At 42.5% G+C, this 71,598-nt stretch overlaps 5 protein-coding genes across 5 annotated transcripts; 3 read left to right on the top strand and 2 right to left on the bottom strand.

Moving 5' to 3' along the window:
* Positions 1–14,956: 14,956 nt before the first annotated feature.
* On the bottom strand, positions 14,957–18,156 carry LOC113692645 (uncharacterized). Its single transcript, XM_027211114.1, has 3 exons — positions 15,964–18,156; positions 15,506–15,805; positions 14,957–15,385 (listed from the first exon to the last, which is right to left on the bottom strand). The coding sequence occupies exons 1-3, from the start codon at positions 18,154–18,156 to the stop codon at positions 14,957–14,959; spliced, it is 2,922 nt and encodes a 973-aa protein (XP_027066915.1).
* Positions 18,157–19,101: 945 nt separating this feature from the next.
* On the bottom strand, positions 19,102–19,926 carry LOC113692654 (uncharacterized). The gene is made up of 2 exons (XM_027211124.2): positions 19,801–19,926; positions 19,102–19,668 (listed from the first exon to the last, which is right to left on the bottom strand). The coding sequence occupies exons 1-2, from the start codon at positions 19,924–19,926 to the stop codon at positions 19,102–19,104; spliced, it is 693 nt and encodes a 230-aa protein (XP_027066925.2).
* A 5,879-nt stretch (positions 19,927–25,805) lies between these two features.
* On the top strand, positions 25,806–27,090 carry LOC140016471 (zinc finger BED domain-containing protein DAYSLEEPER-like). Its single transcript, XM_072069996.1, has 2 exons — positions 25,806–26,538; positions 26,651–27,090. The coding sequence occupies exons 1-2, from the start codon at positions 25,806–25,808 to the stop codon at positions 27,088–27,090; spliced, it is 1,173 nt and encodes a 390-aa protein (XP_071926097.1).
* Positions 27,091–27,096: 6 nt separating this feature from the next.
* On the top strand, positions 27,097–28,167 carry LOC140016475 (zinc finger BED domain-containing protein RICESLEEPER 1-like). The gene is made up of 2 exons (XM_072070001.1): positions 27,097–27,808; positions 28,112–28,167. The coding sequence occupies exons 1-2, from the start codon at positions 27,097–27,099 to the stop codon at positions 28,165–28,167; spliced, it is 768 nt and encodes a 255-aa protein (XP_071926102.1).
* A 2,257-nt stretch (positions 28,168–30,424) lies between these two features.
* On the top strand, positions 30,425–31,012 carry LOC113692664 (uncharacterized). Its single transcript, XM_027211136.1, has one exon. The coding sequence runs from the start codon at positions 30,425–30,427 to the stop codon at positions 31,010–31,012; it is 588 nt and encodes a 195-aa protein (XP_027066937.1).
* Positions 31,013–71,598: the final 40,586 nt, after the last annotated feature.

Below are 71,598 nucleotides of genomic sequence, written 5' to 3' on the forward strand. Positions count from 1 at the left end.
TTAACAGGGTTTAAGACTGAGAGTGCTCGCGAATAGTACTAAATTGTCTTCTTTTGGAGATTTTAAGTTTATTATAGCATATGACTATAGTACATATTCTAATGGGTTGTATTTAAGCTTGAAGGTTAACTAATTGTGTTCTGGAGTACTTTGAATGTTTATTGAAAAGAAAAATTTGAAGTATTTCTAGTTTTGAGTTATGGATTGTAGTGAGCCCCAGCGAGAGTTGGGTAGGCGTTCCGCGGATACCCTTGGGTTCACCCTTGGGAGAAGTGGGGGCGTCACAAAACTTCCTTACTAAATAAAAACTTCCTAGCTAGAACTCTATTGTTGTTTATTACTACACAAAAATAAAACTATGCACTTTTATGTATTTCAGTCCTTTTGAATCATTTTTATTATGTCTATTTTTTTAAAATTTAGAGACACTTTGTGTAACCACTCTATATTGAACCTTTCTAACTATTTTATAACTAATCTTATGATCTCTTATTTACCTATTATATTGTAGGTGGATGACAGGTGCATTCCTATCAAGAATCCACAACCAAAGCAACGTGATTGGTTTGCAAAGGCATATTTAATTGAAAAATCTCATGTCATTATAAATTCTGTGAAGCGAACAAAAATTATTCAGATGCTATTTGCAGATGATGAAGTATTTTACATATTTTTTCACTTCTATAAAATTACACATACTATTTGTTCAGCCAAAAAATAGCAAATTTAAATGCATTATTGACCATAATAATATATTTTTTTTATATATAGAATCAAACAATTCAAGGCGTCATTTATGAATATGATATAGATTCAATTGCAAACACATTTGTTCTCCAAAAATACTACTACATAGGCAATTCTTATGTTGCTTCTATTCTTGATCCTAAAAATCAGTTTGGAAGCATTCCACTTCAGCTCACTTTTACCAAGACAACTTTGATCAAAGAACATAGTGCTCAATTGTCCATGCCACTGCACACTTATTATCCCTTGACATCAGTTTGGCAACTTGATCAATTTCAAGGAAAAGAAGGAGAAAATTTCAGCATGAAAAATAACTTATGCTTGTAAATTTCATTTAGTTAATTATTGTCATCAATTCTGCATAATGACAAGCTTATCTTTTCTTAAATTTTAGATATCATATGTGTCATTATTCAAGCATTACCTCAACAAATTATCCCAGGAGAAAAAGCATCAATTATTCCGGAATTTGTTATTGTCAATCAAGAGTAAGAATTCTTTGCATCTTTTCAACTGTTATTATATTCTTTATCTTACCCATTATTGCTAACTCAATTATTTATTATAAAAGATGCCGACCAATGGTGCTTACACTATGGTATTCTTTTGTTGACCACGAAAGAGCTAAACTCATAAGCGTTCTGCATAGCCATCCAGTTGTTGTTCTTCTCAAACCTAATCTTGCAACTCACTATGGCAAGAAAACCATTTCTCTTGAATTTTTAATACTACTTATTTTGCTAAATGACTAATGCAATTTCATCAGTGGAGATAGTACACTAGCTACTATAGTTTTACAATGAGATGCCAAACACTATACCCACAAATATGATACTGCATTCATTGAGCAACATTTTAACCTAATTGAAGACATAGGAATTCTTGAATTTGAGAACACTATGTCCATTCCCAAGTGGTTAGAACGTGTCTTATTATTTGTTTCACCATATCCACTAGGTAATTCTAATATTTTTTTATTTAATCATCCATTACTTAAATCTTATTCTCCAACTAACTGCTATTCAAATTGCTCTCAATACAGATACTAGCCTTCCTCAAGTCAATCCTCATGTGTATGGACTACAGCCATGCTGTTTTACTATTCGCTTTACAAAAAATAGAAGACTAGTAATGCTCTAATACACAATACTTGTGACAACCCCACCTCCCCCTAAGGCGAACCAGAGGGTTCGGCGGGCCGCCTGCCCAGCTCTCGCCGGGACTCAGTCGTTCACTACAATCCTCAAATAAATTACGAGAATAAATCTCCAATATACATCAAATTCTCCAAAAATTACATGTCAAAAGCGAAGCGTCCACGCTTCCACTGTGCCACTCTGATCCATGATCCCCATTATTATTATACAAGAGGAGTTCCACAACAATAAAATCACAACAAGCCTTCCTTCGCCACGAGCCCTGTGGAGGGGAATAAAACATTTTTGGGGTGAGCTAGAAGCTCAGCGAGTAACCAGGAAAATCATTAAACAAATATATTTCACAATGTTGCATTTCGATCATTTCGATGATGTCATGATTCAGAGATCAAATGTACGTTTAGTGCTCTCGTGAGCGAGTGAAATCACAGCACTTGAACACCCAACGCTCAAATAGATCATTTAACATTAACATTAACATTAGGAGGGAGCCCCTTTTTGAGCTCCGGAGCCATTTGCTCCGTCATGTCACGAACTCACGAAAATGGTGGAGACGTTGGTGTCCAGCACAAGACTTTCCCAGAACTCATTGAAGCCAAATCATGTCATGAATTCACATGCAAGCACGCATGAGATGCAATCGAGTACATAATGCAAGAAACATTTCACAAGTACTTTGGAAATAGTTTAGGGTCACTCACCTCCACGGCTCAGAAATCATCCATCAAATATCATTGCCTTGCTCAAATCCAAGTCTTAAATCACAAACTCAATGCAAACAAGTTCCTTCAAAGTTCGGACAGCACTTCCCCTGAATTTGTTAACTTTTCCAGCCATCATGGCTTCATTATTTCCTCAGCCAGTCCCAAAGGTACACACACAACAACAAGTTCATCCAATAGCCATTCAGCAAGCTCCAAGTAGTACTAGTACAAGTCAAGCTAGGGAAAAGTCCGGAAATGAAAGTTAAGCTCAAAACCAGAAAAACAGTTTTGACGTCATTTTACGGTAATGGCACCAAAGGCGCTACGATTGTCGGATAAAGGTAAAAGACCCACCGTTTCGAAGCTAAGAGATAGGGCTACAATATTTCAGAAGATCACTCAACCCAGTTTCGAGTGTAACCAGGTCAAAAATGCAAGATACCATACCAGAATCACAAAAACAGATTCACAGAACGCATTCTAGCGGAAACATCATAAAACAGGCTATCCAAGTCCAAATCCAGAAATTCCAAAACCAACTGAAAGCTAAGAAACAGGGTTACATTTCATCAGAAGACCTCAACAACCAATTCGGAATCATTCTCAACCAAAATAACCCATTACAGACGCACTTCTCAATTTCGGGTAAAACCAGAACAGCAATAGTAATTTCGACTTTTCTCATTTTACACTACTCCGATTAACCTAAAATTTTGTAGACACCTCTAAAATGTCATTCCATACAACTTTCATGTTTTAAGCCAAGGCCAATTCGGCCTCTATATATGAGCTAAAAATTCAGACAGAATGCTCCCTTAAGAACCCTAGGTTTTTCAATTTTCTTCCAAAACAGAAATTGGTTGCAATTAATCACTTTTCCCACCTCCTAGAGTCAATATAGACCATTTCCAATCATCATAGATGACCCCATAATCATATCCATATGAAAACAGAAAAATCCTCAAAAATTATAAAACTTCACCAATTCAACCAAAATCAAGATATAATCCATAAAAGTGCATCTTATACCACCACCAATCATGAATTGAACATCAATTAAGGGAGGAGAGTGGTTCTTCACAACTCACCTTAGCCATACAAGAGATAGAGCAACAAATCACCTTAGCTTTCCAAACAACTCCACAAAACACCTCAAGACCACTTAGCAAAGAGATTTTATGGAATGATTTGGAGTTTTATTGGTTGGACTTGAAGATTGAGCAAGAAATAGAAGGAAGAAATTGAGAGCTTTTCTTTCTTTCTTGAGCAAGAACATTCGGCCAAGAAGCTTGCAAAATGAAGCTTATTTTGATCAATTTTTTTGTATTTATTTGGTAAAGGTAAAGGTAAAGTCAAATGGTCAAAGTCCAAGATTAAATTAGATGGTGACACTTGTCACCTTTAGGTTTAAAACTTATCTTTTTGTCTCTCCAATACAAATATCTTAACACTTTGTAAAATAATATCACTTAATACAAAATTCCAACAAGTTGTCAAAAATATAATGCATTTACCGCACTTGCGGGTCCCACGTTCAAAATACGCTCTTAATTTCTCAAAAACTAACCGATACTAGAAAAATCATTTTCAAACTATCTTTGCTCATAAACTTTATCTGGGGAACATTTTCTAATAAAGAAAATGTAGAAAAGGCGGGGCGATTAAATAAAATAAATCCTTGAAAATTAGAAAATTTTCGGGTTCTCACACTCATACTTTTCGGGGCGTCACAATACTAGTGTTCTATATAGACAAAAAATTATCACAAGAATAATTAACACAGCTATTGATTCACCAGCTTGCTCCAAATGGCCTCATTCCAATAATCCGGCAATGTAGACAGCTGTTCTAACTATTAAAGCAAAGGATGCACATTGGCTAATCACCTTAACAAATTTTGAATTTGGTCAAGGCTGAAATGACTTTGCAAAAGACCATGACCTCAACACAAGTAATGTCATTCTCTTTAAACATCTAGGAAACATCGAATTCATTGCAGCCATCTTTGGAAAAAAAAACTATCAACAACAAGCATATCCCTAGACTACACAACTAAAGTATAAACTGTGAGGATCCGAAAGTTATTTTCATATCTTTTATTTTAACTTACTTGCCTTGAATTCTTGGTTGGTTTAATGGTTGAGTCATGATTTTATTCCTGTTGTCTTATTTAACTTGTTGCATGTTGAGTTTTATGGTGTATTCTACTAATGTGACCAACTAGTGAGGTGTGTGTGCAATAAATTTGGTGGATTAGAGAGAGTTTTATGTAGAACGGATATTGTGCCAAGAGGTGTTAAGAGATACTTAGAGGAAAGCTAGATATTTAAGTGAAATTGAGACAATTGGATAGAGATAACTTGTGTTCTTGCCACTTGTCAATCATCTATGAAACCTTGACCAAGATCAAGATTAGTTCTTATCACAAATTAAGCTTCTATTTCATCACTATTCCTTCTTCTTTCCATACTAGCTTGGCCGAAACTTGAGGGAGAGAAAGCGAGAGAAGAAACCTCACAACTTCTAGTCTTGTTTTCTTTGCTCAAACCAACTTCACTCCTTAATCTTGTGAATCAGGCTTGCAAGTGAGTTTAGGAGAGCCAAGGGAGGGGGAAGGACTTCTTGTTTCATTTCCAACCTTAGTCTTGTGTGGAATGAGGTAAAAATTACTAAAAAACCTAATTTTCTCTTCTTAAACTTGAGTATACTTGATGTATGAGTAATACGAGCAAAAAGGGAGGAATTTTATGGAGGATTTTAGTTGTTTTCAAGTTATTTTCTTGATAGTTTGCTGTTGGAAAATTTTCAGCTTTATGTGTTTGGTTAGATCATTAGTTTACAAGCTTTATATGTGGATTTTGGTGGATTTCTTTGTTAAGAATCATGCTATATGCCTCTTTATATGATAAGGAAGAAATATTATGTATGCTCCATGGAAATCTTAGTGGTTTTGACGGGGAATTATTATGGTGAGTTTGACATATGCTTCTATGTGGAAATATTAGTAGTTTTATGGTGGTTTTGACATACTCTTGCTCTATCCACTTAGAAGACGTCAATTGTTACTTGTATGTTGGAGTTGAGCCTAAACAAAACGGTTAAGAGGAGCAAAAAAAATCTATTTTCCAAGTTGTTTTCTTGATAGAAAATTTCAGCTTTGGAACCAAGAGAGTTTCGTTCCACTTTCTTCAAAAATTTTGACTATATTCAAGATATTTTTGACCCATATATTACTTGAAGTGTTGATCTAGCATGCACATGGTTTTCCCCCTTGATTTGAATGCGAAAGTTTTGTGATTTCAAAAGATGTTTGGGGTTTAAAACCTGAAAACTTTGGTGTCTTCTGAGTCGAGTCTTGGAAGCTAAATCTTCTCACATATTGTGATTTGGAGTGGTGGATCCTTGATGTACTATATTTGGTCTCAGTGTTCGCAAGTGAGTGAGAAGGTGAACCTGTGACTGAAGCAGAAAATTTGCGATAAGTTGGTGAGGGTTCCAATTGCATGTTAGGACTTATTGCTTGATTGAAATGTGATCTTGGCGAGATTGTTGAATACTTGAAATGCTATCTTGATTACATGGTTGATTGGTTGACTGCTATTGAAATGCTAAGCTCGCTTGACTTGATTTTAGCTAGATAAGTGTGTACCTTATCACACTTGCTCTAACTTGACACTGTTTACAAGTGAAATGATGTACATGTGCATGACTTGAAAGTTATTTGGATATGTTATCCCACCGACTATACGAAGTGCTTAGGATCCCAAACCCTATTGGTTAGTTAGTCGAATCGAGTGAGTAAGGATTTGGTCGAGTAGATTGATGAACCATGGATAGTGTTCACTGTTTATTACACTGATTTTGGTATACTCGAGTATTACCCCTCTTATATTTGGTGTTCGGCCCTAGTAGGGGGATGATCAGTGGATGAAAATTGGAGTGAAATGATGATCTACAGGATATTGTTACTATATCCAAGGTTAATGGAGTGTCAACGGATCCTAGACAAACTACCACTGAACTGGTTCGCATGAATAAACTGTATCCTTATTCTTGCAAGTACCATTTTTTTTTGTTTTATTTGAAATGTTAATGACTTGTTTTGTTGGCATTTACTTTCTTTACTTTGAGATGGTGATATATGTGATTGTTATCATTCCACCCTATTTGCATATTTTCTTGGAACTTCACTGGGCGAAAGCTCACCCCCATTAGTTTGTTTTCCTTATAGGAGGGGAGAATGTGAGAGTGGGAGTTAAAGAAGGCAAAGCTTTTGTCTAAATTTTTTTGAATGTCCTAGTGAACATTTCTTAACTTTATATCGGGCTTTTGGTTTGTTTTTGTTTGTAAGCGTGAATCTCTGGTTGTATTTTGAGTTTGTATGGACAGTTGATGTTAATGTGTATATATTGAAGTTTGGGAATTGTTATTGTTATTGAGGTTATTATTATTTCTATTGGAATTCGTGGGGGAGTCTTGGCGAAAGCCAGGCAGGCGGCCTGCTAAACCCTAGGATACGGTGTGACGACTGGAAAATTCACACATATTTTCTTAAAATTCCCTCTTATTTTGATTAAATGACTTTATAATATCTTTACTACTTATTTACTCCCTCAATAGTTGGAATAAAGAATAGAATTAAGAGTTTTCTCTTTACTTTCATCATTAGGGTAAATTAGGGTTTTTTACGTCTTTTGGTAATGTAATTACTCGGTACGGAGTGTGTACTAAATTTGGTAGTTAAGAGTGAGTTTTAGATGAGAAAAAGTGTATGAGTAGAAGTAATAATAATAAATTAGTGAATTATAAGTGAAAACCCTAGTACGTGCGAAGTAAGGAAAAACGGTGTGAGCCGAAGTGTACCGTTTGTTACCGAGTGAGTATACCACTTGACCACTACTTTATTACCTTAATCTTCTCACTTTATTTCAGCTAATTAAACCTAAAATATCTCTTAAATCAACCACAATATTTGACCAAAAGAAATGAGAGAAAGTCTAGAAAAAAAACAAGTGTCATGACACCTATGGAAGTTGGACTTTGACCAACTTGTTTTAACTTTCCTAAAACAAAAATTTGACCCAATTTTCTTCATTTCTTTCCTTGCTTGGCCGAATTCTTGAGGAAGAGAGAAGAGAGGAAAGACTTCATCTTGCACCATCCTTTTTGCTTCAATCTTGAACTCCAACCACAAATCTTGCAAACCACTCCATATAAGTTGCTCTTTAGGGAAGATTAAAGCTTTGTGTGGCAAAGTTTTGGAAGGAAAGGTTGTGAATTTCTCTTGAAAGTATCTTGGTGAGGTATTATGGCTGTCTTTTTTTATTTCTCTCCCTTAATCTTGTTTAAGTTTGGCTAGCAACTCATACTCTTGGCTAAGGATGGTTATTCCAGTAGTTTTGATGGATGTGGTGGATTTTTGAGCTAGGGTTTAAGTTGTTCAGTTGTATTTCTTGTTGTTTATACAGCATATGATGTTTATAAGCTTGGATAGGGAGTTGGGATAGTGGTTCAAGACATGAATGAGAATTTTAAACCTTGAATTCATCAAATTTCCAGCTTTAAGATTGAAACTGTCCTGCTTCTGACCTGTTTAATTCGTCCATGTTATAGGCCAAATCAGGCTTGGGTCAAAACATGAAAGTTGTAGAAAATGGTGTTACATAGCTGCTTGTAAAATTTCAGCTCAATCGGAGCACTGTATCATGTAATATGATAAAAATACCCTTGACTGCCAAATGTACTGTTTTGAGGACAGTTTTGAGATTTCACATTTTTGGCTTCGTTTTTCACTTTGATCCGTATCAAATCAGCATTTGGTCAAAACATGAAAATTTTATCCCTATGTTTCAGCTTTCCAACACATCTGAAAATGCCTCAATCGCAATTTTGTAGTTTGAGTTATTGTCATTCAAATCCAGTGCTGACAACCAAACTGACATTGAAATTCTGGTTCTGTAATCTGCAAATTCGACCTGGATCAAATGTGATCTGGGTTGACTTGTCTTCATGAAAGTTGTAACACTTTGTCTTAGTTTCGAAACAATATAAAGTATACCCCAATCCGATAAATGTAGCTGTAGTTGTGACCAAAATTCCAAGAGACGTCAAACCTGCTATTTAGCTTTTGTCCTTAAAACTTGGTTTCCGGTTGCATTGTTAGACTTGTGTTGTACTTGAATGACATTGAGCGTAGTTGAAGGGCTATTGTGGTAATATTACTTGTGTGTGACTTTGGAACTGATTTGAGGAAAATAATGAAGCCATGAGGGGCTGAAAAATAGCTAAATATAGAGGGCATGCTGCCCAAATTTTCACTCAAGGACTGACGTGTGTAATTGTGGTTGGAGCGAAGAGTTGGGGTTGAATTGAGCTTGAATTGTCTAGGTTATTCAAGTCCTCTTTTGGAGAGGTATATAAGCTAAAATTCGACCGAAACTTGTACCCTTGGAAAAAAATGACAGTAACGACTAATAGAAATACGTTTTTCTCGTCACTTCGAATCAAATGGAGATTTCAAAGTTTAATTGCTTCAAAGTTTCAAAGTTTTAAGAGCGAGCATGAGTTTTACGAATATTCTCCAAATGAGTTTCAATTACTTGATTCTCGTTAAATGAAACGTTTAAGTTTCGAACCTTAGTGATTTCAAAGCTTTTAAACGGTGTTTTATCGCAGATTTGGACTGCCAACAAGGAGTAATACCTGAACGTGATCCATAGAAGCATTACATCTTTGGTGAGTGCATCCAAATACCTGATTGAACTTGACATTTGTTTTCAATACTTGTCCAATGTGATCGAATGATATTTGATTGGTATGGTCGGGCAAGAGTGTACTTTATCGCACTTGCCCTAATGTGATACGTATTTTTTTATTGTTGCAATTGAGTTGATATACTTGTGCTTGACTTGTAAGTGCTGGAGCGGCAGCATATACCACACTCAATTCGAGTAGGAGGTGTCTCTCATTCCCTTCTCCATACTTTTATCTTGATTCCGTCGATTGGAGATATAATGTCATCGACTTCTTGGGAACCCAAACCCCACTGGCTAGTTAATCGAGTCGAGCTGGCAAGGGATTGGTCGATTAGATAACGAACCATGGGTATCTAGTGTTGTCGAGTGGAGTGTTATCTTCTCGACTAATCGATATGCTCGAGTACTACCACCAGTGTTTATTGAGGATTTTGGGCCCAGTTGGGGGTTTTGATGGTGGACGGAGATTGTTGTTAAGTGGTGCTCTATTGGACTGGTTACTTTGCTTGAAAGTTGATGGAGTGTCAACTACTACTTGATCAAGCTCTAGTGAAGCAATGGGAACTTGGCTCCTGAGAGCCATCCGTATCTTTACACTTTGAAATGATTATTGCTTATTGGATTATAGTTTCTTTTGAAAAACAAAAACACTTTACACTCGCTTATTTTGAGATTTGCTACTTGAAGTGTTATTGCTCATTTTCTTGACTTGTTATGCTCGCTATTTTCCTATTTTGATACTTTCACTTTGAAATAATGGTCAACTTGCTGTTTGGAACCTCACTGGGATTTTAGCTCATTCCATGCCATTTGTTTTCCTTATAGGGGGTACGAGCGAGGCGTGAGACTTGTACAGACTAGCGTAGTCTAGTTTTTTTAAATTTTGTAATTGTACTCGCACTAGTCGCTCGATTAGGGTTGAATGTATGTAGAACTCCAATCTTTTGATGTATTTGGGGTTGTATGGATGTTTGAGACAGAAATGAATGTAATTGTACTTTCCAAATTTGGTATCGATTATTTCCTTTATTCTTGAGGTTGTACCCTATTTGAGTTGAATTGAGTGAGTGAGTCCTGGCGAGAGTTGGGCAGGCGGTCCGCTAAACCCTGGGGTACGCCCTAGGGGGAGGTGGGGTCGTCACATACGGTCTAGGAGGAGGTGGAGTCATCACATAAACCATAGCCAGATCCATTTGCACAAATGCACTTTGACAGCTCTGCTTATGTCTGTCACGAAGTTATCACTGGCTTACCGAACAATTTCACACAGGATTTAACTTTTCCAGTATTTTTTCACCGACTTACCCTTGAAGAAATTCTTGAACTGGTATAATCTCTCTTTACATTATTGTTATTATAAATTATTATGCAATAAAGCTAATTCATAACATATATTCACAGAAATTGCCCTTCAAATCAGCACACCCAAACAAAGAAATAACCCTACTTCAATCATTCAACTACATAGACAAAACATGCATGCCCAGACACACTGTGATAACAACCATCTTACAGAAGGATGGATGGAATTTCTCAACTAGATTGATAGAAAAATAAATGAACTCTTATTCTTCCTCTCAACAACAATGCTCAATTATTAGATCATCGTTTGTACTGAAAACGGAAGTGAAATTTGAGACAACATTCCTTGTGTAATGAACTCACTTGCAGAAACTCTTTTAATCTTCTTTTTTTATGCACTTGTATGTATTACTATATTTTCTTTGTATAAGCATCTTCATGCTTTTCTTTTTTTTTTTCTCTTTATAATTGGTGTTATGCTTTCTAACTACTTTATCATACATTATAATGCATTTATAATGAACTTTCTATCCTAGTTTTATCATTACACCATTCTATTGTCTGCATCTCTACTATTATACATGGTTTATTAGAGAGCTTCTAACAATTACTCTATTTTTCCAAGTTCACTTTACCCATGATCTTTCATTTTTCTCAATCTTTGAAAGAAAGAACTAACACAACCACATGCTCATCACATTAAGAAAATAAGAAACAAATACGAATGCCAATAATCCATTCCTTGTACAACATAACAAAATATACTTCGAACCAAAACACCCTTATCCTTGTCTACTAACCATAACTACAATGCTAAATAATATAACAAAATTAAAAAAAAATCCCTATAGGTTGGATAGGGTTGCATCCGAAAATCTCTCTAGGGTGTCGCCTGTTTTTTCTTCCTAGGGTATCGGTTGCTGCATGGCAGACATGGCTGCCCTCCGGCATGTGCCTAGAGGGCAACCACCTTCGCTGTCTCCCAACTTTGCGAAGAAGTCTTTTTCTGCTCTCTTTGCTCAGTCGGAAAAGCCCCTTCTCAATGTTAAGGCTATGCGCTCTTCTCATAGGGGCGAGCCTGCTATATCTTTTGCGCAAGAGGATCTTGATAATCTGACCGTTCCATTCACATTTGCTCTCGTCGGCAAATTCTCGAAGGGAAGGCCTAGCATGGAGGTTATACGGAAGTTTTTTCTGGCATTGGATCTCAAGGAGACAGCGTCGGTCGGCTTACTTGACTCTCGGCATATTCTCATCCGTCTGGGGAACGGGGTGGATTTCCTTAGGATTTGGTCTCGTGGAATTTGGTATATTCACGGAGTTCCGCTGCGAGTGTTTAAATGGTCAGCCGCCTTCCATGTGGATCGGGAGCCTTCGGTGGTGCCGGCTTGGTTCCAATTGCCGAAAAATTGCCGATTCACCTTTTCCACAAGGAGTGTCTCTTTCAGATTGTGAGCTGCTTGGGCAAGGCTCTGTTAGTGGACTCTGCAACGGCGTCTGGAGTGCGTCAGAGTGTTGCTAGGGTGTGTGTGGAGATTGACTTGCTTCAACCTCTTCTTTCGCGGATATGGATTGGTAATGGGGAGCACGGTGGTTTTTGGCAGCAGCTTGTACCAGAACGACTTCCCCAATATTGTGATCACTGCTTCAGGCAGGGACATGACAGGGATGTATGTTTTGTTCTTCACCCTGCGTTGAAGTTGGAGAAGGTGGAGAAGAAGGGTGATGTTGTTCGTACGTTTGTTGAGAAAGCCCCGCTGGTGTCTGCTGGAAAGGAGATTGCCCAGTCGTTGGGAGGGGATTCTCCAGTGGCCAACGTAGGGGCGAGTGCTGGAGGAGGTGCGGTAGTGCGGCAACAACTGGGGAAGATCGAGCTGCATCCGCTGGTGTCTGCTAGAACGGAGGCTGCCCAGGATTTGGAAGGGGATTCGCCTGTGGCCAGCGTTAGGGCAAGTGCTGGGGGAGATGCAGCAGCGCGACACCAACAGGGGGAGAACGTGCTGCATCCGCGGGTGACTGCTGGAAAGGAGACTGCCCAGGCTTTGGAAGGAGTTTCTCCTGTGGCCAGCAGAGGGGCAAGTGCTGGGGGAGGTGTGGCAGTGCGGCAACAACAGGTCAGTCCTTTGAAGGAGGAGGGGAAGGCAGCAGGGCAGCGAATAGATGATAGGGAGGAGTTGGCGCTGATGCAGGTCGTGGGTTTGGGAGAAGGGCAGCAGCAGGTTGCGACTGGAACTAGCGTACTGCTAGCGACTGCTGGAACTAGTAAGGGAGAGGCGGATGAAAGTCTGCTGATGCACGAGCGTGCTAGCGGGTTGTCGCTCCAGCAGTTGCAGGTGCATCCATCCGTAGCTGCTGGGTCGGTGGTGGGAAGTGAGGCAGGCCCTGGGGTAATGAGTGAGAGAGATGACGATATGAGCTCTGAAGGGCAGTTGGGAGAGGCGGATATCTCCATGGCTGAGCAACGGGCTGGTAGCTTATCGCCAAGGGGGCAATAGATCCAACGGCATTGTGAGTCGAGCTCCTTGGTGATCGATATTTTCAACCTTGACCCAATCATCCAACAGGTTCAGGAGAAGGCTAATTTTGGAAAGGATGTTGAGCTAGTTGAAAAACCTAGGCGTAAGGGTGTTCGTCCGCGAGCTCCAACTGATCGAACTTTACGCTCGAAGACGAAGGTGTGCTCTAACTCCTTCTCTGTATTATCTGATGATTAATTTTTTATTCTGGAATATTCGGGGTATCTTGCGTACTCCAAATTTTCATAGGTTAAAAAGAAAGGGGGCCCAGAAGAAAAGAAAGAAATCTACGGTCAAGAGGGCCAGAACGGAGATCGCCTCCTCCGCTATCCAGGCGCCATAACCACCTCCCACGGTCGCTCCCTTGGAGTATTATGGGGTGAACTCAGCCGAGCAGCAGGCCTCATCAGAATCACCGCCAGCTATGTGGCGCATGAGGAACGTAATTCCTTTGAAACCCCCCGCCGAACTGAGCCCGCACCCACACCCCCTGCACTTCTGCCCAAAATGGGGGCTGTCGGTGAATGACCGAACTCAGTTTCCAGAAGCTGCTCGGGAGCTCATAAGGGGCACGGTGCTCCCACGGGATCACCACTTCATCCAGCTCGCCTCCAATTCTGAGCTGCTGGAGCACTTGTACCTGAGCGCAGCCCAGGTATCTTCTCGACTGGTGCTTCAATGAAATTCCTTTAACTTGTTGGTTGCTTATTCTGCGTTTGATCTGCAGTTCAACGTCGCTGGGGCAGAGCTGGCACAGCGGTATGAGAACATGGGGGAGAATCTCTCCCAGGCTGATGCTGCCAAGGATAGACTGTCTAGCCAGCTCGAAACAGCAGAGGCAGGGTTGGAGTCCGTGAAGAAGCAGTTCGCCGAGGCCCAGTCTGCCTACGAGCTGGAGAAGAAAAAAGCTGTGGAGCTGGCCCAGCAACTGGAGACCGAACAGAAGAAAGCCGCCGAGCTACCTAGCCAAATCGAAGCGGCTCGCCAGGACGGTCGTCAACTGGGCGTCAAGGATTTCAAGAAATTTGAGGATTTTACGAAGGACCTGGCCATTCTCAATGGGCCCATCCTCCAGGTTGGATACGCTCAGCCATGCATGACGTCCAATCGCTGAACTTGCCTGGGTTCGATCTGAGCAAGTGGCCTGAGTATAATCCACAGGCGGTACACCAGATCGACAGGCTCGTGGAGGGCTATGCTCACGGACGCGACCTGGCCGCGCTGGTGGCCGACCCCTCCTTGCCCGCGACCTCCCCTGAGCCCGAGCAGGAGCAGCAAGTGGAGAACTAGGTAGCACTTTAGCGTAGGCGTAGATAGGTCGTAGGGTAGGATCCGAGCTGGCCAGCTCGTTTTGTACGGCCCCCTAATGTACATATTTTTTAAAGTGAATAGATAACCTTTTCATTAAACACTTAGTAAAATTTCTTTATTTCTCCATAGAATCCTTGATACATTTTCGCGAGACCGAAAGCCGAGCTAACAAATTGCCGAGCTGACCTCTTTAGCTATTACGTAAAAGCCTTCCAGCTTACCGTCGAGCTCTAACGAAAGAGCCTCAAGTTCGAGTTGTGCCAGGTGCGCGGAACTTCATCCCCATTGAGATGAGCTAATCTGCAGTACCCCGCGCGATCAGCTTCCCTTACCACGTAGGGACCTTCCCAGTTCGGATCTAGCTTGCCCACGCCTGCAGCTCGGCTTACGGAGTTTCTTCGCAATACCAGGTCCCCTGGCTTGAAGTAGAGGGGTCTAACCCTAGCGTTGTAATATCGTGCGACCTAACCCTTGTACTTTGCTATTCTTATGCATGCTTTTTCCCGACGGTGCTCGAGCAAGTCTAAGTTAAGCCGCATCTCCCCTTCGTTGTTCTGGGCCACAAAATGCTGTACCCGACCCGAGGGTACCCCAATTTCTGCTGGAATCACTGGTTTGGCCCCGTATGTCAGGACGAACGGGGTTTCTTGAGTGGCCGTCCGGGGTGGAGTCCGGTAAGACCATAGTATGATGGGCAGCTCATCCAGCCACCCAGTCCGGACAGACTCTATTCGTGTCTTCAAGCCATGTAGGATGGTTCTGTTAACATTTTCGACCTGTCCATTAGCTTGTGGATGCCCCACGGAAGTGAAGTGCTGCCGTATACCGAGCTCTGAACACCATTCCTGGAGGGAGCTATTTGCGAATTGTCGGCCGTTATCCGAGACTAGGACCTGCAGTATGCCAAATCAGCAAACTATGTTTTTCCAAAGAAACTTTTGGATTGACCTACTATTGATCGTGTTGAGCTGCTCGGCCTCTACCCACTTAGTGAAGTAGTCAATAGCTACTACCAGATGCTCATGACCTCCGAGAGCTCGGGGGAAAGGGCCTAGTAGGTCTATTCTCCATTGGAAGAATGGCCATGGGCTATGGAGTGGAATCATCTCCTGAGTTGGGGCGTGGTGAATTGAGGCGTGCAACTGGCAAGGTCTACATCTCGCCACCAGCTCGGCTGAGTCCCGAAAGATGGTGGGCCAATAGTATCCAGATAGCATTCCCTTCTTGGCCAGTACCTTTGGCCCGACGTGACTGCCACAGATGCCCTCATGCAGCTCGCGCAAGATATAGCTCCCTTCCTCTGGCGTTACACACTTTAGCCATGGTTGAAAGTAGGACTTCCTATAGAGTACTCCCTCTGTAAGTACGTACTTTTGCGATTTGAGAAGGACTTTGCGGGCCTCCGTCCTGCTCGGGGGGAGTTCTCCGTGGGCTAGATACTGGACAATGAGTTCATCCAAGAATTTACCACCTGAATGACTGTGGCGTCCAACCGCTCATAGGCGCGACTTTTAACGACCTCCACCAATATCCCTCGATTTAGGGTGTTAAACGAGGTAGAGGCCAGCTTGGATAGGGCATCAGCTCTCTTGTTTTGGCTCCAGGGGATCTGTTCCAGGATGACCTGTTTGAATTGGTCCCTCAACTCACGCACTTTGGCGACGTACTTTCTCAAAGGCTTCTCTTTGACCTCATAGCTTCCCCCTACCTGGTTCACTATCAGCTGCGAATCGCTGTAAAATTTTATTAGTTCAGCCCCTAATTTCGGTGCCATCTCCATCCCCGCAACCAGTGCCTCATACTCGGATTGATTATTGGAGGCTCTAAAATCGAACCTCAGGGCGTAGGCCAGCTCTTCCCCAGTAGGGCTGATTAGGAGAAGACCTGCTCCACATCCTTCCCTGCTTGATGCGCCATCTACGTACAGCGTCCAGACCAGATCTGATCGTCCTGCAGCCTCTGTAGCCCCTCTGGTCTGGGCAGCCCTCCTGGCTGGTTCAGCCTTAACTGCTCCTCCAGACTGTGTGACCTCGGCAGCATCTCCGACCTGACCGACCTCAGCCGTTTCTCTGGCCTGTCCGACCTCGGCAGCTTCTCCGGTCTGCTCGGCCTCAGCTGCTTCTCCGGCCCCCTTCACCTCGACAGCCTTTCCGGCCTGCTTGGCCTCAGCTGCGTCTCCGGTCCGTCCGAACTCCGCTACCTTGTTGGCCTGGGCAACCTCGGCAGCGTCTTCAGCCTGCAAGGCCTCGTCTACCTCTTGGGTTTGTGTGGCCTTGGCAGTTTCTTTGGCCTGTAGGGTTTCGACTGCTTGTCTGGTGTGATCGACCTCAGTTCCGCGTGACGCAAAGGAGACGTCTTCTGCTATGAAGTCCGCCAAAACTTGAACTTTGATGGTGGTCCTCGGTTGGTATCCGAGATCGTGCTCTGACAGCTCTACAACCTTCTTCACCATTCGTCCCGAGACGTCGGGCTTAGAGAGGATCTGCTTCAGGGGTTGGTTCGTTACCACCACTATGGGGTGAGTTTGGAAGTACGACCTGAGTTTTCGAGCTACATGAACTAATGTGAAGACATACCGTTCCACCACCGAATACCTTGCATCGGCCCCCTGCAGAGCTCGGCTAACATAATACACAGGTTTCTGAACTTTATCTTTCTCTCGTACCAGCACCGCGCTAACAGCCTCTTCCCCCACAGTTAGGTAGACAAACAAGGTCTCACCCTGCTCGGGAGAAGTTAGACCTGGCAACCGAGCCAGGTGGGATTTTAGTTCGTCGAACGCTCTCTGACACTCGGGGCTCCATTCAAATTGCGGAGCCCTTCGCAAGGTCTTGAAGAAAGGGGAGCCCCGAACTGCCGATTTAGACAGGAACCTGTTCAGAGCCGTCATCCTCCCGGTCAGGCGCTGAACCTCCTTGATGTTTCGGGGAGGGGCCATGTCTGTGATGGCCTTGATTTTGTCCGGGTTAGCTCTCACCCCTTCCTTGGAAATCATGTAGCCCAGGAACTTTCCCGACCTGACCCCGAAGGTGCATTTTTTGGGGTTTAGTTGCATCCGTGAGTTTCGAAGGACATCGAAAATTTCCCTGAGGTCTGCGATGAACTGCTCCTGAGTCCGGCTTTTCACCAACATGTCATCCACGTAAACCTCCATATTTCGGCCGATCTGGTCTTTGAACAATTTATTAACCAACCTTTGGTAGGTTGTGCCTGCATTCTTTAGTCCAAACGGCATGGTGACATAACAATAAGTGCCGTTCTCAGTGATAAATGAGGTCTTCTCTTGATCTTCCTCGTCCAGGGCTATTTGATGATACCCCTTGAATGCGTCCAGAAAACAAAAAATCTCGTATCCCGAGGTTGAGTTCACGAGCTGATCAATCCGTGGGAGGGGGTAGCAATGTATTGGGCAAGCCTTATTTAAGTCAGTGAAGTCCACGCACATCCTCCAAGCTCTTTCTTCCTTCTTGACCAGCACTGGATTAGCCAGCCAGGTCGGGTAGAAGACCTCCTTCACGATCTTGGCTTCTAATAATTTGTCTACCTCACTTCGGACTACCTCATTTCGCTCAGGTGCAAAGCTCATCTTCTTTTGTTTCACCGGTTGGGCGTTGGGGTCCACGTGTAGCTTGTGAACCGCTAGCTCGATGGGGATCCCTGGCATGTCATCTGCGCTCCAAGCAAAGATGTCCGTGTATTCCTCTAAAAGGGAATCCAGAGAGCTTCAGGCCCGTTCATTTAGGCAGGTGCCGACCTTGACCGTGCGCTCAGGTCGGTCAGGCCGGACGGGCAGCTCAACCAGCCCCTCATCTGTTTCCAGTCTCTCTCTTTTTTCCATGAGCTCCCAGGGCTCTAAGCAAACGGTTTGGGCTACCAAGTTCTTCTTACCCTTGAGCGTTGCAATATAACAGGCCCTAGCCACCTCCGGATCTCCGAGCACCTCCGCTACCCCAGTTGGGGTAGGAAATTTCATGCTGAGATGCAAGGTGGAACAGACAGCCCGGAGGACGTTCAGAGTGGGACGTCCCAGAATCATATTGTACGATGAGTGCTCTTTTACCACCGTGAAATTTACTGGCACCGTTCGGCACTTTGGCGAGACCCCCACCGTGACCATGAGAGTTATCATTCCCTTTGGTCTTACCGGAGGGCCGGCAAAGCCGATCAATGGAGTTCGGACTGGGACGAGCTGTCTGTCTTCTAGCTGCAGCTCTTTAAAGGTCTTGTAGTACAGCACGTCGATGGCACTGCCATTGTCGATGTATACCTTCTTTACCTTGTAGTTGCAGGTGATGACTTCTATCACGATAGCTTCGTGGTTATTGGAGGCCAAAGGCACTGCATCTTCTGGTCCGTAGAGAATCTCCTCGTACATTTTCAGCTGTTTGCTCGAGTTTTCTCCGCCGGGAGGGGGGCGGTTATGCCGCCGAGCTGTATGGCAATCCCCTCCAACCGGTCCCCCTGCAATAGTATTGATTACCCCAACCAGATTCTGAGCTTCCTGCTCGGGAGTTCGGTCACGAGGCCTTTGAGGTCGGTCGCGAGGGTAGCTTAGGTGAGCTGATTTGGGCCTCGCCCGTCGCTAGTCAACCCGTTCGTCGCGTATGAACTACCTAAGGTGGCCTCGTCTGATCAACTTTTCAATGTCCTTCTTGAGGTGACGACAATCCTCCGTATCGTGCCCCATATCTCGGTGATATGCACAGTATAGGCTCTGATCCCGTCTGCTTTTGTCCCTGGCCAAGGGTCGGGGAGGTCGGGAAAGCCCTTCTTGCTCCATCACCGCAAGGACCCGAGCTCGGGGCACTGTGAGGGAAGTCCAGGACTTATCTCCCCCCAGGGGCCGACTCCTAGGCAGGCGGTCATAGGTATTCTTTCGCCCCTGGTCACGCCGCACGTCTCCCTGGTTGGCATTCCTTCGGCGTTTGTCGTTCCTCTGCCTTTCCTGCGCGCTCTTCAAGCGATTAGCTTCCTCAGCGTTGGCCTTCTCGTGAGCTCGGTCCAGCATCTCCCGAACTGACTTGGGAGGTCTCTCTACGAGTTCAGTGTATAACTTCTGCTTTCGTAGCCCGTTGATGAAGGTAGCCATGACCACTTTGTCGTCTCGGTCGCAGACCTGGAGGGACTCATTGTTGAATCGTACCATGTATTCGCGTAGTGACTCCTCGGGCCTTTGCTAGATAGTCATGAAGTGAGCAGTGCTTTTAGAGAAGGCTCGCGAAGAAACGAACTGTGCTGAGAATAGTCGTGCGAGCTGGGTAAAAGACCGGATCGACCTGGGGGGAAGTCCCTGGAACCACTGCCGGACCTTTCCCTCCAGGAACATTGGGAAAGTCTTGCATCTGACTGCATCTGCGGCCGTTTGCAGGCGCATCTGCGTCAGGAATGCGAACAGGTGGTCCTCCGGATCCGTAGTTGCATCGTAGGATTTCATGTTTGAAATTTTGAACTTCGCGGGCAGCGGGTAGTCCTCAAAATCGAGCACAAAGGGGGAAGCGATGTACCTGTCCGCCTCAGGATCCAACAGTAGGTCCAACTCATCCCGTACCTGTTGTCGCTCTTTCAGGGGGGAGAGCTCTCCCCTGGAGAACCTTCAGATGGGCTCCGGGTGTTCAGTTCGGGAGTTCTTGTGAGAGGGCTCTACGACCTCGACCTGCTCACGCGTGAGTTCCCGGCGCGCCCGCTTCGCCCCGGGCTTGGGGCTCCCTGTTCGGGACTCTGACAGCTCTACTCCTTCTACTCCCTGGACCTTAGGTTTCTTGTCCTGATGATCTCGTGACTGCCCTTTGAGGTAGTTCACGATTGCCTCGAAGGTGGGCAGGTTTTCCGCCACCGTCTGGACCAGCTGTTCAGGCGGGATTCGTGAGAGCCCCGTCCCTTCTTCTCCAGGAGTTGGACCCCGAGGGGGGTTTGGGGGCCACTTCGTTCGGTCCCCTTGGATCCGTCAGCGTTCCTCTGAGACCTAGTCCTTGGCATGATTCGCGAGAGAAGAGTTATACGTGTTTCCCACAGACGGCGCTAATTGATGCGACAGCCAAAGACGCAGTCCGAGCTGAGCTGCTCCGTGCCGGGCTGGCTGAGTGCAACCAGGCTGAGAGGGAAAATCGAGCAGGCCGACCTACAGAGAAAGAACAATGGCAGGATTGGAGTCCCCGCAGTAGCTCCGACGATCAAGTCAGTAGAACTTAAGAATGGGGTAACAGTATAGAGCACTGTAGATAGTGTACCTTGAGTTGTCGAGTAGTGCTATATTTATAGGCTTAACGAGTGGTAGTTTTCATGTAGATGTGGGTGTCCCCTTAGGGTTCGGAGTCCTCTTAGGGTTTTGTATGTTAGCCCCTGAAGGTTCGGAGGCGGCGGCCCATCAGGCCTATCCATGGAGAGGCGGCGGCCCAGACCGGGCTGTTCTCCCTTATTTCGAGCTGATACGCCCGGGATGCCGGATCACTATTGCCGACCTGGCGTGCGCCGTCAGCGGGGCTGACACGTGTCACGCGTGGGTTTGCCCCACTACAACCATCTTCCTGAGTCCTTTTTTTCATTCTTTGTGGCGTTTAATTTCGATGTTGAAAATTAGTTGCTCTCTCTCTCTCTCTGTCTCTCTGTTTGTTTTTAATAATTTCCTGCAATTTTCTATTTTTTCTTTTGTGTTCATTTGCTTAAATTAAGTGGTTAATTATGCTTTGCTACTGTAAATTTAATAATCACCATGGAACTGAAAGTTTGTTAGTAGTATGTGTTTTAATAATTGGAGATTTTCTTGAAAGTTTGGAAGTGAGGGAGGGGAATGCCCATTTCTCGCCTAAGAAGCATTGGATTAAGCTTCTCAAAACTGCTCCTGAAGTAATGGGAGAAAGATAGGGAACTGGGTTGAGTAATGGGAGTGCCTTGTATAAGATGTCACCCACTGAAATGCCTTCAACCCCACTGAATTCACTTAAGCGGAATCCATTTCTTAACAATTTGCATTGCTTGACTGCTGATTTCTCCTGCTTTTAGCTGAATGACTTGGCGGTTTAATAGTTTTTTTTTTCTAATCTAAAACTTAACACCCTTAAAAAAGGCTAAATAAAAGGCTCAGGCACTAAAGGTGGCTAAGGTTGTCCAATATGTGATGGCTGTCAGGAAGAAAGCCAAGAAGTTTCGTACACAAATGACGTTCCATGGACCTAAGACATTGAAAATGGATGAGAACCCAAAGTATCCATGCATTTGCGCTACTCAAAGGAATAAATTGGACCATTATCAAATTCTCTAATAACCTTTGACTTCAGAATTTGCCCAGGAGAAGATTGATGATGACACTATATTGGTTTTGATAGTTGACATGCGTGCTAATAGGGAGATTAAAGATGCTTTGAAGAAGTTGTATGACATTTAGACCAAGCAAGTGATTTGATCAGGTAACAATTGCATTGAAGGTCATAATATCATTTTAGCTTGTTCCTTTTCAGAATGCTGAAAATAGTTGGTTGAATTGTGTTAAAATGGTGTGCTTGCACAATGTTTCCCTTCTTATCTTGTAGACATTGTATTTAGCAATGTTTTTGGCTTTCCATTTTGAATATACAACCAAAGTGAAAATATTTATGCCACACTTATGTGCTTCAGAAGAACTAAAGCTCTAAACTAAGATCACCAGACATTTTAGATTTTGAGAGATTGCGCAGTGGAGAGTTATTGTGTGATACCCTTTACCTGCACATTCCCCACCTGAGCCGTTATATTTGCGACCCAAGCATGAATTAAGTTCTGCCCCTAAGGCTATTTTGAGGGTTGTGTTGGAAAGTAGAAGAAATCAAATTGGAAGCCGTTAAAGTCTCTCACACATATTTTAGGTATCAATTCAATTATTTCTTCCTTATTTACGTGTATTCGGTTCAGGTTTTGCTTCAAATTTCATGTATCTTATTTGTTTTTGTAAATTGGAAAGTGAATATTGAGTTGTTTAGTGCTCATATTGTTTGCATTGTCATGGGATAGCAGAGTTACAAGAAACTTCGACACGTGATTAACTTTCTTTTTGTGTTAGTACTTAGTAGAAATTGGCTGCAAGATTCAGACTAGGGACCTTAACTCTTTAATTTTCAGTTGTTGTAATTGGGACTTTGATGGCATATATTGGGAAGCACCGGTCACCCTTGCTAGACTGCTTTCTCTAACTTGGGTGGGATTACAACAGTGGAACAAGGATTTGGGGAAGTGGACTACAAGCTATTAGTTCAAAGGCAAGGCTAGCGTTGCAATCCTTGGTGTTTGTTGTAGATTTTATTTTGTGGGATAATTCAACTGACTAATCCATATTTGGGCTTGCGGGGATGTTTGATGAAGAGGGAATTATGGGTTTTGTCGGTTTTTGATGAAATTGTTGTAGATGTTTATTTAGATATAATTACTATAGAAATAATCCATCTAGTAAGATTGAACTTTGGCATGGGTTTGTTCTTAGATTGAATACAGATTTTCTTGTTCTTGGAAATGTGAACTTTGGGGCTTTTGTAGGTTTCTGATGAAATTGAATGTATATTTGTTGGTCTTGACAAAAAGAATTGTGGGTTTTGGGGTTCCTGAGGAAATTGAACTTGCATTTTTGTTATGGCTTTCCCACTTTGTTTGAGACTTTGGGGCTCATGAAATTGAATACATTTTTTTTTTGTCTTGAAAAAGATAATTCTTGGTTTTTTTGGGAATTTCCCTACATTTATGTTATGGTTCCCCCACTTTGTTTGGGGTTTTTGTTGGTTTGTGATGAATATGAGTGTATAATTTTGTTGTTTTGAAAAATAGAATTGTGAGTTTTGGGTTCTCTAAGGAAATTGAACGTGCACAGTTATTTTGCCGTTCCCACTTTGTTTCCTGGATAAATTTTGTATGATGAATTATGATTTTGGATATTAATATTGACTGTTATTAAATTTGATATTGCTGGACAATGGTTTTATTTAATGTGGGGTATGTTATCATGTGGAAATGCACTGAGTTATTCTTATTGGTATTTGGATTTTTTTAGAAAATTTACAGCTACCAATTCTTTCACTTTATGTGTTAGAAGTGAAGCTATGGATATGTTAAAGTTTTTATCTTTCAATTGCAGATTGGCTTGTATTTAGTTATTTAACTAGAAGCATGGTTTTGGCCTATTTACAGGATATTAGGACAGACCTGAAAATTTGCATGATTCATTCATTTTGGTTGTGTCTTATTCTTTTTTTTTTCTCTGTAAGGACCCCTTTTATTTGCATGTTACTTTCTCGAAACGCAATTTTTTTTAACGACATACTGATTTTGCTTGTAGGAGTTTATAGTCAACAGAAGTATTTGAAGCTTAAAGCACCTTATGAAGCAATGCGAAGATGACAAAGGTACTTGCTTCACTGCTGGAGGATGAGCTTCGTAGCTAGATTACGGATCATGGAGTAAAAAAGTTGAAGGACAGTAACATCAATTTCCTTTGCATTGTTGTGATGCTTGGAATCTTTTGGGTGAGGACCTTGGTCCTTTAAACAGCAGGAACTTGAATCATTGGAATGGCAGCTTGACATGTCTCTAAAATAGAACTACTTGGCTAATGAACTATACCACTCTCCTTTTTTATTCTACTCCGTATAATGCCTCTTTGATTAAGTTTGCATGGTCCATTCCCATTTATCTTGTCTCAATTAGGGGTGTAAAATAATTGAGCAGCTTAACTTGAGCTTACGAGAAGCTCGGTCGACTACTCGACTTGAGCTCGGCATTGACCGAGTTTGCGTCAAACTCGAGCTACTTGATTGGGTCTTCGAGTCAAATTTGAGCATGTTATGTTAGGCTCGAATGCTCAATGAGCTCTATCGATTATTCCTTTAAATATTTAATTAGTATATTATTATTTTACAAATTACTATTTTAGGTTTATTAGTTTCTATATTTATGGCTATAACAGTGTAGATATGACATATTTCAGGGGTGAAAGTCATTTGACGAAAAAAAAATGTAATTAACTTGAAGAAAAGTAAAGAACTTATGCTTCGTCATTTCTTCTTCATGCTTCAAACTTCGGCTAAAATTGAGAGCTTCTTCACAGCTGCATAGTGATAGAGCTGTACTGCTCTTCAAACTTCTGCAAAATCCTTGAATTTGCAGTGTTCATCCGCCACCACCAGATTGCTATTGAGCCTTTTGAGGTGGACTGGAGGCACGTTCATCCATGACCACCAGACTTCGAAATTGAGCTAGACTTCAAAACCAAACCCCATCAAAGAGCACCTTCATTTTCCAAATTGAGGTATTTAATATGTATTTGTGTAGTAAACAAGTGTTTTATTAGTGTGATTTTTCTAAATTTTGTATCATTTCTTTATCTGGAGACCCTAATCTGAAACTGGGGGTTACAATTGTGGAGGCTTAGATGAAGTTTTGATCATTGAGGGTAGCTCGGTCGGTGGAGTAAGAAAAAATGCAGCGTGGGCTCGGTTCCTTCAATAAGTAATTCACTTCTAGGCACGATAGCGGAGAAAGTAGGTAAGCATCTCCAAAATGGCTCTGAACTTGCTCGTTTTTTCTTTGATGTGAATTTCAATGAATATTGGATGGCTGGCCGTGAAGTTGGGTTTTTGCTGTAATTTTTTTGCTGTTTTATACCTTTCTTGCAACTGTAATCCGGTGACGTTAATACCGAGCCATAAAATCAGAAAATATGACTGAGACTTGTATTTTTTTGGTAAATTCAATTTCAGATTAATAGCAGTTTCGTAGTCGATGCAGTATCCTTTATCCCAGGCAAATCTTGGATGTGAATTCATAAATGTAAGGTTACACTAGATAGCCGTGGCTGTGATGTTAGTTTTATTTGTTTCTCTGCTTCTCTATTGCAACTATGAAATTGCTGGTTTGGTAAATTGCTGTTTTATTCATAAATGACTGAGACTTGTGGTTTATTTGTAAATTTCAGATTAGTTGTTTGTTTGGTGAATTGCTGTTTTATTGCAAGTATGGCAATCCTAGGCTTGATATTGCTCTTTTATTATGTTGGGATTGTTAGAAATGAAAGTAGATTGACGATTCTGCATTTCTTCTCATGAAAAAGATTTCGGCTTACGTTAATCATGTACATATGCAACAATGTTCATGTGTGTTAATTGAACTTACAAAAACCTCACTGCCCAGTACACTGTGGCAATTACAAATGAAGTGACTTTTGATAAACTCAAAGCTTATCTAGAGGAAGTAATATTACACATTTAGATGTAGTAGAAACTCCTATGTTTTTAGATCATTGAGGCTATGAACTGACATATAAATGCTGGAATTTTTTTTTTTTTGGGTATTAAAGGCATGTCTGGTCCACTTGAGGTTTCTTCAAGCCCACATGTGTCTATAGCTGATTCATCCGCTCCACTAATGTTGGACAGCTCAATATTTGTGAGCGATGAGAACCCAGAAAATGATGTTATTGCTTCTGAAAGTGACAGTGGTCGTGTGAATATTGAAATAGAACAAGGGGCAACCGGGGGCCAGAATGTTCAACAAGGAGAGGAAGATGCAGGTGACAGTGAATTTCACATGCCTAAAAGATGTAAAACATTTGAGTCACGGGATGACTTCCAAGAATTTACAGAAGATGGGTTACACTATGCCATCTGTCTACACTGTGGGAAAAAACTATGCCGAGGCAAAACCAAACAAACCACTAGCATGTTGAGGCATCGATATAGTTGTCCATCTGTACCAGCATTGCATTCGGACAAATTTGATGTGGAAAAATTGAGGGAGGCAATTGCACATTGGATCTTAATGCACGAGCATCCTTTCACCATTGTGGAGGAAGAGGGTTTCAACATTATGTTGAAACATGGGATGCCGAAGTGGCAAAAGATCTCGCATTCGACAGTTAAAAATGACTGTGTACAGGTGTATGAACTAGAAAGAAAGAAGTTAAAGAACTTGTTGAGACGTGTGCAGAAAGTGAGCTTGACAATTGATATGTGGAAATCAAAGAACCAAAAGATTGAGTACATGGTTCTAACTGGGCATTGGATTGATGCAAATTGGAAACTCCAAAAAAAGGGTACTCAGTTGTGTTCACATTCTGCCACCTCAACGCGGAGTTGAGATCTCGGCTTCAATCTTCAAGTGTGTGAAGGAGTGGGGTATTGAGCAGAAAGTTCATACAATTTCAGACGACAATGCCTCCAATAGTGATGCGGCTGTGAGACTTCTGAAACATGATCTTGGCAAATCAAATAAGCTATTGGGTGGAGGCAAATTGTTTCATGTTCCCTGTTGTGCTCATGTCTTCAATCTTATGGTTCAAGATGGCCTAAGTGAGATAGTGGATATCATTGAAAACATTAGGGATAGCGTGGAGTTTGTGAACTGGTATGATGAGAGAGCGTTGCTATTTGCTGGAATTGCTGAACAACTTCAAATATCAGGGAAAAAAATGCTCCTTGATTGTAGGACAAGGTGGAACTCCACATATGAAATGTTGAGTTGTACTTTGAAATTTAAGGAGGTTTTTTCACGTTTCCAAGACCGGGAGCCCCATTATGATTTTTGTCCATCTTCTGAGGATTGGGAAAAAGTAGAAAAGGTCTACACCATTTTAGAGAAGTTCTAGACATCCATGCACATAATTTCAAGGAGTGATTATCCAACTAGCAACTTGTTCCTCCAAGAGATTCTAAAGGTGAAGAAAGTGTTGGATGCACGAGAAAATGACGAAGATGATTTCATCCGGGGAATGGTTAGAAGAATGAAGCTCAAGTTTGATAAATACTGGGGTGAATGCAATTTGTTGATGTCCATTGCTGCTATTTTGGATCCAAGGCAGAAAATGCGAGTGATAGAGTTTGCCTTTCCTAAGATGTACCCGCCTTATGAAGCACAAGAGAATATTATAAAAGTTCGGCAAGCCATCTTTGACCTTTATGAAGAGTATGTTGTTATAGCTGCCAGTGCAAGTGCTGGTGCAAATAATTCAATGTTTGGTGCATCTACTAGCCAGGATCCGCTTCGGCCATCATCTTCTATTTGGGATGATTTTGATGAGTATTGTGTCAAAGTCGAGACCAATGAGGCCCACAAGTCTGAATTGGTAGATTACCTGGACAAGGCTCGCCAGCCAGTTGGAGCAAATCCAAAGGAATTTGACTGCTTAGATTGGTGGAGGATCAATCGGATCTCATACCCGGTATTATCTCAGCTGGCCTGTGATATATTAGCCATTCCTATCATTACTGTAGCATCCGAGGCCACCTTCAGTGTTGGGAGTAGGGTGATTGATTCCTACCGAGCTTCACTTGCTCCTGAGGTAGTTCAGGTTTTAATGTGTGCAGGCGACTGGTGTAGAAATTTACATGGAGTCAAAAAGAAAGTAAGTTTTACATTTATAGTTTTATTATTTGTTCATAAATTAGTGGTTACTAGTTAGCACTTATTGTGTAATTATTTGTTTGTTTGTGCTTTCTTTTCCTCTATGCAGCAAATGGAAACCGTCAAAGAATATGAGCTTCCAAAAATATGAAGCGCTGCTTTGAATAGAATCAGGTCTACTTGCTATCTTCAAGGAGTAAAATTTTATTTTGTTTTTCTTATTTCGCTGTTTTTTGTGTTAAAATGTAAAGGACTTGTTCATGCAGGTATTATTGAGTGTTTGAAGATGGATAAGGGGCAAGAAGCTACTGAAGACTTCTAAGTTTTATCCATTTCTTTGATTTTTTCTTTTCCATTTGCTGAATTATCGTTTCTGGTTTGATGAATTGATCATGAGGGTGAGAACAGGTCTCATTTGTGTATCTTGCTGTTACTGTGATCAGGAGTCGATCATGAGATGTTGCTGTCATCGAGGCGTACCGAGAAGTAGTCTGTTACTTAATATAGAAAATGAATTTTTGATTGCAATTAGGTATATGGTGCGAAGTTCTGTGTCCCTTCTTTTATGAAAACAATGTTTAGTGTTTTGTTTCTTTAGTTCATTGCATCATGGCTTTGAGCTTTAAAGGTGATTATGAAAGTCGTGATATGCTGCTCAAAAAGATAGTCATTTATGCTAAGATAGGGAATTCTTATGTGATGGATTAAAATACTTCATCTGGATGCGTGGTTTTTGTATTTAATCTATATTAAGTCAAATTTTATGATGCTGGAGTGAGATAAATGATAGTTGCTAGCTGCTACTTGGAACTTGGTGAGCCTTTTGTCCTTGAAACTATCATGTGCTCATTGGTCTGCACTGACTTGCTTCAAATGTATCTTGTATGATTGTCTGAACTTCGAGTTGTATGAGGTTGGCAAGAAACAGAGTTGCAGAAACTCAGCTACTGGAATTTTTTTACCTGGACGCATGTATCAGGTCCGAGCTCACAGAACACTTTGTCAAGTTCTATCAAGTCGAGCTCTATCATAGAACACCCATAGACTCAACAAGATTACAAATGCTATCAAGTCGAGCTCGACTTTATCATCCATGCATTGAGTTCAAGCTAACCATACTCAAGCTCAACTCGGCTGGATAGCACTTCTATTCTCAGTGCCTCTCGAATTCCATTTACTTGTATTTATCTCAGTTGGGTAGTGCAGAGGCCCCGTCTTGGGCCTGTACACGTGGCTGCCTAGGGAGTTCCGAGCAGGGCTTAGACCCTGGGCCCATGTGAACTGTCCCGCGAGCACTCCGCCGCTAGGGCTCTAAGGGGCTCCAGAGAACAATTCCGCATAGGTCGGGATTGTTCTCCCCTCAGAGCGGGATTGAGGCTATTCTGGGCGAGTCCCGAAACGTACGGAGGTCGGACTCCTAAGCAGGTATAAATGGTAACGCACAGTGACTGCGCAAGGTACGCTCACTATTGGACAATTACTCCCGACCGTTCTACTTCCCGTGAACCTCACTCACCGGAAAACTAACTTGACCGTCGGAGTGCCCTTGGGGACAACCTCAGGGCCCCTGTTAGTTCACTTTCTTGTGTGTCTTTCAGGCTTAGGACGCGCTATTTCCATCAGCAAGCCGAGCTCATCAGCTCAGCTCGGTCCGGGGAAGTTCCGTGCTTCTTCAGTTGGCGCCGTCTGTGGGAAACCGAAGAAAGGTAAAAGTAGTTGTGTTGATGGCGAGAACACGTTCTAAGCGAACAGTTGAGAACACCGATCCAGGAGCCGGCGAGGGGTCCCGGCGAGCGGAGACCGAGGCGGCTCGGGGCGCTGGGGGCTCAGCCCTTTCAGGGGAACGGAGACAGCAGGTCTTTCACTTCGTGACGGAGAACCTTCCCATGCTGGAGGATATAATCCGACAGGCAAAGGAGAGTGGTGAAGCGGGGGGCGCACAAACCTCCAAGGCGAAGGGAAAGGAGAATGAATCGCCTCCCGTTCCCTCGGAGGATGAGTCCCGGGACCAGCCCCCCAAGAGGAAACGGCAACGGACTCCACCTCGGCCGCGGGCCTCGGTAGTCGGTGACAGCGAGAGATATTCTCGCAATCGGACCGCGGGGGGCCGACCGAGGAATCCCTCCTCGTGGAAGCTCGCTCGGAACGAGCCTGAGCGCTCCCCCGCCCGATCTATCAAGAGCCGGCCGCGAGACCCTCCCCAGTGGCCGCCTGTCCGGGACGAGCTTGAGCAGATCCTGTGGCCGCGGCTGTACGAGGACAACTATACAGCCTCGCCCTTCACCCGAGAAATAGAAGATTACCCATTGCCGCGGAGATTCAAAATCCCGAACATCGAACTGTACGACGGCTCGACCGACCCGGAAGACCAACTCTCGGTCTTCCTGACACGCATGCGTCTGCAAACCGCCGCGGATGAACTCCGCTGCAAGACCTTCCCCATGTTTCTGAAGGGGAAGGCCCGGCTCTGGTTCCAGGGCCTAACGCCGGGGTCCATCCGGAGTTTCGCCGAGTTGGCCAAACAGTTTGCCGCGTAGTTCGTCTCCTCGAAGACTTACTCTAAAAACGCGACTCATCTGATGGCCATCAAGCAGAAACCGGATGAGTCCCTGAGGAGTTTCATGACCCGTTTCAACACGGAGAGCTTGCAGATCAGGGACAAAGACGAGAAGGTGGTCATGGCCGCCTTCATGAATGGGCTTAGGGTGGAGGAGCTCTTCGACAAGCTCGCCAAGAAGCCCCCCGGTACCCTGGAAGAACTCTTGACCAGGGCGCACGCGGCCGCTAATGCGGAAGAGGCTGGTCGCCTGAAGAGAGAATCAGATAGGGAGCTCGGAGATCGAAGAGGACGGGTGAACCCGCCCGAGCATAGGGACGGCCCGGTCAAGAAGAATGTTTTCGACCGACTCTCGAAGGATAAAGCCCCCGCTCAGCCGCCGCTTCCAGCAAAAGGCTACACCCCCCAAACTCGGCCCAGAGCCCAAATTCTAGCCGTTATGGAGGCGGAGGGCCTAGAGGGGCGGCCACCTAAGATGGGGACATCCCGGAACAAGAGGAACCAGGACCGGTACTGTGCCTTCCACCGTGACGTTGGGCATGATACGGAGGGGTGCTGGGCCCTGCAAATGGAGATACAGGATCTGATCCAGCGCGGCTTCTTGGGGTGATTCGTGCAGCAAGGTCGACCGGGCCAGGGGCCAGGACGCACCTACCGCGGGGACCTCGGGGAGGCCCAGCGTCGCGACCGCCCTGAGCACCGTGACTTTCCCCGGGCCGACTACCCCGACCCGGACACCCAGAACCTGGCAGGGGTGATAAACACCATCGCTGGGGGCCCTACGGGGGGGACAGCCATGCAGCCAGGAAGAACCGGCGACCTCTCCCCGAGGGGGATGACTCCCTGAAACGTCTGCGCATGGACGAGGAGATCACCTTCGGACCGAGAGACGCGGTTCCCCTGGCGTCTGGTAACCACGAGTCCATCATGATAGACGTCGTGACCAATAATTATCGGGTGAAAAAGGTGTACGTCGACCAAGGGAGCGAGGTGGACATCCTGTTCTACCGGGTGTTCAAGGAGCTCGGCTTTGAGGACGGACAGCTCACCCCGGTTGGGACACCCCTGGTGGGCTTTACCGGACCGCCCATCACTCCGGATGGGATGATCACCCTGATGGTTACGGTGGGGCAGGCTCCCAAGTACTGGACCATCCCCGTCAATTTTGTGGTGGTCAAGCAACCATCCCCGTACAACGTGTTCTTGGGACGGCCCGCCTTGAACGCATCCGAGCTATCCCGTCGTCTTTCCATCTCAGCGTCAAATTCCCCACCCCGGGAGGAATAGCTGAGGTGCATGGAGACCCAGAGGTGGCCCAAACTTGCTACCTGGTCGTGCTCCGGGGACATGAGCAGGTGGTCGCCCAGACGACCAGCTTGAAGTCTTACATCCCAGGGGAGGAGGCCCAGCAATCGGGCACCCAGGACGAGATTGAAGAGTTCCCGCTGAGAGAGGACAGGCCTGACCGGGTCCTCCGCGTCGGTGCGTCGCTACCCCCCAAAGGGAAGAATGACTTGAAGGCTCTACTAAGGGAGTACGCCCAAGTCTTCGCGTGGACAGTAGAGGACATGCCTGGGATTCCGACTGACCTGGCCGTCCACCACCTCAACATAGATCCCACCTTCAAGCCAGTGAAGCAGAAGAAGAGGAACTTCGCTCCAGAGAGTAATGAAGTGATCAGGAAGGAGGTCAGTAAGTTGCTGGAATCTAAAATCATTTTGGAGGTATACTACCCGACCTGGCTAGCCAACCCTGTCCTGGTGAAGAAGGAGGACCAGTCCTGGAGGATGTGCGTGGACTTTACAGATCTAAATAAAGCCTGCCCGAAGGACTGCTTCCCCTTGCCGAGGATTGACAGGTTAGTAGATGCTACTGTTGGTTTTGACGTTTTGTGTTTCCTGGACGCTTTCAAGGGATACCACCAGATAGAGATGGCCGAGAAGGATCGGGAAAAGACTTCCTTCATCACCAAGGAAGGAACTTACTGCTACCGGACCATGCCGTTTGGACTAAAGAACGCCGGAGCTACCTAACAACGTCTGGTCAACAAGCTGTTCCAGAATCAGATCGGCAGGAATATGGAGGTCTACGTGGACGATATGATCGTCAAGAGCCGAACTAATCAGCAGCTCGTTCCCGACCTGAGGGAAATCTTGAACATTCTGCGGGAAAGCCGGATGCGGCTGAACCCAAAGAAGTGTACTTTCGAGGTTAGGTCGGGAAAGTTTCTGGGCTTCCTGGTCTCCCGGGAAGGGATCCGGGTCAATCCGGACAAGTTCTAGGCCATCATAGACATGGCCCCCCCGAAGAGCGTCAAGGAGGTCTAACGGCTCGCGGGAAGGATGGCCGCCCTGAATAGATTCCTCTCACGCTCCGCGGTGAGGGGGCTACCCTTCTTCCGAATCTTGAAAGCGCCAAATGACTTTCAATGGACAGAGGAATGCCACAAAGCCTTCACCGACCTGAAAGCATACTTGGCCGAGCTGCCTGCTTTGACTGCCCCAGAGCAGGGGGAGACTCTGTTCCTATACTTGTCTGCCTGCAACGAGACTGTTAGCGCGGTTTTGGTGCGGGAGGACGAGGGGGTCCAAAGGCCGATATACTACGTTAGCCGAGTCTTACAAGGGCCGGAGACGCGGTACACACCGGCGGAAAAGTTGGTCCTCGCTTTGGTGCACGCCGCCTGGAAGCTTCGACCTTACTTCCAGGCCCACAGCATCACCGTCCTGACGGACCAACCCCTGCGGCAGATACTCACGAAACCTGAAGTCTCGGGCAGAATGACCAAATGGGCCGTCGAGCTGGCCGAGCACGACATCGGCTATCAGCCTCGCACCTCTATCAAAGCCCAGGCCCTAGCAGACTTCCTCGCCGAGGGAACCAGTTTACCCGTGTCTGAGCCGAGCTCTAAGCCCGAGGCGGCGCGGCCGGAAGAGCCGTGGGTACTATTTGTTGACGGGGCTTCAAGTAAGGAAGGAAGCGGAGCCGGCCTGCTACTCACCTCGCCCACCGGGGAGGAGCTGACCTACGCACTTAGGTTTGACTTCCCGGCATCCAACAATGAGGCTGAGTACGAGACCCTATTGACGGGATTGCGGATAGCCCACTAGATGGGTGTAACCGCGATCAGGATCCGGAGTGACTCTCAGCTTGTAGTTTACCAAGTCCGCGGGGAGTACGAGGCCAAGGAGGATGTCATGAGGAAGTATTTGGCCAAAGTGCAGGAGGCGATAAAACTGTTCGACATCTTCGAGATTGAGCGGGTGCCAATGTCGCAGAACAAGCTGGCGGATGCCCTATCAAAGCTGGCGTCCTCCTCGTTCGCCCATCTGAGCATGGAAGTTTTGGTGGAGGTGGTCAAACAAAAAAACATTGACCCGGTACGGGTCTTGGCCATTGACAGCCCGGCCACTTGGATGACTCCTCTTATGGACTTCCTCAGCTCGGATGTCCTCCCCAAGGATAAAACCGAGGCTCGCCGACTCTAACTCCGAGCTGCTAAATACCCCTACGCTGGGAACACCCTCTACCAGAGGTCGTATGTGTCTCCCTGGCAAAGTGCGTAACCCCCGATGAGGGCGACTGTGTCCTCCGAGAAGTGCACGAAGGCCTGTGTGCGGCACACGTAGGGTCCCGAGTGTTGGCCTAAAAATGCCTGCTTCTAGGCTACTACTGGCCCTCGGTGTTTCGGGATGCCGCAGCCCTTGTTCAGAAATGCCGAGCTTGCCAGGTGCACGCCCCGCTGCGCCATCAACCCACTCAAGAGATGGTCCCCATCCATAGTCCTTGGCCCTTTGCCCAGTGGGGGATTGACCTTCTAGGTCCATTCCCCCGAGCTCCTGGAAGGTACGAACACCTCGTGGTGGCCATCGACTACTTCACAAAGTGGATGGAGGCCGAACCCCTGGCCTCGATCTCCGGAAGGGCGATTCAGAAGTTTTTCTGGAAGAACATAGTCTGCCGTTTCGGGATTCCGCATGTCTTGATATCCGATAACAGGCGACAGTTTGGTGAAAATCCCTTCAAAAGCTGGTGCGCTGAGCTCGGGATCAGCCAACACTTCACCTCGGTCGGGTACCCCCAGGCCAACGGTCAGGTGGAGAATGTTAACCGAACCATTCTGCAGGGGCTAAAGACTAGGTTGGAACTAGCCCAATCTAACTGGGTAGATGAACTCCCTAGCGTCCTCTGGGCTTACCGCACTACGCCGAGGACAGCCACCCAAGAGACTCCGTTTTCCCTGACCTATGGGACGGAGGCGGTGGTGCCCGCAGGGATCGGCCTCCCCTCGCTTCGGACACAAAACTTCGTTGCGACAGCCAATAAGGAGGAGCTGAAGTGCAACTTGGACCTGCTGGAGGCCAAGCGTGAGGAAGCGGCGATACGAATGGCTAAGTATAAAAGCCAGCTCACCCGCTACCACAACGCAAGGGTGAGGAGTACGCAGTACCAGCCAGGAGATCTCGTCCTAAGAAAGAACTCAGTCAGCCGAGCTCATAGCTCCAACAAGCTTGACCCGAACTGGGAGGGGCCATATAAGGTCTTAGAGACAAGCCGGACTGGGTACTGTAGGCTTACGAGATTAGACGGAGCAGAGGTACCCCGCACTTGGCACTTCTCAAATTTGCGGTTGTTCGTAGGATAAGCTAGTCCAGGGTATTTTACTGTATTTTTTGGAATCCTCGTACAAGTTCATCATTGAATAAATGTTGGCTTTCCAAGTTTTAAGTCCCTTCTCGTTATTATTAAACTTCTCACTTCTGCACTAGCACACTCAGATAATCCTAAGTGTCCTAGTGGGGGGCTCGGGGGTGATATGACCGAGATAATGAATTGACGGAGATAATGAACTGACTGCCTTTAAAGTTGGGGCTCGACCCAAGAGGTCGGCATGATTATCTTCAGGATTTTGACGCTCGACCCGGGAGGTCGGTGGCAAGGGGACAAATCGAAATAATGAATCGACGGAAAGCCCTCAAAGTCTGAGAATTGATGCCCGACCCAAGAGGTCGGCAGGGCATAAACCCTTAGATTCTGCCGCTCGACCCAGGAGGTCGGCGCAGCTCAAAAACCTTAGGGCTCGATGCTCGACCCAAGAGTCCGGCACGCCGCTTCAGTAGATCAGGTTTGACGTTCGACCCAAGAGGTCGGCGTAGCTTGAAGCCTAGAGGTTTTGTGTTCGGCCCAGGAGGTCGGCGCGTCACTCCGATTATTTGGAATTCGACTGCAGGATCAGCCTGATGGTTTGATGGTTTGGTGTCCCTGACAGCTTAGTCGTTAGCTTAAAGGGCGATAGATGCTCGACCCAAGAGGTCGGCACGCGGCCGTGGTGGATCTATTTGATGCTCTACCAGGGAGGTCGGTGTTCCTTTTCGGTCATTAGAGTTCGCCGTTAACAGGGAATTGAAAGACAAATCTGATAGTTTCATTCAAACTTCATCTCATATATACATTCAGACCCTATCTATTACAAAGCCTACCGAGCTATACAAGGAAAGGAAAACCTAGCTATGCCTTCCTCTCGCTGACGACCTGCTTGAGGTGGGAGCTGAAGGTACACCTTAAGCATGTTGAGAGGTGGGAACTGAAGGTACACCTTAAACATGTTGAGAGGAGGGGGGAGAAGGCTGTTAAAAAGGATCTGAGGAGATCATGAACTGCGGGGCATGGTCACATCCTTATAAGAGGATGGAAAGGGTTTCTGGAGTGACCGCTGCCCTAAGCCACTGGCTCCTTCGCGGAAGCCCTGCCAGGAGTCTCCTCCTCCTCCAGGCGAAGCTCCGCCAGCTCGGTCCCCACATCGCTCCTGCCCACCAGGTCCTTCAGGGCATGCCCTTTGCAGTACCCGTCGAAGAGCCAGTCCAGCTTCTCCCCAGCTGCGGGGTTGTAGTCTTTAAAGTCAGCCAAGTTGAAGCCAGGTGGGTTTAGGCCCTTCACCTGGTTCAGGGCCCGCGTGGCGCCGACCTGGAAGATGGGCTGGTTGAGGAGGGCCACGTCCTCGGCAAATCGTTCGGAGGAGATGAAATCCCGAACAGCCTTCTTGCGCTCCCGGCTGACGGTGCCTGAGAGCTCAATGGTGTGGTCCTCCCTCAGCTTCGCCACGCCCTTCTTCTCCTGGTCCAGCTCGGACCGGGTGGCGGCGAGCTGGACTTGGGCCTCCTCCAGCCCCTTCTCGGCCTTGCCCAGTTTGGCCTTAAGGGATCCTGCCTCCTTAAGGCCCTGGACAAGCTTCTACTCGGCTTCCCGATTCTTCTTTTGTACTTTCTCTAGGTCGGGAGACAGTTCGGAGAAGCGGTTCACCAGGACGGCACCGGCGGCATGGGCCTAGGGAGAGGAAAGTAAACATTAGCACTTCGTCAAGGGAAAGAACAGAAACCCAAGGGGCGTAAGCGGAAAAGGGGCTTACTTGGGCCTGGGCGGTGCAGTACACGTCCTGGAGCTCGGACGGGCTGGCCAGTTCCATCCACTTTCTGTCACGTGGAAGGACTGATCCCGCAACCCACTCGCGAGCCACCTCGGGGAGCTGGACTCGGTCATTGAGGGAGAGCTCCCAGGACGGCCAAAAGCGAAGGGGGCCACGTGGCAGAAGTGCCACAAGCTCGGAGGAGCGCTCTCCCGCGCGTGCTCCTCCGCAGCGCCAACCTCCAAGTGGACAGGGCCCCCCGACGTCAGCTGGAAAGGGCGCTGTGCTGATGTGACAGCCCCACCTCCCCCTAAGGCGAACCAGAGGGTTCGGCGGGCCGCCTGCCCAACTCTCGCCGGGACTCAGTCGTTCACTACAATCCTCAAATGAATTACAAGAATAAACCTCTAAAATATTACAATATAAATCTCCAATATACATCAAATTCTCCAAAAATTACATGTTATAAGCGAAGCGGAAACAATTCTCAACTACACATAAAATGATTTCCAAAACCAAATTGTACAAAACATAGGCCATCCAGTCACGTGCACAAGTACTACAAGTCCTTCCTTCGCCTTGAGCCCGATGGAGGGGAATAAAATATTTTTGGGGTGAGCTAGAAGCTCAGCGAGTAACCAGTAAAATCATTAAACAAATATATTTCACAATGTTGCATTTCGATCATTTCGATGATGTCATGATTCAGAGATCAAATGTACGTTTAGTGCTCTCGTGAGCCGGTGAAATCACAGCACTTGAACACCCGACGCTCAAATAGATCATTTAACATTAACATTAACATTAGGAGGGAGCCCCTTTTTGAGCTCCGGAGACATTTGCTCCATCATGTCACGAACTCACGAAAATGGTGGAGACGTTGGTGTCCAGCACAAGACTTTCCCAGAACTCATTGAAGCCAAATCATGTCATGAATTCACATGCAAGCACGCATGAGATGCAATCGAGTACATAATGCAAGAAACATTTCACAAGTACTTTGGAAATAGTTTAGGGTCACTCACCTCCACGGCTCAGAAATCATCCATCATATAACATTGCCTTGCGCAAATCCAATTCTTAGATCACAAACTCAATGCAATCAAGTCCTTTCAAAGTTCGGACAGCACTTCCCCTGAATTTACTTACTTTTCCAGCCATCATGGCTTCATTATTTCCTCATCCAGTCCCAAAGGTACACACACACAACAACAAGTTCATCCAATAGCCATTCAGCAAGCTCCAAGTAGTCCTAGTACAAGTCAAGCTAGGGAAAAGTCCGGAAATGAAAGTTAAGCTCAAAACCAGAAAAATAGTTTTGACGTCATTTTGCGGTAATGGCACCAAAGATACTACGATGGTCGGATGAAGGTTCAATATACACCGTTTCGAAGCTAAGAGACAGGGGTACAATATTGTAGAAGGTCACTCAACCCAGTTTCGCGTGTAACCAGGTCAAAAATGCAAGATACCATACCAGAATCACAAAAACAGATTCACAGAACGCATTCTAGAGGAAACATCATAAATCAGGCTCTTCAAGTCCAAATCCAGAAATTCCAAGACCATATGAAATATAAGAAACAGGGTTACATTTCATCAGAAGACCTCAACAACTAATTCTGAAGCAATTCCAGCCAAAACAACCAATTACAGGCGCAATTCTTACATTCGGATAAAACCAGAATAGCAATAGTAATTTTGACTTTTCTCACTCTAAACTACTCCGATTGACCTGAAATTTTGTAGGCACCTCTAAAATGTCATTCCCTACAACTTTTATGTTTTAAGACAAGGCCAATTCGGCCTCTATCTATGAGCTAAAAAATTCGGACAGAATGAAGAACATTGAAACCTAGTTTTCCACTTTTCCTTCCAAAACAGAAATTGATTGTAATTAATCACTTTTTCCACCTCCTAGAGTCATTAAACATCATTTTCAATCATCATACATAACCCCATAATCATATCCATATGAAAACAGAAAAATCCCCAAAAATTATAAAACTTCACCAATTCAACCAAAATCAAGATATAATCCATAAAAGTGCATCTTATACCACCACCAATCATGAATTGAACATCAATTAAGGGAGGAGAGTGGTTCTTCACAACTCACCTTAGCCATACAAGAGATAGAGCAACAAATCACCTTAGCTTTCCAAACAACTCCACAAAATACCTCAAGACCACTTAGCAAAGAGATTTTATGGAATGATTTGGAGTTTTATTGGTTGGATTTGAAGATTGAGCAAGAAATAGAAGGAAGAAATTGAGAGCTTTTCTTTCTTTCTTGAGCAGGAACATTCGGCCAAGAAGCTTGCAAAATGAATCTTATTTTGATCAATTTTTTTTGTATTTATTTGGTAAAGTAAAGGTAAAGTCAAATGGTCAAAGTCCAAGATTAAATCACAAGGTGACACTTGTCACCTTTTTGGTTTAAAACTTATCTTTTTGTCTCTCCAATACAAATATCTTAACACTTTGTAAAATAATATCACTTAATACAAAATTCCAACAAGTTGTCAAAAATATAATGCATTTCCCGCACTAGTGGGTCCCACGTCCAAAATACGCTCTTAATTTCTCAAAAACTAACCGATACTAGAAAAATCATTTTAAAACTATTTTTGCTCATAAACTTTATTTGGGGAATTTTTCTAATAAAGAAAATGTAGAAAAGGCGGGCGATTAAATAAAATAAACCCTAGAAAATTAGAAATTTTTCGGGTTCTCACGCTCATTCTTTCGGTGCGTCACAAACTCCTCTCCTTAAAAGAATGTCGTCCTCGACATTCCCTCTTGTACCAATCAAGTCAAGACATCCCAGACATCCCGCAAGAATCACTCAAGCATTCCAAGTAAACACTAAGAGTCAAATCAAACCCACAGTCCGACATCCTAAACTTCAAGCTTAGGATATACTACAGAGATCTGAACCCTAAGCTCTGATACCAACTGTGACAGCCCCACCTCCCCCTCAGGCGAACCAGAGGGTTCGGCGGGGCGCCTGCCCATCTCTCGCCGGGACTCAGTCGTTCACTACAATCCTCAAATGAATTACAAGAATAAACCTCTAAAATATTACAATATAAATCTCCAATATACATCAAATTCTCCAAAAATTACATGTTATAAGCGAAGCGGAAACAATTCTCAACTACACATAAAATGATTTCCAAAACCAAATTGTACAAAACATAGGCCATCCAGTCACGTGCACAAGTACTACAAGTCCTTCCTTCGCCTTGAGCCCTGTGGAGGGGAATAAAATATTTTTGGAGTGAGCTAGAAGCTCAGCGAGTAACCAGTAAAATCATTAAACAAATATATTTCACAATGTTGCATTTCGATCATTTCGATGATGTCATGATTCAGAGATCAAATGTACGTTTAGTGCTCTCGTGAGCCGGTGAAATCACAGCACTTGAACACCCAACGCTCAAATAGATCATTTAACATTAACATTAACATTAGGAGGGAGCCCCTTTTTGAGCTCCGGAGCCATTTGCTCCATCATGTCACGAACTCACGAAAATGGTGGAGACGTTGGTGTCCAGCACAAGACTTTCCCAGAACTCATTGAAGCCAAATCATGTCATGAATTCACATGCAAGCACGCATGAGATGCAATCGAGTACATAATGCAAGAAACATTTCACAAGTACTTTGGAAATAGTTTAGGGTCACTCACCTCCACGGCTCAGAAATCATCCATCATATAACATTGCCTTGCGCAAATCCAAGTCTTAGATCACAAACTCAATGCAATCAAGTCCTTTCAAAGTTCGGATAGCACTTCCCCTGAATTTGCTTACTTTTCCAGCCATCATGGCTTCATTATTTCCTCATCCAGTCCCAAAGGTACACACACACAACAAAAAGTTCATCCAATAGCCATTCAGCAAGCTCCAAGTAGTCCTAGTACAAGTCAAGCTAGGGAAAAGTCCGGAAATGAAAGTTAAGCTCAAAACCAGAAAAACTGTTTTGACGTCATTTTGCGGTAATGGCACCAAAGGTACTACGATGGTCGGATGAAGGTGCAAGATAGACCGTTTCGAAGCTAAGATACAGGGGTACAATATTGTAGAAGGTCACTCAACCCAGTTTCGAGTGTAACCAGGTCAAAAATGCAAGATACCATACCAGAATCACAAAAACAGATTCACAGAACGCATTCTAGCGGAAACATCATAAATCAGGCTCTCCAAGTCCAAATCCAGAAATTCCAAGACCTGCTGAAATATAAGAAACAGGGTTACATTTCATCAGAAGACCTCAATAACTAATTCCGAAGAAATTCCAGCCAAAACAACCAATTACAGGTGCAATTCTTACATTCGGATAAAACCAGAACAGCAATAGTAATTTCGACTTTTCTCACTCTAAGCTACTCCGATTGACCTGAAATTTTGTAGACACCTCTAAAATGTCATTCCCTACAACTTTCATGTTTTAAGCCAAGGCCAATTCGGCCTCTATCTATGAGCTAAAAATTCGGACAGAATGAAGAACATTGAAACCTAGTTTTCCACTTTTCCTTCCAAAACAGAAATTGATTGTAATTAATCACTTTTTCCACCTCCTAGAGTCATTAAACATCATTTTCAATCATCATACATGACCCCATAATCATATCCATATGAAAACAGAAAAATCCCCAAAAATTATAAAACTTCACCAATTCAACCAAAATCAAGATATAATCCATAAAAGTGCATCTTATACCACCACCAATCATGAATTGAACATCAATTAAGGGAGGAGAGTGGTTCTTCACAACTCACCTTAGCCATACAAGAGATAGAGCAACAAATCACCTTAGCTTTCCAAACAACTCCACAAAATACCTCAAGACCACTTAGCAAAGAGATTTTATGGAATGATTTGGAGTTTTATTGGTTGGATTTGAAGATTGAGCAAGAAATAGAAGGAAGAAATTGAGAGCTTTTCTTTCTTTCTTGAGCAGGAACATTCGGCCAAGAAGCTTGCAAAATGAAGCTTATTTTGATCAATTTTTTTTGTATTTATTTGGTAAAGGTAAAGGTAAAGTCAAATGGTCAAAGTCCAAGATTAAATCACAAGGTGACACTTGTCACCTTTTTGGTTTAAAACTTATCTTTTTGTCTCTCCAATACAAATATCTTAACACTTTGTAAAATAATATCACTTAATACAAAATTCCAACAAGTTGTCAAAAATATAATGCATTTACCGCACTAGCGGGTCCCACGTCCAAAATACGCTCTTAATTTCTCAAAAACTAACCGATACTAGAAAAATCATTTTAAAACTATTTTTGCTCATAAACTTTATTTGGGGAATTTTTCTAATAAAGAAAATGTAGAAAAGGCGGGCGATTAAATAAAATAAACCCTAGAAAATTAGAAAATTTTCGGGTTCTCACGCTCATTCTTTCGGTGCGTCACAAACTCCTCTCCTTAAAAGAATGTCGTTCTCGACATTCCCTCTTGTACCAATCAAGTCAAGACATCCCAGACATCCCGCAAGAATCACTCAAGCATTCCAAGTAAACACTAAGAGTCAAATCAAACCCACAGTCCGGCATCCTAAACTTCAAGCCTAGGATACACTACAGAGATCTGAACCCTAAGCTCTGATACCAAGCTCTCGCCGGGACTCAGTCGTTCACTACAATCCTCAAATGAATTACAAGAATAAACCTCTAAAATATTACAATATAAATCTCCAATATACATCAAATTCTCCAAAAATTACATGTTATAAGCGAAGCGGAAACAATTCTCAACTACACATAAAATGATTTCCAAAACCAAATTGTACAAAACATAGGCCATCCAGTCACGTGCACAAGTACTACAAGTCCTTCCTTCGCCTTGAGCCCTGTGGAGGGGAATAAAATATTTTTGGAGTGAGCTAGAAGCTCAGCGAGTAACCAGTAAAATCATTAAACAAATATATTTCACAATGTTGCATTTCGATCATTTCGATGATGTCATGATTCAGAGATCAAATGTACGTTTAGTGCTCTCGTGAGCCGGTGAAATCACAGCACTTGAACACCCAACGCTCAAATAGATCATTTAACATTAACATTAACATTAGGAGGGAGCCCCTTTTTGAGCTCCGGAGCCATTTGCTCCATCATGTCACGAACTCACGAAAATGGTGGAGACGTTGGTGTCCAGCACAAGACTTTCCCAGAACTCATTGAAGCCAAATCATGTCATGAATTCACATGCAAGCACGCATTAGATGCAATCGAGTACATAATGCAAGAAACATTTCACAAGTACTTTGGAAATAGTTTAGGGTCACTCACCTCCACGGCTCAGAAATCATCCATCATATAACATTGCCTTGCGCAAATCCAAGTCTTAGATCACAAACTCAATGCAATCAAGTCCTTTCAAAGTTCGGATAGCACTTCCCCTGAATTTGCTTACTTTTCCAGCCATCATGGCTTCATTATTTCCTCATCCAGTCCCAAAGGTACACACACACAACAAAAAGTTCATCCAATAGCCATTCAGCAAGCTCCAAGTAGTCCTAGTACAAGTCAAGCTAGGGAAAAGTCCGGAAATGAAAGTTAAGCTCAAAACCAGAAAAACAGTTTTGACGTCATTTTGCGGTAATGGCACCAAAGGTACTACGATGGTCGGATGAAGGTGCAAGATAGACCGTTTCGAAGCTAAGATACAGGGGTACAATATTGTAGAAGGTCACTCAACCCAGTTTCGAGTGTAACCAGGTCAAAAATGCAAGATACCATACCAGAATCACAAAAACAGATTCACAGAACGCATTCTAGCGGAAACATCATAAATCAGGCTCTCCAAGTCCAAATCCAGAAATTCCAAGACCAGCTGAAATATAAGAAACAGGGTTACATTTCATCAGAAGACCTCAATAACTAATTCCGAAGAAATTCCAGCCAAAACAACCAATTACAGGCGCAATTCTTACATTCGGATAAAACCAGAACAGCAATAGTAATTTCGACTTTTCTCACTCTAAGCTACTCCGATTAACCTGAAATTTTGTAGACACCTCTAAAATGTCATTCCCTACAACTTTCATGTTTTAAGCCAAGGCCAATTCGGCCTCTATCTATGAGCTAAAAATTCGGACAGAATGAAGAACATTGAAACCTAGTTTTCCACTTTTCCTTCCAAAACAGAAATTGATTGTAATTAATCACTTTTTCCACCTCCTAGAGTCATTAAACATCATTTTCAATCATCATACATGACCCCATAATCATATCCATATGAAAACAGAAAAATCCACAAAAATTATAAAACTTCACCAATTCAACCAAAATCAAGATATAATCCATAAAAGTGCATCTTATACCACCACCAATCATGAATTGAACATCAATTAAGGGAGGAGAGTGGTTCTTCACAACTCACCTTAGCCATACAAGAGATAGAGCAACAAATCACCTTAGCTTTCCAAACAACTCCACAAAATACCTCAAGACCACTTAGCAAAGAGATTTTATGGAATGATTTGGAGTTTTATTGGTTGGATTTGAAGATTGAGCAAGAAATAGAAGGAAGAAATTGAGAGCTTTTCTTTCTTTCTTGAGCAGGAACATTCGGCCAAGAAGCTTGCAAAATGAAGCTTATTTTGATCAATTTTTTTTGTATTTATTTGGTAAAGGTAAAGGTAAAGTCAAATGGTCAAAGTCCAAGATTAAATCACAAGGTGACACTTGTCACCTTTTTGGTTTAAAACTTATCTTTTTGTCTCTCCAATACAAATATCTTAACACTTTGTAAAATAATATCACTTAATACAAAATTCCAACAAGTTGTCAAAAATATAATGCATTTACCGCACTAGCGGGTCCCACGTCCAAAATACGCTCTTAATTTCTCAAAAACTAACCGATACTAGAAAAATCATTTTAAAACTATTTTTGCTCATAAACTTTATTTGGGGAATTTTTCTAATAAAGAAAATGTAGAAAAGGCGGGCGATTAAATAAAATAAACCCTAGAAAATTAGAAATTTTTCGGGTTCTCACGCTCATTCTTTCGGTGCGTCACAAACTCCTCTCCTTAAAAGAATGTCGTTCTCGACATTCCCTCTTGTACCAATCAAGTCAAGACATCCCAGACATCCCGCAAGAATCACTCAAGCATTCCAAGTAAACACTAAGAGTCAAATCAAACCCACAGTCCGGCATCCTAAACTTCAAGCCTAGGATACACTACAGAGATCTGAACCCTAAGCTCTGATACCAACTGTGACAGCCCCACCTCCCCCTCAGGCGAACCAGAGGGTTCGGCGGGGCGCCTGCCCAGCTCTCGCCGGGACTCAGTCGTTCACTACAATCCTCAAATGAATTACAAGAATAAACCTCTAAAATATTACAATATAAATCTCCAATATACATCAAATTCTCCAAAAATTACATGTTATAAGCGAAGCGGAAACAATTCTCAACTACACATAAAATGATTTCCAAAACCAAATTGTACAAAACATAGGCCATCCAGTCACGTGCACAAGTACTACAAGTCCTTCCTTCGCCTTGAGCCCTGTGGAGGGGAATAAAATATTTTTGGAGTGAGCTAGAAGCTCAGCGAGTAACCAGTAAAATCATTAAACAAATATATTTCACAATGTTGCATTTCGATCATTTCGATGATGTCATGATTCAGAGATCAAATGTACGTTTAGTGCTCTCGTGAGCCGGTGAAATCACAGCACTTGAACACCCAACGCTCAAATAGATCATTTAACATTAACATTAACATTAGGAGGGAGCCCCTTTTTCAGCTCCGGAGCCATTTGCTCCATCATGTCACGAACTCACGAAAATGGTGGAGACGTTGGTGTCCAGCACAAGACTTTCCCAGAACTCATTGAAGCCAAATCATGTCATGAATTCACATGCAAGCACGCATGAGATGCAATCGAGTACATAATGCAAGAAACATTTCACAAGTACTTTGGAAATAGTTTAGGGTCACTCACCTCCACGGCTCAGAAATCATCCATCATATAACATTGCCTTGCGCAAATCCAAGTCTTAGATCACAAACTCAATGCAATCAAGTCCTTTCAAAGTTCGGATAGCACTTCCCCTGAATTTGCATACTTTTCCAGCCATCATGGCTTCATTATTTCCTCATCCAGTCCCAAAGGTACACACACACAACAAAAAGTTCATCCAATAGCCATTCAGCAAGCTCCAAGTAGTCCTAGTACAAGTCAAGCTAGGGAAAAGTCCGGAAATGAAAGTTAAGCTCAAAACCAGAAAAACAGTTTTGACGTCATTTTGCGGTAATGGCACCAAAGGTACTACGATGGTCGGATGAAGGTGCAAGATAGACCGTTTCGAAGCTAAGATACAGGGGTACAATATTGTAGAAGGTCACTCAACCCAGTTTCGAGTGTAACCAGGTCAAAAATGCAAGATACCATACCAGAATCACAAAAACAGATTCACAGAACGCATTCTAGCGGAAACATCATAAATCAGGCTCTCCAAGTCCAAATCCAGAAATTCCAAGACCAGCTGAAATATAAGAAACAGGGTTACATTTCATCAGAAGACCTCAATAACTAATTCCGAAGAAATTCCAGCCAAAACAACCAATTACAGGCGCAATTCTTACATTCGGATAAAACCAGAACAGCAATAGTAATTTCGACTTTTCTCACTCTAAGCTACTCCGATTGACCTGAAATTTTGTAGACACCTCTAAAATGTCATTCCCTACAACTTTCATGTTTTAAGCCAAGGCCAATTCGGCCTCTATCTATGAGCTAAAAATTCGGACAGAATGAAGAACATTGAAACCTAGTTTTCCACTTTTCCTTCCAAAACAGAAATTGATTGTAATTAATCACTTTTTCCACCTCCTAGAGTCATTAAACATCATTTTCAATCATCATACATGACCCCATAATCATATCCATATGAAAACAGAAAAATCCCCAAAAATTATAAAACTTCACCAATTCAACCAAAATCAAGATATAATCCATAAAAGTGCATCTTATACCACCACCAATCATGAATTGAACATCAATTAAGGGAGGAGAGTGGTTCTTCACAACTCACCTTAGCCATACAAGAGATAGAGCAACAAATCACCTTAGCTTTCCAAACAACTCCACAAAATACCTCAAGACCACTTAGCAAAGAGATTTTATGGAATGATTTGGAGTTTTATTGGTTGGATTTGAAGATTGAGCAAGAAATAGAAGGAAGAAATTGAGAGCTTTTCTTTCTTTCTTGAGCAGGAACATTCGGCCAAGAAGCTTGCAAAATGAAGCTTATTTTGATCAATTTTTTTTGTATTTATTTGGTAAAGGTAAAGGTAAAGTCAAATGGTCAAAGTCCAAGATTAAATCACAAGGTGACACTTGTCACCTTTTTGGTTTAAAACTTATCTTTTTGTCTCTCCAATACAAATATCTTAACACTTTGTAAAATAATATCACTTAATACAAAATTCCAACAAGTTGTCAAAAATATAATGCATTTACCGCACTAGCGGGTCCCACGTCCAAAATACGCTCTTAATTTCTCAAAAACTAACCGATACTAGAAAAATCATTTTAAAACTATTTTTGCTCATAAACTTTATTTGGGGAATTTTTCTAATAAAGAAAATGTAGAAAAGGCGGGCGATTAAATAAAATAAACCCTAGAAAATTAGAAATTTTTCGGGTTCTCACGCTCATTCTTTCGGGTCGTCACAGCTGAGGCCTGCGTCGGCTTCTTGCCGGGCTGGAAAGGCTCGTCCTCTCGACCCCTCTTCTGCCCCGTCGCCTTCTTTTTGCCGGCGACCTGTTTGGAGGGGGACTGAGACTGGGAGGCCTCCTTCTGGGGGGCCAAGCTGCCCCCAGGTGTCGCAGAGGCCTCCGGGGCCTTCTTCAGTGAACGCATGTGAACGCATTTAAGAGCAGTACGGAGACCGAGGGGACGCGACAACTGAAAGGACGCGGACGCCACTTCCCAATGACAGCACTGTACCAGAGGTGACCGAGGCAGAGCAGTGCGACAATGGGCTCCCACGTGGCAAGGGAATAGATTAGGTTTGCCTGGAAGCCCTACCTAATCTAGAGGGCTAGTGCAGAGGCCCCGTCCTGGGCCTGTACACGTGGCAGCCCAGGGAGTTCCGAGCTGGGCTTAGACCCTGGGCCCATGTGAACTGTCCCGCGAGCACTCCGCCGCTAGGGCTCTAAGGGGCTCTAGAGAACAATCCCGCATAGGTCGGGATTGTTCTCCCCTCAGAGCGGGATTGAGGCTATTCTGGGCGAGTCCCGAAACGTACGGAGGTCGGACTCCTAAGCAGGTATAAATGGTAACGCACAGTGACTGCGCAAGGTACGCTCACTATTGGACAATTACTCCCGACCGTTCTACTTCCCGTGAACCTCACTCACCGGAAAACTAACTTGACCGTCGGAGTGCCCTCGGGGACAATCTCAGGGCCCCTGTTAGTTCACTCTCTTGTTTCTCTTTCAGGCTTAGGACGCGCTCTTTCCATCAGCAAGCCGAGCTCATCAGCTCAGCTCGGTCCGGGGAAGTTCCGTGCTTCTTCAGGTAGTGTTGTGGTCTTATTTTAGTACAATTACGGTCGACCTGAAAAGTTGCAAGGTCATGTCTTGTGTTTTCTGGTGATTGTAAAGTTTTTGAGTTCCTTATTATCTGTTGGGCAGTGTGCCTAGTGCCTTAGCTATTTATGTGTGTGGTCCATTGATGAGATGCCAAATATGGCTTAGAAAGATAAATAAATGGGTTATTATCACTTCATCCCCTTAAACTATATTACTACTATCAGTTTACCCTCTAACGCTATCTTTTAATCACTTTACCTCTATAAGTAATTTAACTCAACATTTTAAGAAATTTTGGACAAAATACCCTTTTATTTTATAGTATTACTACATTGTTATTATCACTTTATTCGTTTAGATTATAATGATACAATCATTTCAGTTCCTAACATTATTTTCTAGGTATTTTACTTCATCGTTAATCTAACTAGTATGGTCAAAAAATTTTAAATATATTTACCTTTTTTACATGTAATTAAAAATAAAATGCTAGAATGGTTATTCTTCCTTTTTTTTCACTTTAAGAGATCGAAAAACATAAAAATAAAGGAGCTTTCTCAAATTTCTTTTTTTCACACTTATTAATACTAGGAAAAGAAAAAGAGATAGAAAAGAAGAAGAAAGAAAATTAAATTTTACAAACAAAGAAAATTAGATTTTGCAAAGAAAGAAAATAAAGAAAAGTCTAATATTATCGTATTACATTAAGGTTGTCGGAATTAGGATTGGAATTTGGTAAACAGAAAAGTGAAATAATTTTAAAAATAATAAAATTATTTAATTCTTTTTTATTTGTAATTTTTAAAAAAGAATTGAGCTCTCTCCCTCTCCCCCTCCCCCTCTCCATCTTTCTATTCTTTTTTGATATTAATAAGATTGCCAAAAAGAAAGAAATTATTACTTTGGTTTTTTAGCCACTCTAAATTTTTTATTATTTTTTGTTATTTAAAGATGAGGATATTTTCTTCTAAAATTTTTTAATTTGCTAAGTTGATTTAATTGTAGGATAAATTGCCTAAAAAATAACTCTAGGGAGTAAATTAATAATGAGACTATAGTTTATAGGGGTAAAGTGATAATAATTTTAAAGGTTAAACATGTCTTTTCACTTTAATTAACAAATTTCATTAAATTTGAACGTTAGTCTTGGGGGTAAAGTGACTAAAAGATAACATTAAGGGGGAAATTAATAGTGACACCAAACGTTAAGGGGGTAAAGTGATAATAACCCTAAAGATTGGCATGTTGTTCATTAATCAATGATGCCATCGATAGAAAGAATGCTGGTAATTGAATGAAGAATTTTGTCAAGATTAAAAATATTTAAACTTAATCACTTGGAAAATGAATTCATTGTCTAACTCGTGTCTGCATTGTTACTTATCTATTCTCTGTGGCTTGGTGTGGAACAATTTAAACATTGAACTTGCATGGTTCTATTACTTAGGACATTTTTCATGCTTTCTAGTGATTGTGGAGTTTTTGAATTCCTTATATTTATTAGGAAGGTGCTTAATATTTTATTTAGTTAATTAGGCAGTCACTGTTGAAATGGCAAGTTTGTTTTGAAATGTTAAGCGCTTATCTCCTTTTGTCCTCTTATTTTTCCTCTCCCTACTCTCTCCTTCTGCTTTCATGTACTTTTTTTCTTGTTCTAGCCTTTATGGTATAAAAAGTTTATTAATTTCATAACTGCATTCAAAGGTCACCACATAATTGGTTCCACAAGTTTTTGTTTTGATGAAAATTCCTCTTTTGTTTCTGAAAGTAGCTTTCAAAACAAAATTTGGAACTTTCTCTCCAATCATTGTGCAACCTGAAATTTCTAGATGAATGCTTTGGTCTAAAATTGAAAGTATAAGTTAAATCTTTGGATTCATTCATATTGAGATCAAAATTGAACCATCTTTTTTGAACAAATGAGAGGAACTGAATCCAAGAAGTTGTTAGCAAAATTAGGAAAGAAAGCCAAGTTCTTGATACTTATGTCCGATGTTCAAACCATTTTGGTGTTTTTGACTTTGTGGCACATGTTGTGCACCTCCAAACCATCAACATTATGATGTTCAAACCTTTTCGGAGTACTGTTGCACATGTTATGCATTTCTAAACCATCTAAAAATGAAACCAACAAGACATGCCTCAAGTATTTACTTCTCTTAGGATATGACATAAAGTGACCAATGTGATGGTGGCTTTCTTTTAGTTACCATGCACAGTTTAAACCTTGTCTAGCCACATGGGCCTTTAAATTATGTTCATTTCTGAAGCCCTTGATGATCACCCACACTAATGCATTGTGCTACTTAATTGAATTCGACTAACTTTTTAGTTGTTGTATGGAAGTTCCGAATTTTGATTGCCTCAAAATGGGATGACATTTTGGCCTTTGTTTCTCAATCTATATACTTTGACCGTTGTTCTCTCCTTTAAGAGCTTTCAGAGTTGATAAATCTTTTCATTTAACCTCCTGTTAATTGTGCACCATTCTAGGGTTAATTTTTTAGGGTATCAGATAGAAGCTTGAGGAGAGAACTTGCTTATTATTCATGAAATAAGGAAGGACAAATTTGTTGGACGCTTAAACTTGTTAAAGATCCAAATTTCAAGAGTTTGAAATGTTTACTTTCAATAGCCCAAAAAAAAAAGGGGACAGAGAAGAGCTCAAAAACGGAAGAAAATATTGAGAAGAGCTCCAAAAAAGAAAAGAATGGAAGATGAGAAGAGCTCAAGTCTCTCGTGCACTAGCAAAGTTTACTTCTCCAACAGAGGTAAAGGAAAATAAAGATTGGGAGGAGGTTCAAATCTAAAAATCAGGAAGCTTCATTTTGTGAAGAAGGTGAGTCCAAAATTTGGAAGAATGTAAGAGCCCCAAATTTTAGTGGAGGCATTCCATAAAGCGGTCATAACGCCAAAATCCCGTTCACCAAACATACCCCTTACCGGGGCCGAACGCCAAACAGGAACAGGAATGGTAATACTCGAGTGTACCGGAATCAAGAGTCTTAATACCCAAAGATTCCCCAGGAACAGGCACCCATGGATTGTCAATTACCTCGACCAAGCCCTTGCTGGCTCGATTTAATTAACTCCCCATGAGGTTGAGCTCAAGTTAACAGGAAAATCATTGGACACACTTCCAAACGATCTCACAACAAGCGCAAGTAACAAGTTCAAGTTCATAACAAGTACAGGTAAGAGATTCCAGTTCATTCAGTTCAGGCAAGAGAACGAGTGTGATAAAGTACACACTCGTCTCATTCAGAATAACAGAGTTCATAGTTATCCATGTCATACATTTCAAGTATAGATGAACCAATCAAACAACAATTCAGGGGAGTGGTACATTCACCTATTAAGGCGAAATAACGTCCAGAATATCTTTCCGGGTAATACTTTCAATCACCAATGAACCCTAAGGTTAATCAAGAGAAAATATTACAGTTCCTCCAGCAAAAGTTAGGTGAATCGAAGACAATTCAAATACTACTAGTATTTTGGACATATGATTTTGGAAGTGAAAAGAGTACATTTAAACCAAAGGACATAAGTAAAATATTTGAAAAACTTATGCTCGCTCGTAAAACTTTGAAATATCCATTCAAGTCGAAGAAATGAAGAAAACGTATTTCTATTAGTCGTAAATTTCATTTTTTCCAAGTGTACAAGTTTCGGCCAGATTCGACCTTATATACCTCGATAAAAGAGGGCGCAAATATCTTAGATGGTTCATATGGTATTTGCTCTCAAATCGTTACCTAATCCTCGAGTGTAAATTTGGACAGCACGCCCTTTGTATTTACCTATTTTCCAGCCACTTATGGCTTCATTATTTTCCTCAATCAATCACAAAGTCATACACAATATAAATTCATCACAACAGCCGTTCCATAGGCTCAAAGTCATCCAAGTACAAGATTTAGCTAGAAAAATGACCGGAAATAAACTTTAAGCTAAGGAACCAAAAAGGCAGATTCACCGCTACTTAGCGTATCGGACATAACCGAAATTATGCTTATTGTATTGATGTGCAAGTTATACCGTTTCAAAGCTAAGACAGAGGGTTATAACTTTGATGAAGACTACTTAGTCCAGTTCTCATCCTAACTAGGTCAAAGTTACCAAAACAACCCCAGATTTTCCAGTTCGAAGCTCACTATGAAATTCAACTAGCAGTCCTGATTCATTCAATCATATCTCAGCACACACAACTCCGATTCAGGTAATTCCAAATCCATTTGAAAGCTAAGATACAAGGTTATAATTCTTAAGAAGACATTGAAAACCAAATCAATAGTATTCCTGGTCAAACTAAACAATTACAGAAGCTGATTATCAGTTTCAGACAAAAACAAGGCAGCAGGGGTATTTGGGTCTTTTCACTGGCTACATTGCTCCGATTGGGCTGAAATTTTGCAGGTAACTATAAACATCATTCTCTACAACTTTCATGTTTTATACTAAGGCCAATTCGGCCTCTAACTAGGGGTAACAGTACCGGGCAGAATAAGGGAAATTGAAACCCTAATCTGGAATTTTCCACACAACATGGAAATTTTCCACATTCAGCTACAATTTACGCACTATAGCTTCATTCTAGACTATCCCAAGCCATCATCAATGGCCACACAATATAAAACATATAAAAACAGAAAAATCAAGAATAAATATAAAATTCATCAAAGCTTCACTTCCAACCATAAACACACCATAAATATCAGATTTCTTCACAACTCACCTTACAACTTAAGAAAGATAGCAACTTAGCACTTCCTCTTGCCAAATCACTCCACCAACTACTTCAATACCACTTAGCAAAGTGATTTTATGGAGAGTTTTGGAGTATAAACGGTTAAGTTGTGAGATTGGGCAAGATTAAGAAGAAGGAAGTTGGAGATTTTTTTTTCTCTTTCTTTGCTCAAGAAGTTCGGCCAAGGGGAGGAAAAAATGAAGATGTTTTTAGTCAATTTTTTGGTTAAATGGTAAAGTAAGAAAGTTGGTCAAACCATCCTCAAGTCACAAAGTGACACTTGTCACCCCTTTTTGTTTGAGCTAATCCTTTTGTCTTCCAAGGTTAATCCCTTTATGCATCCTCTAATTGGCTCATCGGCCTGGGCAACTTGCGATTTGATGATCTGCGCTCCCACAACGCAAACACTTTCTTTCTTTCTTCCAGCAGACATCCTCCGTGTGATTCGACTTCCCACAGTACCCGCTGTCGCGCCCCATTTTTGAGAAAAAATAAAGAAAAGTTGTTTGACGTCATAATGCGTAGTGTGCATGAAATGTGTGAAGTGTGTGAATGTGAGAAATAAAGAGAAAGGCCATGGGACTTTTTAAATGCGATGATTTGGCCAAAAATAGTAATCTAAAAAGGTTTTGGTAAAATGTAGGAGTCGCCACTTGGTATTGAGTTAAGGTGTACCAAGTCACCCAAAAAAATGTAAAACCTTTTTAGATTGACTTCAAAATCTACGATAAATCAGAGAAAAATGGTTCGGGGGTCACAGTTGAAGAGAGGGAAGGCAAAGACATGTCTAAGGCACCCTCTCAACCTAGCCTAAGCTAGTTGCATGATTTAGTCATGATTTTCCTAATTTCTAACCAGAAGATGTATCGCATTTGGATGTAACTAATATGAATGCAATCCTAAACCTAATGAGGAATCGAAAGGGACCAATATCTCTTAGATGCTCGATCGGACTAAATCACATGAGTTGTGATAGCCAAGGATAAGCCCTCCAAGAGGTCACGAGTAATGCTAATGACGAAAAAATGAATGGAATGAATGTATGCAATGTGAAAACATGAGCTTGTGTGAAGTGAAAAAAGTAATAATAAAAATAATAGTGTGCAAGTGGGAGTGTGCAAATGGGGGTGTAGGGTGAGGTATGTAAAGTGATGGTGTGAAGTGCATGTGTGCTCGGTGGTAGTATGTAAAGTGCTAGTGGTAGAGTGAGAATGTGTAAGATGTGAAGTGAACATGTGAAAAAAGTAATAGTATATGAAGTGAGAGTGCAAAGTGATAGTGAGTAAATGAAACGCATGAACCCTAGAAGAATGCAAGCAAGATGGGTACCGATAGACCCTAAATCGTGACTTTTGCTTTTCCTTTTGGTTAGAAAAAGAATGAGCGTGCTAAAGCTATGTGTAGCCAAACTCGTCCATTCCCCTTACCAAAAGAGCAACTCACTAACCTAATCAGGCAAATGACCCTAATGACTAGAGTGAAATGTAAAATCCTAAAGATCATACTTTGAATGTGGGAAAAGGGTAAGGGATCATGCAAAAAACGTAAAAAATACTAAGAAAAATGCATGAAAATGTAGTGAAGGCATGCGAGTATGTACTAGCGAGGGACGGCCCTATTGGGTCTAGCATTGGACTAGCCCTTTACTAATGCTCTCTCACAAGCATTGGACTTGTGAGCGATCGGGAATAAGTAACCATGACTAGCATTGGACTAGCCACGGTTATATCGTACATTTACATTTACCATATATACAAGTAAATGGGCATAGTTAAAGCAAGTAGGCATGTGAGCACGTAATTCACATAACACATAAGCATGCATATCTAGATGCTAAATCCTAAGAAAGCAGTAACACATAGCAAGTAAGCATGCAAATCACGCAAGGCAAATAAAGTAAAGGAAGCCCTATCTATTACATTAGGGGGGGCCCCTAGTACAATCTAAAAGGGGAAATAAAATAAATAATTAAGATAAATACCTAACTATTACAATTGTGGCATTCAAGTGCCTTTCAAATGATCAAAATTGAACTATAAAAATGAATATACAAAACTAAAGCCAATGAATAAGTAAATGAAATAATAAATATAAAACACTTTCAAGAGGCATGCAATTTAAACACGGAAAGTCACATAGGGCACATAGGATCAAATAAAGTAAGAAATAAGGGATAGGGTGTACCTCCCTTGAGTTGGGGCCCTAATGAAGTGAAATTGCTTATTTACCCTCCAAAATAAGAGAAAAGGTCAAGGCATCATAAATAACTATGAAATTGAACCATTAAAAACATTTAAACGACTAAAACAGTCCATGTTCACTAAATAAGGACCCAATTGGAAGCATTAACCAATCATTCAAGTCCAATTAGAATATTTTGGGAACTTCAAAGGTCCATAAGTAATGAAAAGGTCAAGTAATGGTTCAAAATGCAATCACTTTAGGACCTAATTGCAAGGAATTAGAACATAATTGGGCCTTTGTAACATGAGGAGGAACATGTGGGGTTGGAATGCAAATTTTGAAAGATTTGCATGCATGCAATCAAAAGCTTTCGGCCAAAGCTGAAGCTATTTTCTTCCTGTCGTTTCTGCTATAGTTTTTCATGCACAAGCTTCTGCAACTCCAAGCAACTTTCGGCAAACAAAAATTCACACAACACTTTTGAGCTAAATTTAGCTAAACACGACCGAACACCTATCAACAAATGGATTCTTGGAAGCATGTCATGCAAGTTCTCATAAAAACCATGAGGAAAACAAACTTCTGGAGCTACTTTCGTATGCTCCATCAACCAAAAATGAACCCTGCTGCATTCTTGTTTACAAGCGCATATTTCTGGTTCAAATGCATGACTTTGATCTAAAATTTTGCACCAAACATCAAATTTCTAAACTAGGCAACCAAGTACCATTGTATACTTCACTGAAATCAACAAGGAAATCATAGAATCAGCAAAAAAAAAGGAACTTTGGGGTAGCGAATGCTTTTACTCATTTACAAAACAATGTTTATGTTATGGCCTGCTATGATACATACTTTGCTGCAATAAATTGCAGCAATCGGACACAATAGCATCACCTTCCAACAACCAGCAGACCCAAGAAGAAATCTAGCTAAACAAACTTCAGTCACCCACAGGAAAAAACAAATCTACCAACATCGTGGCAACAAAAAACAAAGCTTCAGACCTATTGTAGCAGCCTTTCATGCACGAATGCAACCAAACTATGACTCAAGCAAGCCTCATGAATTCATCAGGAAAAACTTATAGAAAAACTCCCAAACATCTCATCAGGATTTGATACTAAGCGCAAACAAAAGTAAAATCTGAGCTAGCAGAAACCAGATTTGTTCATGAAACCTTACAAAATCCTGATTTTTAAGTCCGCGGCCTATCAGATCAACAAGCAACTTAGAGCAAAATCTTCACCAAACATTATCCATTAGATTTCACTCAACGAAGGTAGGATTAAGCAACGAATTCTTTTCAACAAAAAAAAGAAAAAGAAAAAACTAACTACTCCATTGGGCTGCTAGAGGGAGCGAAAACATCAAAACCGGACTCAAATAAAAGAAACAACCATGAATACACAAGCTGTAAAATCCCACACAAAACTTATCAGATCTGAAATCTAATCATGAATGTTTCACCGAGAACCAAGAACAGAGATGATTACCTTCTACCCCAGTAGACGTTTCGGACGTGCGATAATCCTAGGAAAACCCTGAAGATGGTGAGAAAATCTCTGGCCCGCGGCTCAAAACTCTTCCTTCTCTCTCGGTCTCCCTTTCTGTAGCTTCTTGCCCTCTGTTCTTCCCTTTTCTTGCTCGTCAATTTTTCTCACTGAAGTTTTCTTGTTTTCCTCCGAAAGCCCGTGGCTTTCTTTTTTTTTTCCTAGCTCCCTTTCTCTCTAGCTCTCTGTTTTACTCTCTTTTCCCCCATTTTGCCGTCACTCATTCTGATTCCCTTCTAGCCCTTTTATAGCAGACCACAACTCCCAAAACCCTCCGCTCAAGGGCTCCGATAGAATCTCACTTTGAACCTTACCTCACGGCCCTTGGATTGTTTTCCTTCTAGATTTATCTTGTTTCCTTGATGCAGGCCAAGTGGTTAGGGATTTAAAGGATCCAATGGTGAAGGAAAAACAACGGGAAAAAATAGCGGAAAAGAAAATGGAACCGAGCTGCATTTTTCTGTACTTCCGAGTGTGTTTCTTATATGAAACTGAGGAAAGGCTTGGATAGTGTGCATCTCAGGGTGAGTGAGCTCATTTTTTCTTTTATCTCTTTTTTTTTATTCATTTTTTATGCTAAAAAATATCTTAAAATAAAAATTAAGAGACTAATAAACAAAAATATATCAATAATGAGAAATAAATAAAGCTAAATTAAAAAGATTTGGTATCTAAATGCTAAAAAAATCTAAAATAAAATCGTGAGATTGATAAAATAAAAATAGATAATAATTATTAATAAAAATAAAATAAAATAATTTAAAATTTTGGTGTCTACACTCGCAGGGACCACAAGAAGCGGAGACTGAACCTCTTTGTGAGGCACCACTTGACATCCTCGGTAATTGTACTCCCCCATTTCCCCTTCCAATCTTAGGAGGCGTACCCTTATCCCCTTACTCTGAGCTACTTCCAGGAAATCCCCTTTTCTAAGCTTGAAAGTTTCTAACTTGAAATCTCGCGTTTTCAACTCGTTGAGCTTTCTCAACCGCATCACTAAAGGTATTGAGTTGGGCTACAGCCAAGTCCTTCTGAATCTCAACGTTTAATCCTTGGACAAAACGCCTTATCCTCCTTTGCTCAGTCACAATTAACTCGGGAGCAAACTTGGACAACCTGGTGAACTGGCTCTCATATTCGGCAACGGTTTGAGTTCCCTGACGAAACCTAATGAACTCATCTTCTTTCTTTTCCTGGATCAGAGGTGGAAAATACTTCGTGTTGAATTCTCTCATGAAATTCACCCACGTCCTTGGGGTTTGTACTCTTTTCCATTTCAGTCTTATGATATTCCAGCAAGAACGGGCTGCTTGTGACAGCCCCACCTTCCCCTAAGGCGAACCAAAGAGGTTAGCGGACTGCCTGCCCAGCTCTCGCCAGGACTACAGGTGCAGTATAGAGCAATCTATTGCGTTCCAGAACTTATAAACGCGCGTAAACAAGGCAAAAGGGCAAAATAACCCAAAATAAAAAAAATAAAATTCGGAGTCGACCATGAATAGTAACCGACCCGTCAGAACGCAACCAAATATCGAACAAACATTCACATCTTGAACTTTAGCAAATACAATCCAAAGTGACATACAAAAGTTGTCAAAAGTGAATATATACACGGTTTGCCAAATTGAAAGTGAAAAGGGCCCTAAAGATACATTTAGGGTTTCACTTCATATACAATACAAAAAAATATACATCTAGTTCATTCGGCAACCATCTATCAAGATTCATTCCAAAAAGAGTCATATTCCTGTAAGGAAAACAAAAGGAACGGTGTGAGCTAATTGCCCAGTGAGATACTATCACTTACGCAACCAAGTGCATATAAGCATCAAGCTTTCAATCAATATAATAAAAATAAGCAAAGGCACACGTCAAATATGGTGATAAAAGGATACAGATGGCTCTCAAGAGTCCTTTTCCTCGTTTGCATTTCTTGATCGAACGTCATTGACTCTCCGTCAATGTTCAACAATAACCAACCGTAGACTCCACTTTACTTCCATTCCTTCCACCTAACATTCCCCAACCGGGCCCGAAATCCAAACACGTGCATTGTGGTATTACTCGAGTAAACAGGAATCGAGAGTCTATCATATTACAAGATTCCATATAACATTGCCCCAAGGCACATTAATTGGCACGACCAAGCCCTCGCCGGCTCGATTCAATCAATTACCAATAGGGTTGAGCTCATTAATAACATTTGTAGTCGTTGGAGACTCATCCAAACGACACCAAGTCATGTATTTCATTTCATATAACATTTCATATAACATTCCAATAACTTTTCAATAACATGCGAAACAAGAAGTGAGAGTGATAAAGTACACTCTCACTTCAATCAATTAACATTCAACATCTCAAGTTCAAATATCAAAGCCATATAATAGCACACAAGTGAGTAGTACACTCACCAAGCTAGCAAATGTGGTTTCATGCACTTCCGTCAAAAGAACGTTGTGCACCACGGTTACGTCCTAAAACATGCAAACAAATACAATGAGACTCGATAACGAGTCATAAACCAAGGCCAAATATGACCCCAATAGGGTTCCATAAACATATACAAACATTAAAGGAAACCAGAAATTTCGAAAATGTAACTAGCTTTGGCCCTGAAAAAAAAACAATTTTTGTCCTCATTTTGCGGTAATGGCACCAATTTCACTACGATTATCGGATGAGGGTACAAGACCCACCATTTCGAAGCTAAAATACAGGGATACAACATCACAGAAGGTCACTCAACCCAGTTTTGAGTGAAAACAGGTTAAAAATGCAAGATACTACATCAAAAACGTAAAACAGATTCACCAAAACGCATTCTAGCGGAAACATCATAACTCAGGCTCTCCAAGTCCAAATCCAGAAATTCCAAAACCAACTGAAAGCTAAGAAATAGGGATAAATTTCATCAGAAGTCCTCAACAACCAATTCGGAAGCAATTCCAGCCAAAACAACCAATTACAGGCGCAATTCTTACATTCGGGTAAAACCAGAACAGCAATAGTAATTTCGACTTATCTCGTTCTACACTACTCCGATTGACTTAAAATGTTGTAGGAACCTCTAAAATGTCATTCCCTACAACTTTTATGTTTTAAGCCAAGGCCAATTCGGCCTCTAACTAGGACCTAAAAATTCGGGCAGAATGCTCCCTCAAGAACCCTAATTTTCTGAAATTTCTTCCAAACCAGAAATTGGTTGCAATTAATCACTTTTTCCACCTCCTAGAGTCATTATATACCATTTCTAATCATCATAGATAGCCACACAATCATGCTTATATTAAAACAGAAAAATCCCCAAAAATAATAAAACTTCATCATTTCAACCACAAATCAAGAAATAATCCATAAACTTGCATCTCATGCTACCACTAAGCATGATTTAAGCATCAATTAAAGGAGGAGGGTGGTTCTTCATAACTTACCTTAGAAACAAGAGAGAGAGAGCTATTGGTCACCTTAACTTTCCAAAAAACTTCACACAACAACTCACCAACACTTCCTTAAGTGGTTTTATGCAGCAAAATCAAGGTTGGATGGTTGGTTTTGATGATTTGGAACAAGATTGAAGTGTTTTCTTCCTTGTGCTTGGAGTAAGAGAGAGAGAAAGGGAGAAAGAGAGGGCCGGGCACTTCTTGATGATTTTTGAAGATTTTTGGTCATTTTTAAGCTATTTTAACCAAATTGGTAAAATGGTGAATAGTGTTCAAAAAGGTCAAACCACTCCTATGGTGACACTTGTCACCTTTTATTAAATGCTCACCTACCTTGTCTCTCTTATATCAATCCACTTAGCACCCTCTACTTATCTCTTAACACCCGATAAATTAATTCCAGTATTCAAAACTTAACCTAGTTGGCCGAATTTTTCCGAACTTTTCGCACTAGTGGGTCCCACGTCCGGTATACGCTCTTAATTTCTCAAAATCCATTCGATACTAGAAAAATCATCTAAAAAATGATATCTGCTCCTTAAATTCATCTAGCAATTTTTCTAATCACGAAAATGCAGAAAACAAGCCATGAAAAATACGAGAAACCTAGAAAATGAAAATTATGGGTTCTCACACTCTCTCCCCCTTAAAAGAATTTCGCCCTCGAAATTTCTCACCTTAACTCACGAAAAGGTTAGGGTATTTCGTTCGTATTTCTTCTTCCACTTCCCAGGTAGCTTCCTCTACCCCATGGTTTCTCCACAGTATCTTCACCAATGGAATCTGCTTGTTTCTTAGCTCTTTGACTTTCCGATCAAGCACTTGGACAGGTTTTTCTTCATAAGCAAGCGATTCGTCTACGTCGATCTCCTCTGGTTGTAAGACATGGGTTGGGTCGGGATAGTACTTCTTGAGCATTGAGACATGAAATACGTCGTGGATTCTCGGGAGACTTGACGGCAGTTCTAGTCTATACGCTACCGCACCTATCCTCTGTAAGATCTTGTAAGGTCCGACAAACCTCGGTTGAAGTTTCTTTCCTTTGCCTGCTGTGACACTCCGTAAAGGGGTGACTTTAAGAAATACGTGGTCTCCAACCTCGAACTCCAAATCTTTTCTCCGGTTGTCGGCGTAGCTCTTTTGTCGGCTTTGAGCTGTTTGGAGTCGTTGCCGTATCAACTTGACCTTTTCTCGAGCTTTCTCCATCCAAGGAATAGTGGTTGGATCTACGGCCTTCCTCTCGCCAACTTCATCCCAGTAAATTGGTGATCGGCATTTTCGTCCATATAGTGCTTCATATGGAGCCATTTGAATCGACGAATGGTAGCTATTGTTGTACGCAAACTCTACTAAGGTCATGTGTTGACCCCAGTTGCCTCCAAAATCCAGAATGCAAGTTCGTAGCATGTCCTCGAGAGTTTGAATGGTTCGTTCTGATTGTCCATCCGTCTGAGGGTGATAGGTCGTGCTCAAGTTGAGTTTCGTCCCTAGAGTCTCCTGAAACTTTTGCCGAAACCGAGATACGAAACGTGGATCTCGATCAGAGATGATGCTGACTGGAACGCCGTGCAGCTTTACAATCTCGTCCATGTACAGTTGAGCCAACTTGTCCATGGAATACTTCATGTTCATCGGCAAGAAATGAGCCGATTTGGTTAACCGGTCGACGATCACCCAGACGGCATCGTGTCCTCGCTGCGTTCGTGGCAATCCTGAAACGAAGTCCATGGTGATGTTCTCCCACTTCCATTCAGGTATCTCAAGGGGTTGTAACAAGCCCGATGGTTTTTGATGCTCTGCTTTCACTTGTTGGCAAATGAGACATCTTTGCACGTACAGAGCAATTTCCTTCTTCATATTGTCCCACCAATAGGTTCCTTTCAGGTCTTGATACATCTTGCTACTACCCGGATGGATTGTATACTTAGATCGATGGGCTTCCTCCAGAATCTCCATTTTCAACGATTCATCCTTCGGCACCACTATTCGATTTCGGTATTTTAAAATACCCTCAGGACCAAAATTGAAATCAGTGGTTTCCCCTTTTTCCACTTTCTCTCCCCACTTTAGTACCATCTGCTCTTCCTTTTGAGCTTCTTTAATTCTCTCCAAGAGAGTGGAAGTCACTTTAATATTGCCAAAAATCACCTTATGGCTCCCAGGGCAGGGTTTTCATTCACACACGGAGTCTAACAATTCCCACTCTTTGATCATTAGACTCGCGATCTAAGCTTTGCGACTTAGGGCATCGGCTGCCACGTTTGCTTTTCCCGGATGGTAGTTGATGGTACAGTCGTAATCCTCCAGAATCTCTATCCACCGTCGCTGCCTCATGTTCAGTTCTTTCTGTGAGAAAAGATACCTCAAGCTTTTGTGGTCGGAGTAAACCTCGAAAGTTACTCCATATAAGTAGTGCCTCCACTTCTTCAGAGCAAAAACAACCGCAGCTAGCTCCAGATCGTGGGTCGGGTAATTTTGCTCGTGGGGTTTTAACTTCCTCGAGGCAAAAGAGATCACATTTCGGTTTTGCATTAATACACAACCCAGGCCTTCTCGTGATGCATCAGTGTACACAGCATATCTGTCCACCCCGTTTGATAAGGCTAGAACTGGAGCCATGGTCAATCTTTTCTTTAATTCTTGAAAACTTGTCTCACTTCGGGCGTTCCATAAGAACCGACCATGTTTTTTCGTCAAATCGGTTAGAGGACCGGCTAGTTTGGAGAAGTCTTTGATAAAACGCCGGTAATATCCAGCCAGTCCTAGAAAGCTGCGGACCTTTGTGGGAGTTTCTGGTCTCTTCCAATTAGTCACAGCCTCTACTTTCGTCGGGTCGACTGAAATACCCTCTTGAGAAATTACGTGCCCCAGAAAAGCAATTTTCTCCAGCCAAAATTCGCACTTGCTGAACTTGGCATATAGTTGATGGTCTCTTAGGGTTTGTAAAACAACCCTCAAGTGCTGCTCATGCTCTTCACGCGTCTTGGAATTGACCAGGATGTCATCGATGAAGACCACTACAAAGCGATCCAGGTAGGGCTTAAAAACCCTATGCATTAGGTCCATGAAGGCTGCAGGAGCATTGGTTAGTCCAAAGGGCATCACTGCGAACTCATAATGCCCATATCTCGAGTTGAAGGCGGTCTTCGGAATATCCTCCTTCCTGATTAGTAACTGGTAGTACCCTTGGCGGAGGTCCAGTTTCGAGAAGACCACCGCTCCTTGCAACTGATCAAATAGCTCATCGATATGGGGCAGTGGATACTTATTTTTAATTGTAATATTATTCAGGCCCCGATAATCAATACACATCCTCAAACCACCATCTTTTTTCTTCACAAACAGTACAGGAGCTCCCCAAGGAGACCTACTCTCTTGAATGAATCCCCGCTCCAGAAGGTCCTGTAATTGCAACTTTAGCTCCTTGAGCTCGGCAGGAGCCATTCCGTATGGTGTTTTTGAGATGGGTGAGGATCCCGGTAGCAGGTCTATTTTGAATTCAATTTCTCTTTCCGGAGGTAAGGCTACTAATTCATCAGGAAACACGTCCGGAAATTCCTTCACTATGGGCACATCCTCCATTTTCACTTTATCTGTAGGGGTATTGATAAAAAAGGCCAAAAATCCTTGCGCTCCTTTACTTAGCAATTTCCTAACCCGAATGCCCGGAATCAACGCAGATGAGGCTAACCTACCCCTTATATCCAACCTTATGGTTGCCTCACCAGGGATACGGAATTCCACCACTTTCATTTTACAATCCAATTGGACATTATACTTGGCTAGCCAGTCCATGCCCAATATCACATCATACCCCTTAATGACCAGAATTATCAAATCCCCTAACAATCTTTTCTCTCCTACCCACACTTCACAATCCCTATAAACCAGACTAGTAACCAACCGTTGATTCCCCGTAGGTGTACTAACTTCTAGGTCGTATGGTAAACTAGCAGGTTTTATATTGATGCCACACATGAAATCAGGGTTAACAAAGAAATGAGTGGCACCAGGATCAATTAAAACTTTGGCAAAATGGTGGAAAATAGGGATCGTACCTTCTACGACCTCTGAGGAATCTGGGACCTGTCAAGGTTCTAAGGAATAGACTCGAGCTGGCACCTTAGGTTTCGCCTCATTCCCCTTATTTGGTCCCGTATTGGTCTTTGACGTGGTTTGAGCTCCCCTTCCTTCTTGCGTCAAAAGTGGGCAGGTAGCAAGCTTGTGGTCTGCGCTTCCGCAACGCAGACATTTGCCTCCCTTCTTCCAGCAATTGTCTTCAGAGTGATTCGGCTTTCCACAGTACCCGCAAGGTCCACGAGACGCCGAACCTGAGCCCTTCTGGAAGTTTCCACCTTGGCCTCTCCCGGCTGGGCCGCCCCTAGACTGAGCCCCTCTGCCGGATCCTGACTGTCGCCCACCTCCAGCTCCGCGTCCAAACTTGGAGGGAGTACCTTTGTCCCCTTGTCCGGAGCTGCTTCCAGGGAAGCCTCGCTTCTTAGCCTGGAAGTTCTGGACTTGCAATCGAGCACTCTCTACCCTTTGGGCCTTTTCTACGACCTCGCTAAAAGCATTGATTTGAGCCACTGCGAGGTCCTTTTGGATTTCGACGTTCAAGCCCTGGATGAAACGCCTGATTCGCCGTTGCTCTGTCATGATCAGCTCAGGCGCAAATTTGGACAAACGGGTGAACTGGCTCTCGTATTCCGCCACCGATTGAGTTCCTTGGCGGAGTCGAATAAACTCGTCCTCCTTCCTCTCCTGAACTAGAGGAGGGAAGAATTTCGCATTGAATTCCCGGATGAAATTCACCCAAGTCCTGGGCGTTTGCTCCCGTTCCCATTTTTGGCGTATGACGTTCCACCAGGAACGGGCCGCCCCTTCTAACTGGAATACGGCAAAAGTCACATGCCGTTCATCGGTGTAGTGCAAGGCCGCAAAAATATCAACCATTTTCTCGAGCCATCGCTCGGCAACATCCGGATCAGGTCCCCCAATGAATTTGGGTGGAGCAAACTTTTGAAAACGTTCGAGAGCTCTGTCTTCGCTCTCGATGTGGTTACCAGGGTTTCCGGGGTTTTTAGGATTAGGGTTCGTATTCTGGCCTTGTTGCTGCACCACTTGTGCTAGCAAGTTAGTCATTTGCTGCATGGCGGCAGCGATTTGCACATTGGGGTCAGGGTTAGGTCCAGTAGAGGTTTCCCCAGTACCCCTATCCGGTGTGGGTTGTCTATTTCCGCGCCCATATCCCCGTCCCTTATGTGTTCCTTCCATAAACTTTACTTGGTCTAGGCAATGGTACTAAACCAATATAAAACATTGCATGTAAGTAAACTCAAAACTTTCCAAACACACATATATACATTCCAAACAAGGCAAACAACACACATATATACAATCAGTCAAGTCATGTTCAGTCAAGTCAAGTACAAGCATGGACAATCCCCTAGGGAATGGTCTCATCAAAAGAAATGTACACGTAGCTAATCTAGCCATACAAAATGATTAGCTAAGGCCCTTCTCCCTATCCGCCCTATATACAAAACCAAAACTATCCAAAACAACTCTAGGAGTCGTAACCTAGACCGATGACGAGCTATGAGACCCACCCGACGGAGTGGATCCAACCCCAGCCTCAGGACCCGCGCAAGATTCCTCGTCACTCACGTCCTCAACCACGTCAGCGCGAAGATTCAGGATCGATGCAGCTCGAACCTTCACCTTGCGAGCTCGCTTACTCTCGCGCTCTTGGACCTCCTTCAGCTGAGCGCAGAGGTCATCAACCCTATCCTCTGCATCAAGCACGTCGTATTTCAGGCCCTCAACGCGCTCGGCCTGTCTCTCATTGACCGCCCTAAGTTGGGTCACCTCGGCCTCAAGTCGAGCATTCTCTCCGGCCAACTCCTTACGCTCCTTGTCCAGAGCAAACACCAGAGCGTTCGTATAGGCATACTTATGTTTACACTCACATCGTCAGAGACGGTTAGACGGGCTCCAGCGCACGACGGCCCCTCCTGGCCGTATCTGGTACGGAATCACTGGGAGTGCTCCGCGTGGTCTCTCGCCCGGAGGACTATCACTAGGTTCACCATGTCCGGCCATCCTACACCAAAAGAGCAATTAACCATAAATATAAGCTTAAAGGCCATAAACAAAGAACCCTCAAATCGAGCATTTCTATAACACCCAGGCTAATTCAAACCTAGGCTCTGATACCACCTGTGACAGCCCCACCTTCCCCTAAGGCGAACCAAAGAGGTTAGCAGACTGCCTGCCCAGCTCTCGCCAGGACTACTGGTGCAGTATAGAGCAATCTATTGCGTTCGGGAACTTATAAACGCGCGTAAACAAGGCAAAAGGGCAAAATAACCCAAAATAAAAAAAATAAAATTCGGAGTCGGCCATGAATAGTAACCGACCCGTCAGAACGCAACCAAATATCGAACAAACATTCACATCTTGAACTTTAGCAAATACAATCCAAAGTGACAAACAAAAGTTGTCAAAAGTGAATATATACACGGTTTGCCAAATTGAAAGTGAAAACGGCCCTAAAGATACATTTAGGGTTTCACTTCATATACAATACAAAAAAATATACATCTAGTTCATTCGGCAACCATCTATCAAGATTCATTCCAAAAAGAGTCATATTCCTGTAAGGAAAACAAAAGGAACGGTGTGAGCTAATTGCCCAGTGAGATACTATCACTTACGCAACCAAGTGCATATAAGCATCAAGCTTTCAATCAATATAATAAAAATAAGCAAAGGAACACGTCAAATATGGTGATAAAAGGATACAGATGGCTCTCAAGAGCCCTTTTCCTCGTTTACATTTCTTGATCGAACGTCATTGACTCTCCGTCAATGTTCAACAATAACCAACCGTAGACTCCACTTTACTTCCATTCCTTCCACCTAACATTCCCCAAGCGGGCCCGAAATCCAAACACGTGCATTGTGGTATTACTCGAGTAAACCGGAATCTAGAGTCTATCATACTACAAGATTCCATATAACATTGCCCCAAGGCACATTAATTGGCACGACCAAGCCCTCGCCGGCTCGATTCAATCAATTACCAATGGGGTTGAGCTCATTGATAACATTTGTAGTCGTTGGAGACTCATCCAAACGACACCAAGTCATGTATTTCATTTCATATAACATTTCATATAACATTCCAATAACTTTTCAATAACATGCGAAACAAGAAGTGAGAGTGATAAAGTACACTCTCACTTCAATCAATTAACATTCAACATCTCTGTAACATCCCGAATATTAGGAGGTTGTTTGTGAAGAAAATATTAAAGTATATTTCTTCGGGTTTGATTTAAAACCTTATTTTGTTTTAAACGACTAGAAACCCTAATGTTTAATCAAAAACCCTAGTTTACTTGTGACTAAACGGTTTCTTAAATCTTTCATATTTTACTAGAGATTCTAATGTTAATTATTGAAATTGTAAATTCCTCACGTTTTCTTAAAAATTTCCTTTTATTTGAAAATTATTATTTATTAAGGCCCTACTACCCAATTGTTCAACAATAAGTGCAGATGAACCTGGAAATAGGGTTTTACACTTCGGTTTCAAGATTTGAGCAAAATTAGGGTTTTCGCGATTTTTCGCCGGATGAATTTTCGGTACTGACCAAGGATCAATTTGGTGATTAAAAGTGACTTTTGAGTGAGAATTAATATGTGATTAGGAACAATAATATAAGGTTAGTAAATAGGAAGTAAAAATCCTAGTACGTGTGTTTTTAAGAAAAACGGCGCGAACCGGCGGGTCCCGCGCACTACCGATTGAACGCACCACTTGACTACCACTTTCTTGCCATACAAGTTTATCACTAATGGAGAAAAATATCTTCCCCCTCTTAGCTCTCCTATTGGCCGAAATTTAAGGCAAAGAAAAAACAAGGAAAGAGAAAATTTGAGTGGTTGAAATTGAGCCAAGTGTTAGGCCAACTTGTGGTCACAATTAGTCCTAATCCTCTTGTCTTATTAACACCATATTAGCAGCCTTTCTTCCTCATTTCTGCACCTTCACAGCCGAGCAAGAGAGAGAGAAAAGGGAGAGCAAGAAACAACCATTTTCTTCTTGATTTACACCATCCAAGTGAGAAACAAAAATTCTAAACCGATTGATCGTAAGTTTGGAAGCTTGGGAAGCTAAGAGAACCAAAAATTTCAAGAAATAGTGGAGGATCACTCTTGCAAGCCTTCTTTTTGAGGTATAAAATCTGATCTATGGCTTTGATCCTTTTATTCTTGTTTAAGATGTTAAATAGTCCATGTTTTGGGTTTGATTACAAGTGATGCAAGTTGTTGTGGTGATTGTTGGATGAAATATGTAAGTTAGAGTTTGATTAATTTCTGCCTAAACTTGTTGTATAGTTAGTATATGTTGTATATAAGATTATACAAGGGGCTTTGGTAGTGATTGGAACAAGGAATTGAAGAAAGTTCAATTGAAACCAAAAGATTTCAGATTTCTGGAAATTTTCATCCTATTCTGCCCGTTTTTGTTGCACCATGTTAGAGGCCGAATTTGGCTTGGCATAAAACATGAAAGTTGTAGATAATGGTATTTTATAGTTACCTGCAAAATTTCAGCTCAATCGGAGCAACGCAGAACGTGAAAAGTCCAAAATACCCCTACTGTTTTAAGAATTTCCCAGCAGTCTGTTTCTTCAGTTCAGTCCAGTTTAACACGATTTTTGACCAGGATCCATTCTGATTTAGCTCTGGGCCAAAACATAAAAGTTGTATTGTTCTGAAGTAGCTTTAAAATGCCTCAAAGAAAACCTGATTCGGACTTGTGTACACTGAGTTAGGTCCGTTACAGCATAATGCGTTTAAACTGCCGGTGAATTGGTTTCTGGTTTAGTAATCTGAGATTTTGACTAAGTTACATTAGGAAATGGACTAAGTGACCTTCATGAATGTTGTAGCTCTGTGTCTTAGCTTCGAAACGGCGTAGGTTTCGTTTTAATCCGATAAGCGTAGCCTCAGGTATGGTATTACCGCATTTGTACGTCAAATCTGTCTTGAACTACATTGCGTTTCTGCACTTGTACTTGATGCGATTCTTGTTGTTATGATATTGTGAGCCTATGGAACGGCTCTTGACATAAATTGCTGATATGTATGTTGTTGGGCTGTTGTTGAAGAAAAATAATGAAGCCTAAATGGCTGGAAAATTAGGTAAACACAAAGGGCATGCTGCCCAAATTTACGCTCGAGGACTATATAAATACACTTGCGACTTGGGTCGAATTGATATGAATAGTACTTGAACCATCTAGGGTACTTGAGTCTTCTTGTTTCGAGGTATGTAAGTAAGGACTTGGCCGAACTTGTACCCTTGAGAAATGAAATAATGATTGCTCGAAGTATGTTTTCCTTGTACTTCAACTCGCAAGACAATTTCAAGTATAAATGTTACAAAGTTTTATCGTTTAAAAAGCGAGCAAGTGTTTCACGACTACTATCCGAGTGAATTTCAATCTCTTGATTTTTATTGAACGAAACGTCTAAGTTGTGAATCTTAGTCATGTTTCAAAGTTCTCAAACTGAGTTTTATCGCAGATTTGGACTCCGAACCGGAGTATAACCTGAAAGTGACCAGTAAAGGCACTATATCTTTTGGTGAGTGCTTTCAAATACCGAATTGAACTTGATACTTGAACTTGATACGTGACCAATCTGATTACATGTTATATACGTGAATTGTAAGGGCAAGAGTGTACTTTATCGCACTTGCCCTTACGTGATATACTTGTTTATTGTTGCAATTGACTTGATATACTTGATTATGATGCGCGCACTTCCTGGAATTCCAGAAACCCTGTGGCGAGTTACTCTAGTCGAGCCGGCAAGGGCTTGGTCGATTGGGTAACGAACCCTGGGTCTCTTGTATTGTCGAGTGGAGTGATATCTCCTCGACTAATCGGTATACTCGAGTATTACTACCCGTGTTTATTGAGGATTTTGGGCCCAGTAGGGGGTGTGAATGGTGGACGGAGAGTCGTGTAAGTGGTGTTCTACTGGATTAGTTACTCACTTGAAAGTTGACGGAGTGTCAACTACTACGTGATCAAGCTTCTGGTAATGCAAAGGGGAATTTGGCTCCTGAGAGCCATCCGTATCCTTATGCTTTGGAATACTTATTGTTTATTGGATTATTGTTTCTTTTGAAAAACTTCTACATTTGCTCATTTTAAGATTGCTACTTGACGTGTTACTGTTCACATTTATGAACACTTTATGAACTTTATGCTCTTTACTTTGCTATATCGAAAACTCGTACTTATAAATAATGGTCAATTTGCTATTTGGAACCTCACTGGGCTTTTAGCTCATTCCACTCCATTTGTTTTCCTTTCAGGGGTACGAGCGAGGTGCGAGATATGTAAAGTCTAGCATAGACTAGTTGTTTGATTTTTGACTTGTACTCGATAGAGATAGTGAGTGAGTCCTGGCGAGAGCTAGGCAGGCGGTCCGCCGAAACCTTTGGTACGCCTTAGGGGGAGGTGGGGTCGTCACAATCTCAAGTTCAAATATCAAAGACATATAATAGCACACAAGTGAGTAGTACACTCACCAAGCTAGCAAATGTGGTTTCATGCACTTCCGTCAAAAGAACGTTGTGCACCACGGTCACTTCCTAAAACATGCAAACAAATACAATGAGACTCGATAACGAGTCATAAATTAAGGCCAAATATAACCCCAATAGGGTTCCATAAACATATACAAACATTAAAGGAAACCAGAAATTTCGGAAATGTAACTAGCTTTGGCCCTGAAAAAAAAACAGTTTTTGTCCTCATTTTGCGGTAATGGCACCAATTTCACTACGATTATCGGATGAGGGTACAAGACCCACCATTTCGAAGCTAAAAGACAGGGCTACAACATCACAGAAGGTCACTCAACCCAGTTTTGAGTGAAAATAGATTAAAAATGCAAGATACTACATCAAAAATGTAAAACAGATTCACCAAAACGCATTCTAGCGGAAACATCATAACTCAGGCTCTCCAAGTCCAAATCCAGAAATTCCAAAACCAGCTGAAAGCTAAGAAAGAGGGATAAATTTCATCAGAAGTCCTCAACAACCAATTCGGAAGCAATTCCAGCCAAAACAACCAATTACAGGTTCGGGTAAAACCAGAACAGCAATAGTAATTTCGAGTTATCTCGTTCTACACTACTCCGATTGACTTAAAATGTTGTAGGAACCTCTAAAATGTCATTCCCTACAACTTTTATGTTTTA

Source organism: Coffea arabica, chromosome 1e, assembly GCF_036785885.1.
Source record: "Coffea arabica cultivar ET-39 chromosome 1e, Coffea Arabica ET-39 HiFi, whole genome shotgun sequence".
Taxonomy (NCBI): Eukaryota; Viridiplantae; Streptophyta; class Magnoliopsida; order Gentianales; family Rubiaceae; genus Coffea; species Coffea arabica.

Bases quoted from the DNA above. Each gene is read 5' to 3' on its own strand.
- LOC113692645 (XM_027211114.1), bottom strand. From the start codon at position 18,156: ATGCCAGGGATCCCCATCGAGCTAGCGGTTCACAAGCTACACGTGGAC. The intron at 15,806-15,963 runs GTGGTAAATTCT...CCATGGCTAAAG, and splicing joins TGGACGCCACAGTCATTCAG to TGTGTAACGCCAGAGGAAGG. The intron at 15,386-15,505 runs GTAGTAGCTATT...GGCATACTGCAG, and splicing joins TCGGAGGTCATGAGCATCTG to GTCCTAGTCTCGGATAACGG.
- LOC113692654 (XM_027211124.2), bottom strand. From the start codon at position 19,926: ATGAAATCCTACGATGCAACTACGGATCCGGAGGACCACCTGTTCGCA. The intron at 19,669-19,800 runs GTCCGGCAGTGG...ATGACTATCTAG, and splicing joins CAATGTTCCTGGAGGGAAAG to CAAAGGCCCGAGGAGTCACT.
- LOC140016471 (XM_072069996.1), top strand. From the start codon at position 25,806: ATGTCTGGTCCACTTGAGGTTTCTTCAAGCCCACATGTGTCTATAGCT. The intron at 26,539-26,650 runs GTACTCAGTTGT...ATACAATTTCAG, and splicing joins TTGGAAACTCCAAAAAAAGG to ACGACAATGCCTCCAATAGT.
- LOC113692664 (XM_027211136.1), top strand. From the start codon at position 30,425: ATGGCCATCAAGCAGAAACCGGATGAGTCCCTGAGGAGTTTCATGACC.
- LOC140016475 (XM_072070001.1), top strand. From the start codon at position 27,097: ATGCACATAATTTCAAGGAGTGATTATCCAACTAGCAACTTGTTCCTC. The intron at 27,809-28,111 runs GCGACTGGTGTA...TTGTTCATGCAG, and splicing joins TCAGGTTTTAATGTGTGCAG to GTATTATTGAGTGTTTGAAG.